This window comes from Eumetopias jubatus, unplaced genomic scaffold (genome assembly GCF_037043125.1).
Source record: "Eumetopias jubatus isolate StellerSeaLion01/CBP00866 unplaced genomic scaffold, mEumJub1_p1.0 scaffold_6, whole genome shotgun sequence".
NCBI lineage: Eukaryota > Metazoa > Chordata > Mammalia > Carnivora > Otariidae > Eumetopias > Eumetopias jubatus.
Window position 1 is genome coordinate 80,915,154 of NW_028274812.1, and position 72,089 is coordinate 80,987,242.

Genomic DNA, 72,089 nt, shown 5'->3' on the forward strand with positions numbered 1-72,089 from the left:
ACTTTCTCCTCTCTCTCTCTCTTCATGGCATCTGTGTGCAGATTGAGGTGCCATTTCACATCCTAAATCAGAGACCTATAATGGCAACGTCATTGTAAAGTAGACCTAGAAGTCAGGTTGCAAGGAGTATTTGAATGTCAACAGGTGGCTGTAAGGAAAACTGGTAAGAGAGACTTTTAAAGCCCTTAAAGACAAGAGCACGTACCAAGGCTAGGTGGTTTAAAAAGGTAATTTGTATTACCATAAATTTGACCATTAGCAGCCACAAACATAATTTAATGACAATAGCCCAAACAGGCCAAACACAACTTTTCTATTATAATATAGTAGCTAATAATATTGTGCCCGGGTGAAGTGAAACCTGTTAATTGGAGCAGGAGAGTAGTTGACTACAGAAAGACAGACCTGTACATACTATGCCTCCTCAGGCCCGATCTGAAGCTCACATGACCATTCTTTTTCCAACTTTACTTTTTATTTTCTTGATGTAAAACACACTGGGACAAATCTCAATCAAATCATTTATTATACTAATAGAATAATATAAAATAATATATGCTAGCATGTTTTACAGCTGAAACATGACTATAATACTAAAATCAATCTATGAGTTCCATATGTGTAAGAGATAAGGAACTAATTAGGGAAAAAAAAATGTTGAACCTGAGTGTTCTACAGTGAATCTTTCTAATTTCAATTTCTTTTTTTTTATAATTTTTTGTTATGTTAATCACCATACATTACATCATTAGTTTTTGATGTAGTGTTCCATGATTCATTGTTTGTGCATAACACCCAGTGCTCCACGCAGAATGTGCCCTCTTTAATACCCATCACCAGGCTAACCCATCCCCCCAGCCCCCCTCCCCTCTAGAACCATCAGTTTGTTTTTCAGAGTCCATCGTCTCTCATGGTTCGTCTCCCCCTCCGACTTCCCCCCTTCATTCTTCCCCTCCTGCTATCTTCTTCTTCTTTTTTTTTTTCTTAACATATATTGCACACATAGTTAACGGCCATGACAATAACTAACTCCCTTCCTCTAGGCTATTTTTAATGTCTTATGAAAGAAGAAGGAAAAAATTCATTAGTATTTTATCACTTAAATGGTGACTTATGATTTATTAAAATATTCATGAAGGAAAATCATGCTTTGAAAATTATTTTGCATGAGGTGTCCAAAGTATGAATGATTGAAATACACTGCCTTTCTGGGCATATACGTACTACAAATGATATTTACCTGGAGCAAGACCACCAAAGACATAATGAACTTTAAAATAATTTCTCCTGGGGTGCCTGGGTGGCTCAGTTGGTTAAGTGATTGCCTTCGGCTCAGGTCATGATCCTGGAGTCCCGGGATCGAGTCTCGCATCGGGCTCCCTGCTCAGCGGGGAGTCTGCTTCTCCCTCTGACCCTCTTCCCTCTCGTGCTCTCTGTCTCTCATTCTCCTCTCTCTCAAATAAATAAATAAAATCTTTAAAATAAAATAAAATAAAATAAAATAAAATAAAATAAAATAATTTCTCCTTCAGAATATAAACCAGCTAGAAATTTAAACAAATGCACATGATGCAGTGTGACAAGCGATAAACGTCCTCCCATCACTTTTCCTATGCCACACTCCCAAGTCTTGCCTGAGATCACCTTTAGCTTTCTTTACTCCCTCAGGAAAGCCTGCTCTGATTCCCATGTATGCATTAGGCACCCCCACATATGCTTCCATCATATAAAAACCTGCACCTCCCATATCACAGCTCCTTTCTCAGTGTATCCTATTTACTACACTGATAGTATTCTTAGTAAATATCCCAGGAGCCTAGTTCCTGTTTACTGTCTAGAACCCCCACTGGCCAGCACACTTTGGGAAGTCAGGGACCATATCAAGCTTGTCTTTTCTGTCCCCAGCATTTCCCAACGTGCCTACTACTGGCACTCAGTAGAAATTGCCCAAATATTTAAGGGAACTGAATGGATCCATAGTCACATTTTAATTAGTAACCTTTGATTATCCACCTAGTCATTTTTGTTGGTCCAAACTATCAAATGATCAGTCATGTATACCGGCATGTGTTTGGGTCATTTCCTTTTACCATTACTTAGTGTCATTAGGAAAGTCATGGCAATTTTAATTTAAGAAAAATTGCAAATGATGAGGAAGATAATCTAGTGCCAAAAGAAAACTTGCAGCTGGCCCTCAGGTGACTGGGACCCGTCTTCCCACTGCTCCAACTCAAGTCCTCTTCTGTTCTAATTATTCATGCTATTTTGATATGCAATTCAGCCTAACTAGCTTCTATAGAGTCCTATGGGATAACCCCAGCACTACCAGAAGCCAAAGTGATGTCAGCCCTCAGATTTCTCAGTCTGAAACAGAACATATAAATAGGTCATTGAAATGCAATATTAGATTGTGAATGATTTTTTTTATTTTATTATGTTATGTTAGTCACCATACAGTACATCATTAGTTTTTGATGTAGTGTTCCATGATTCATTGTTTGCCTATTAACACCCAGTGCTCCATGCAATATGTGCCCTCCTTAATACCCATCACTGGGCTAACCCATGGGTTGTGAATGATTTTTAAAAGCAGGGGTGCAGTATATGCAAAAACAACAACAACAACAGGCATAGAGGTCCAGGAATGATTACGTCTATCTGTGGAGCTCAGGAAGTCTTCTGAAAAGAAATAGCACCTGAGCAGTGTTTTTGTTTAAGTAAAAAAAAAAAAAAAAAAAAAAAAAAAAAAAAAAAATTTAAAGATTTTATTTATTTATTTGACAGAGAGAGAGAGAGAGAGACAGCGAGAGAGGGAACACAAGCAGGGGGAGTGGGAGAGGGAGAAGCAGGCTTCCCGCTGAGCAGGGAGCCCGATGCAGGGCTCTATCCCAGAACCTGGGATCATGACCTGAGCCCACGGCAGACGCTTAATGACTGAGCCACCCAGGCATCCCTGTTTAAGTAAAAATTTTATCGACATTTAACCTAGATATAAGCATTGTTTTGAAATAAATTTGACTGGAAAAGAAGGGGATAATGGCACAGCATCCAGAGAGACAAGAGTATTCAAAAACAGGGGCACCTGGGTGGCTCAGTCGTTGGGCATCTACCTTCAGCTCAGGTCATGATCCCAGGGTCCTGGGATCGAGCCCCGCATCGGGCTCCGTGCTCAGCAGGGAGCCTGCTTCTCCCTCGCCCACTCCCCCTGCTTGTGTTCCTTCTCTCACTTTGTCTCTCTCTGTCAAATAAATAAATAAAATCTTTAAAAAAAAAAAAGAGTATTCAAAAACAGTGTGGCATATAACAGGTTGCTGTGAGTAATTTAGAATTCCTGGAGCATAAAGTGTGGGAGAGCATAGCAAGAGATGAACCCAAGGAAACAGCCAGGGCTTCAGATGGTGTGCTAGGGTGCTGCTACTTACATGTTGTAAGCAAAATATAAAACCATTAAGCATTACTTATCCCCTTAAGAAGAGCACTTTAGCTGCATGTAGAGAACAGATTTGAGTGTTTTCAAAAAAGTGGCAGAGGGACCAACTAAGAGGCTGTGGTAAAAGACCAGGCAGTGCTGAGGGACCAAGATGCTACTTTGATCATTTGTCATTGCTCTCCTACAATCAGTTACAGTAGTTAGAAGGTACTGAAGTTCCATGCATCACTAAGCCAAATTACAACTGTGAGCCCCAGAGAAATGCAGAAATGATCTCTTGTTCCAAAGGGGGTGGGGGAGGATATGTTTCCTACAGAATTCATTTCCCCTTAGAGATAGTATTTGACATTACCTTCAAAATGTCACTCTATAGTACTGAGTTTTCATAGTTTAAGGTAAGCTTATGGTACTCCCTCCACCTCTAACACTTTAACACCTCCTTCTCTAGAACACCACTCCAGTACATGGAACCAAATGAGATGCTTTTTAGTTAAATTCTTTCAATCAAAACATCAAAAACTTGTTCGATCACTGGAGACAGTTCAATAAGGATTAATTAAAGAAAAGAAACCCAGAAAGGATTTACATAATCTGCCTTATACTCCCATGAGATCAAGAATCCTGTTATGGAACAATCTGAAGTCTCATTACAGTACCTTTCACATAACATTTGTGGTTAAGACAATGATAAATGAATGTAAACTGTAACAGCTAATTCAGAATTCTCGTATCTCATTCTTTAAGAAGTGCAACTGAGGAGCGCCTGGGTGGCTCAGTCGGTTAAGTGTCTGCCTTCGGCTCAGATCATGATCCTAGAGTCCCAGGATCAAGTCCTGCATCAGGCTCCCTGCACCGTGGGAGGTCTGCTTCTCCCTCTCCCACTCCCCCTGCTTGTGTTCCCTCTCTCACTGTCTGTCTCTGTCAAATAAATAAATAAAAATCTTAAAAAAAAAAGAAGTGCAACTGACCCACAAAAATATAATCAACTGATCTTTGACAAAGGAACAACACAATACAATCAGGAAAGAGTTTTTTTTTAAACAAATGATGTGAGAACAACTGGACAGCCACATGTAGAAAAACGAATCTAGACCTAGACCTTATGCCCTTCACAAAAATTAATTCAAAATGGAACACAGACCTAAATGTAAAATGCAAAAATATAAAACTCCTGAAGATAACATAGGAGAAAATCTAGATGACCTTGGGTATGGTGATGGCTCTTTAGATACAATACCAAAGACACCATCTATGAAAGAAAGAATCAATAAATTAGACTTCATTAATATTAAAAACATCTGCTCTCTGAAAGACAATGTCAAGAGAATTAGAAGACAAGCCACAGACTGGGAAAAATATTTGCAAAAGGCAAACCAGATAAAAGACTGTTACCCAAAATATACAAAGAACTCTTAAAACTCAACAGTTAAAAAACAAACAACCAGATTAAAAGACGAGCCAAAAACTTTAATAAACACCTCACCAAAGAAGATACACAGATGGCAAATAAGCATATGAAAAGATGCTCCTCACCAAAGAAGTTATACAGATGGCAAATAAGCATATGAAAAGATGCTCCATATCAAATGTCAGCAGAGAAATGCAAATTAAAACAATAATGAGACACCACTACGCACCTCATTAGAATGGCCAAAATCCAGAACATTGACAACACCAAATGCTGGTGAGGATATGGAGCAACAGGGATTCTCATTCATTGCTGATGGGAAGGCAAAATGGTATAGCCACTTTAGAAGGCAGATTTGCGATTTCTTATAAAACTAAACATATTCAACATATGAACCAGCAATCTCACTCCTTGGTATTTACCCAAAGGAGTTGAAAACTTATGTCCACACAAAACCTGCACATGGATGTTTATAGCAGCTTATTCGCAGTTGCCAACTTGGAAGTAATCAAAATGTCCTTCAGTAGGTGAATGGAGAAATATAAACTGTAGTATATGCAGATAAAGGAATTACTCAGCGCAAAAGGAAAATGAGCTATCAAGCCATGAAAAGACATGGAGGAAACTTAAATACATATTACTAAGTAAAGAAGCCAATCTGAAAAGGCTACATACTGTATGATTCCAACTATAGGATATTCTGGAAAAAGCAAAACTATGGAGAGAGTAAAAAGACGGGTGGTTGCCAGGGGTTGGGAGAAGGAAGGGATGAATAGGTGGAGCATAGCAGATTTTTAGGACAGTGAAACTACCCTGTATAATCCTATAATGATGGAAATTTGTCATTATAAATTTGTCCAAACCCATAGAATATTCAACACCAAGAATGAACTCTAGGGGCGCCTGGGTGGCTCAGTCGGTTAAGCGGCTGCCTTCGGCTCAGGTCATGATCCCAGGGTCCTGGGATCGAGGCCCACGTCGGGCTTCCTGCTCAGTGGAGAGTCTGTTTCTCCCTCTCCCTCTGCCTGCCTCTCTGCCTACTTGTGCTCTCTCTCTATCTCTCTGACAAATAAATAAATAAAATCTTAAAAAAAAAAAAGAACGAACTCTAATGTAACTCTAGACGATAATGATGTGTCAATGTAGGCTCGCCAATTGTAAAAACTGTGCTACCTTTGTGGGGGTTGTTGATAAGGGGATGCTATGTATGTGTGAGGACAGGGGATATAAAGGATATAATGTTCCTTCACATTAATTTTTCTGTGAACCTAAACTGCTCTAAAGAATAAAGGCTATTAAAGAAACAAAAACAAAAATAATAAAGCATTCCCTTTTTTTAAGATTTTATTTATTTATTTGAGAGAGAGAGAATGAGAGATAGAGAGCACGAGAGGGAAGAGAGTCAGAGGGAGAAGCAGACTCCCTGCTGAGCAGGGAGCCCGATGCAGGACTCGATCCCAGGACTCTAGGATCATGACCTGAGCCGAAGGCAGTCGCTTAACCAACTGAGCCACCCAGGCACCCAATAAAGCATTCCTAATAAGCCAGATGCACAGAAACAGTATACACTCAAATCTGGTTTCTGTTTTATTTTTTTATACACTGTGTTTATTCAGTGGAATTACTATTCAACCAAAATACCATTGTCTATTCAAAAAATGCTTCTGAGAATTTACATGCTATTTTATCAGGCTTTTAATTATTTAGAATTTGACTTGTTCGAAATTTTTTGCTTACTTGTATTTGAGTTGCAGCTTTAAGGACAACCACCCTAATTTTCAACTAACCAATAATTATTAAGCACTGCAGGGCACAGGGCTAGGAAATCTGGAGTATCAAAGAGCATTAAGACCTAGTTCATTTTTTTTTTAAGATTTTGTTCATTTATTTGACAGAGAGAGAGAGCGAGCACAAGCAAGGGGAGCTGCAGCCAGAGGGAGAGGGAGAAGCAGGCTCCCTGCTGAGCAGAGAGTCCATGCAGGACTTGATCCCAGGACCCTGGGATCATGACCTGAGCCAAAGGCAGACGCTTAACGGACTGAGCCACCCAGGTGCCCCACATTAAGACCTAGTTCTTGTCCTGGAGAGCTACAATAGATTTGGCAAAACAAGGAATGCAAGCATGACAATCAATCAATGCTTCTTGAATATTAATCTAAACCAAAAATGAGTTAAGAAACAACACATGATGCGCTACAGTGAAGTAAATGATCAATTTCCACATGGTTGAATTAGATAACAATTGTGTTCAGAGAATGAGAATAAAAGGGATAAAGTGATTCATCCATAAGAATTGGCATATAATGGAAAACTCTGATTTGTCATTTTGATAACCAAAAATCATATTTAATGCTTTCTTTAAAACCTACAAATACAGGTCTAATTTCCAGTTTCTTCCAAAGGGACCAGTAGCTGTTTGCAGTTTAATATTTGTGCCCACAAGTAATGAGCATTCTCCCTCAGACTGAATGATTACCCCTCAGAGGCAGTCTGGGTTGTGAGCCTTCAACTTGAGCCCAACCTCGTGGTCACATAGAAATTCGGCCATGTTCACAGTCTGTCCATGTGATGATTCATCTGCCCACTTCCTCTTTCTTTCTGGCTTCCTTTGGTTCCCCATAAAGTAATTACAGCATCGTCCTTGGGGAAAAAGCATTGATTGATCTAAATACACCAATTTTATCCTCCAGAGCCACAAACAATTTTAGTTAAAGCAGTATGACCAAATGTCCCTATAAGAAATACCAACCCAAAGGAAATGCATGCCTCGTAAAACCCTCTTCTAGCCCCAGCTCATGGATCACATCAATTAAGCAATACTCCTTGCAAAATTAAAGTATTGCATCAATATAGGAACTGCACATTAACTGCATAGACTATTAGAGCCATGTTCTTGTCTTGAGCTTTTTCCATCATTTCTACTACCATAGTGTTAACCCATATTTAAGTTCTCATAACTCTACAGCTTGCTATTCTCTTCCTCTTGGTTCTACCACTTTTATAATTGTAACTACTTTATATGGCATCTCTTTATTTTTTTCTTTCAGTCTTCAATAGATAACCTCTCTCATGGGATTTATTTCTATGCCTCAAAATGATAAATATCTTAATCCTTATAGACATACCACAATATAAAATAACTCAGGTGTCAATGATTTTTGCACCATTTTGTAATATAAGGTTGTGTATGTATAAGTATCATGGCTTCTGAAGTTTTCAACCCAATTATCACTGTTCTTAAATAGACTCAACTGTTATAGCACCAGTATATTCCCCAAATATACTTGAGGCACTTTTCCCAAGGTGTCCCATATTTCCAAGTCAAAATCCATAGATTAGAGGTAATAATAATTTATTCAAGCACTAAATTGGGGGGTTTTTAGACATTACCTCTTTTAATCTACGTAACAACCCTAAAAGGTAACTATTATTATGTCTATGTCACCAATCATAAAATGGAGGATCAAAAAGCTTAGGTTCTTCCCTCCCCTCAAGGTCTCATGCAAAAGTTGAGTTGGTTCTTGGGTCCACCGCAGGTCTCTCTGTCCCCAAGCACTAGGCTTCTCTTCCTCCTTCAAGCTGGCAGTGTGTCATCAAACTGGCTTTCAACTTGTCAATAAACTGGATTTTCCATGATACGCTCTAGTTTTCTTCAGAAAAACTGACTTAGTAGATGCATGTAATTGGTCAACTCTAACACAAAATGATGGAAAATGAGACAACTTCTCAAAATGAATATGTTTGAGAGTCTATGAAAAAAAATTTTTTGACCCGTTTAAATTTAATTTTTTTTTTTTTTTTTTTTTTTTGACCCGGAAGGCCGACTGCATAGTGTTTAGGGAGACTGAATTACAGTCAGCTATATCTGGAGCTACAGCCAAGCTTGACCACTTCCAATTCATATACCTCTAGACAAGTAGTTTAAACATTCAGAGCCTATTTTCTAGGTTGTAAAATGAGTAATGTTGCCTTAAAAGTTACATAAAATAACAATGTCTGGGGCATAGCAAGTACTCAGTAAAAGAGTCCCTGTTACAATGATGATCTTCATGATTGCAGTACAGAAATGTATCTCTAAAGTACAGAATTTAGTCATTTCATCCATCCACCTAAATCTTTCAAGGTAAAGTTCTAATTTCTTAGTGTGGCATGGAAGGCCTGTCATAATCTAGTCGCTGCTTCCTCTTCAGTGCCATCTCTCAGCCTTCCACGCTGTGCTCTTTGTGCCACTGACACAAGTCCCCTCCTACCTCCTACACCTTCTGCCTGGATTCCACACATCCCTCAACCCTCGGGTCAGGCATGAACTCCTCCAATATGGTTTTCTTAGCCCATGCTCCACTGACACAGCCATCAATCTAGATTTGTTTTCCTTCTTTCTGCTTCCATCATATCCCACGCAAGCCTGTAGGCCTAGCAATGATCATTTATTCTCTAGGGTTGCCATCACTGTTAACTTGATTACCTCCCCCATTAAAAGTAAGTTCAATATTGAATGACTAAAAAGTGTACTCTGCAGGACATAGGCAATTTCCTAATATCACCAATTTGGTACACTATAACTACTAAATAGACATTAGGCCAAAAAATACATTTAAAGTGCAGATATTGATTGCATTTATTCTTTAAAAAAAAATAAGTTCAGCACTAGATAGGAAGAAACCAAGGAAAAATAATTTTAGCATGAATGTTATCAAAGTTCTCACTGTTTTCAAAGTTAAATGTGAAAAAAGTCTAAAATTTTTTCATCAGAATAGAAAATAAGTATGGGACACCTGGGGTAATTTAAAGTCTGTATTCTCTATAGCAGTTTCATTTATTCATTTTTCTTTTTACCACAGTGGATATCTTGTTCTTTCTAAAAATAGTTGCTGGCAATTTCCAAAGATGTAATTTCTTGTAAAGTGATGAGCTAAGCATATAGATAGGATGAAATTGGGCTCTGAGTTTTTGTTCCTTCAAGAAAACTCATTTTTTTAATGTCCACTACCAGGTGAAATGTAATTTTTAGAATATTTTTATAGAATGGCTTAAATGCCAAGAAAGATATGTAATAAATTGTTCCACTCAATCACCTCCATTAATAAAAAACAAACAAAAAAAATCACTAAAGTTTGGGCAATGAAAGGTACAAAGATCCACCAGTTAAGCCAGTCTTAACTTGGGTGATTTTTTTTTACAGAAAGTCTTCCCTCCACTAAGGAAATTAAATCTCTTTCTTCCTAATTTGAAAGTGAGAATAAGCATCAGAACAGACAACTCTCAAAACCCACTTAACAGTAATCATTCCAGTAAATGTATGTATATATCATATACTTATTTTTATATGGTTTTTATGCTATTGATACTACAAACACCAATACCACAGAGCAGATAAATAAGTATTTGAATATCTTACCATCATTTAGGAAGAGTCACACATAACCAATCAAAGAGGATCAAGTGAATCCTTAAAAGTATATATTCTTGGACTTATCTTTTTATTAACATATTGCTGCTCCTGTCTCTAAATGACTTCACTCCTATTCAAATAAATTATTGCAGCACCTGGGTGGCTCAGCTGGTTAAGCATCTGCCTTTGGCTCAGGTCATGATCTCAGGGTCCTGGGACTGAGCCCTGCATCAAGCTCCCTGGTCAGTGGGGAGTCTGCTTCTCCCTCTCCCTCTTCCCCTCCCCCTGCTCATGCTTGCTCTCTCGCTCTCTCTCTCTCAAATAAATAAAAATCTTTTTAAATAAATAAATTCTTTTTTCTTCCTCTGTCTCACTCTAGTCTGTTAAATATAAATATAATAAGTTAATCATCTTTATGGCAAAATGAGGCTCAGCTTTTATATTATAGATTAAATATCTACTTCAGTTGTCTTAGTCACAGTTATTGGACTAAATCTAAACAATGTCTTATTTGTGGAGAATTTCCCAGCCTAAGCATTACAAGCCAAGAAAAGGAAGGAAGGAAGGAAGGAAGGAAGGAAGGAAGGAAGGAAGGAAGGAAGGAAGGAAGGAAGGAAGGAAGGAAGGAAGGAAAGAAAAAAAACCCAAAGCAAAAAACAGTTCAAATTTATGATAATGATGACAGTAATTTTTTTTAGATCTGCCAATATATCCATTTCTCTCTATTTCCACCACCACCTCCTTAATTCTAACTGCCATCACAACTTTCCTGGACTACTGAAATCACCTTCTAGATGATCTACTACCACATAATCTGGCCTCCTCCCATAGTTTGCCCACTACAGCCCAACTGACATTTCACCATGCTAAACTGGTGATATCACCTTCTCCATTCCAGCCTCATCCTCTTAAAACTCTCAAGGGCTTTCCATCACTGTGACTAAAGACAACAATTCTTAATAAAGCCTGTCATTGCACTGTTTACTCTTGCTTCTCTCCCCAACTTTGCCTGACACTTATTTTCCATACTTTACATGCCTGCTACACTGGCCTTTTTGTAGTCTTTCCAACTTCTCTTTGCTTACTCCCAGCACCAATTCTAAATGTTCATGCAACTCCCATGTTGGATCAGATACCCACTGTGTGACTGGTGGAGATGAGAGCAGCAGGAGAGGAGCTGTATCTTAATGTTCATAGTTGATATAAGGAGCCATTACTATGGATTGGAAGATATCTGAGTCATTGTGAGCTAAATAGGGAATTCTAAAGGTAAGCATTGGACTGTTAGTTTTTTTTTTATTTTTTTATTGTTATGTTAATCACCGTATATTACATCATTAGTTTTTGATGTAGTGTTCCATGATTCATTGTTTGTGCATAACACCCAGTGCTCCACGCAGAATGTGCCCTCTTCAACACCCATCACCAGGCTAACCCATCCCCCCACCCTCCTCCCCTCTAGAACCCTCAGTTTGTTTTTCAGAGTCCATCATCTCTCATGGTTCGTCTCCCCCTCTGACTTACTCCCCTTCATTCTTCCTCTCCTGCTATCTTCTTCTTTTTCTTTTTTGTTTCAGAAGTACAGATCTGTGATTCAACAGTCTTGCACAATTCACAGCGCTCACCGTAACACATACCCTCCCCCAATGTCTATCACCCAGCCACCCCATCCCTACCACCCCCAACCACTCCAGCAATACTCAGTTTGTTTCCTGATATTAAGAATTCCTCATATCAGTGAGGTCATATGATACATGTCTTTCTCTGATTGACTTATTTCACTCAGCATAACACCCTCCAGTTCCATTCACGTCGTTGCAAATGGCAAGATCTCATTCCTTTTGATGGCTGCATAATATTCCATTGTGTATATATACCACTTCTTTATCCACTCATCTGTTGATGGACATCTTGGCTCTTTCCACAGTTTGGCTATCGTGGACATTGCTGCTATAAACATTGGGGTGCACGTACCCCTTCAGGTCCCTACATTTGTATCTTTGTTGTAAATACCCAGTAGTGCAATTGCTGGATCGAATGGTAGCTCTAATTTAAACTGTTTGAGGAACCTCCCTACTGTTTTCCAGAGGGGTTGCACCAGCTTGCATTCCCACCAACAGTGTAGGAGGGTTCCCCTTTCTCCACATCCCCGCCAACATCTGTCGTTTCCTGACTTGTTAATTTTAGCCATTCTGACTGGTGTGAGGTGGTATCTCATTGAGGTTTTGTTTTGGATTTCCCTGATGTCGAGCGATGTTGAGCACTTTTTCATGTGTCTGTTGGCCATTTGGATGTCTTCTTTGGAAAAATGTCTGTTCATGTCTTCTGCCCATTTCTTGATTGGATTATTTGTTCTTTGGGTGTTGAGTTTGATAAGTTCTTTATAGATTTTGGATACTAGCCCTTTATCTGATATGTCATTTGCAAATATTTTCTCCCATTCTGTCGGTTGTCTTTTGGTTTTGTGGACTGTTTCTTTTGCTGTGCAAAAGCTTTTTATCTTGATGAAATCCCAATAGTTCATTTTTGCCCTGGCTTCCCATGCCTTTGGCGATGTTTCTAGGAAGAAGTTGCTGCGGCTGAGGTCAAAGAGATTGCTACCTGTGTTCTCCTTTAGGATTTTGATGGACTCCTGTCTCACGTTTAGGTCTTTCAACCATTTGGAGTCTATTTTTGTGTGTGGTGTAAGGAAATGGTCGAGTTTCATTCTTCTGCATGCGGCTGTCCAACTTTCCCAACACCATTTGTTGAAGAGACTGTCTTTTTTCCACTGGACAATTCTTTCCTGCTTTGTCAAAGATAAGTTGACCATAGAGTTGAGGGTCCATTTCTGGGCTCTCGATTCTGTTCCATTGATCTGTGTGTCTGTTTTTGTGCCAGTACCATACTGTCTTGATGATGACAGCTTTGTAATAGAGCTGGAAGTCCAGAATTGTGATGCCGCCAGCTTTGCTTTTCTTTTTCAAGATTCCTCTGGCTATTCGGGGTCTCTTCTGGTTCCATACAAATTTTAGGATTATTTGTTCCATTTCTTTGAAAAAAGTGGATGGTATTTTGATGGGGATTGCGTTGAATGTGTAGATTGCTCTAGGTAGCATTGACATCTTCACAATGTTGGTTCTTCCAATCCATGAGCATGGAACGTTTTTCCATTTCTTTGTGTCTTCTTCAATTTCTTTCATGAATATTTTATAGTTTTCTGAGTACAGATCCTTTGCCTCTTTGGTTAAATTTATTCCTAGGTATCTTATGGTTTGGGGTGCAATTGTAAATGGGATCGACTCCTTGATTTGTCTCTCTTCTGTCTTGTTGTTGGTGTATAGGAATGCCCGGACTGTTAGTTTTAAGAAATGTATGCCAGCTGGCACTAGTGACCCCATCTGGCTACTCTGGCCCCAGTTGGCTTCCAGAGCACCAGATTCCCAGCAGGATCTCAAAAACCCAAACTCCTAGCCCATCCCAGTACCTTTCAGATCCCATTTCCCAGGAAAGTTCCTGCAGAACCAGGTTCCCAGTCAGTCCCAATGTTGGCCAACTCCCATGGCCCTGGTCTCCCAACAGGCTTATCCAAACCCAAGCCCTTTGCCCACTTTGGTGCTGGCAGCTTCCATGGCACCAGACTCCTGGCAGGCTCCCCAGAACCCAAGCTACATGAATCCCATGAATCTCAATTCCAGCTAGTTCTTACAGAGTGGACCAGATCCTGTAGCTCCAGGTCCTCAAATAGCCTTCCAAAAAAAAAAAAAAAAACTCAGACTCCAGGTGAGCCAGGCTAACTACCACAGAAAACCAAAAGAGAGTAGAGGTAGCTATATTATATAAGACAAAATGGAGTTTAAGTCAAAAATTGTAACAAGAAAAAAAGAACATTATTGTATAATGATAAAGGGGTCAATTCATCAAAAGGATATAGCAATAGTAAATATAGATGCACCCAACTTCAGAGCACCTAAATATATTAAGCAAATACTAACAAATCTGAACAGAGAAATAAACAATATACAATAACAAAAGACTTTTGTACTCCACTTTCAACAATGGACAGATCATGCAGACAGTAAACTACTAAGGAAATACTTGACATGAACTATACCTTAAACCAAACTGACTTGATATATATGTTCAGAACATTCTACCCAACAGCAATAGAATAAATATTCTTCTCAAATATACAAGGAACATTCTCCAGAATCGATAACTTATTAGCTCACAAAATAGGCCTTAGCAAATGTAAAAAGACTGAAGTCATACCAAGTCTCTTTTCTAACAACAGTGGTATGAAATCAATTACAAGAATTACAATAAGAAAACTGGAAAACTCACAAATATGTAGAGGTTAAACAACATGTTCCTGAATGGCCAATGGGTTAAAGAAAAATTCAAAAAGAATTTTTAAAAATATATTTAAACAGACACATGAAAAGATGCTCAACATCACGCATCACCACGGAAATGCAAATCAAAACTACCATGAGGTATCACCTTACACCTGTCAGAATGGCTAAAATCAACAACACAAGAAACAACAAGTGTTGACAAGGATGTGGAGAAAAAGGAACCCTTGTGCAGTGTTGGTGGGAATGCAAACTGGTGCAGCCACTGAAGAAAACAGTATGGAGGTTTCTCAAAAAGTTAAAAATAGAACTACCATATGACCCAGCAATCACACTACTGGGTATTTACTCAAAAAAATACAAAAACACTAATTCAAAGGGATACATGCACGCCTGTTTATAGCAGCATTATTTACAATAGCCAAGATATGGAAGCAGCCCAAATGTCCATTGATTGATGAATGGATAAAGCAGAAGAAATATATATATATATATATATAGAATATCTTATATATATATAGAATATACATACATGGAATATTTTTCAGGCATAAAAAAACTGAATTCTTGCCATTTGTAACAGCATGGATAGAGCTAAAGAGTATAATACTACATTAAATAAGTCAGAGAAAGACAAATACCATGTGATTTACCCATATGTGGAATTTAAGAAACAAAACAAATGAGCAAAGGGTAAAAAAAATAAGAGAGAGGGAGAAACAAATCAAGAAACAGACTCAACTATAAAGTACAAACTGGTGGTTACCAGAGGAGAGGGGCATGGGGGGATGGGTTAAATAGGTGATGGGGATTAAGGAGTGCACCTGTCCTGATGAGCACAGGTGTTGTATGGAGTTGTTGAATCACTATATTGTACACCTAAAACTAATATAACATTGTATGTTAACTATACCATAATTAAAATAAAATTTTAAGAATCTTAGATATTTTTTTAAATATAGTGAAACAAATGAAAATAAAAAAACAACATGCCAAAATTTTATGGGATGTTGGCAAAAGCAGTTTTAAGAGGGAAGTTTAGGAGCACCTGGGTGGCTCAGTTGGTTAAGTGTCTGCCTTTGGCTCAGGTCATGATCCCAGGGTCCTGAGATTGAGCCCCACGTTGGGTGGGGGGGGGTCCCTGCTCAGCGGGGAGTCTGCTTCTCCCTCTGCCCCTCCCCCCCCGCTCCTGCTCTCTCCGTCTGTCTGAAATACATAAATACAATCTTTAAATAAAAAAGAGGGACGTTTATAGCAATAAACACCTAAATGAAGAAAAAGGACAGATGACAAGTAAGTAATTTAACTTCACACCCTAAGGAACCAGAAAGCAAAGAACAAACCAAGCCCAAAGTTAGCTGAGATAGAAAATAATTATCAGAGCAGAAATAAAACAGAGACCAGAAAAACAATAGGAAAGATAAGTAAAATAAAAAGTTGTTTTTTTTGAAAAGATAAACAAAATTAACGAACCTTTAGCAAGACTAAGAAAAAAGAGAGAAGATTCAAATTATTAAAATTAGAAATGAAAGAGGAGACATTAAAACTGATTCAATAGGACTGTCTTCTACTCTGTAGCTGGAGCAAGCACGGCTCTGGAGGGCTCCTCAGGGTGGTGGGCTCGGCGGGAAGAGCAGGGCTGGCTTTCCTCTGGCAGGAGCTTGGTTGCCTCCCTGTCATCGTGGTGCAGGTTTAGGAAAACCCGGAGACGGCATCATGGCCGGGGAGCCTGAGCTTCACTACTTCAATGGACGAGGCAGAATGGAGTCCATCGGGTGGCTCCTGGCTGCAGCTGGAGTAGAGAGACATAAGTCTGATGTTCCAGCAAGTACCAATGGTGGACATCGAAGGAATGACACTGGTGCCGACCAGACCAGAACCATTCTCAACTACATGGCCCCCAAATACAACCTCTACAGGAGAGACCTAAAAGAGAGAGCCCTGATAGATATGTACACAGAAGGTATGGCAGATTTGAATGAAATGATCATTGTTTTGCCTCTATGCCCACCTGATCAAAAAGATGCCAAGATTGCCCTGATCAAAGAGAGAACGACAGATTGTTATCTCCCCATGTTTGAGAAAGTGTTAAAGAGCCATGGACAAGACTACCTTGTTGGCAACATGCTGAGCAGGGCTGACATTCACCTGGTGGAACTTCTCTACTATGTGGAAGAGCTTGACCCCAGCCTTCTGGCCAACTTCCCTCTGCTGAAGAATCAGCAATCTCCCCACCATGAAGAAGTTTCTGTAGCCTGGCAGCCCGAGGAAGCCTCCCATTGATGAGAAAAGTTTAGAACAAGCCAAGATTTTCAGGATTAAATGAAGCAGGAATGGATGCCCAGCACATGTAGAACCAATCTGCTGAGGTTTTCCAGCAATGAAGTGCGTTACCTAAATGTAAATACTGGCTATCGTGAGACTAGGAAAAGTTGCAAAGGTTTAGTGGTAATTAAGTAATAATACTCCTATGAGCCAATTTAACTTTTTAAACTATTATTTATTCTTTTTCATTAGGATCAAATATAAAATCAGAATTCAGTCCTTCTATTCTGTCTCTTGGATTAAAAATTAACATAGGAAAACATAGATTATGTGGTCTCTTTGATCTTTCTATGAATTGTCATATAACATTTGTTACCTAGCCTCTCAAAGAGTTGAGTGTAGAAATTCATATCTGACCTTCTCATGTACCCACAGGAAAATAGCTACTGCCCTGGGTAATGGCATAAAGATATGTTCTTATTTCTTCTTTGGGAGCCATTTTTCTTTCTATAATAAAAATCTTTTGGGGCACCTGGGTGGCTCGATCAGTTGAAAAAAAAACTGATTCAATAATAATATAAAGAATCATAAAAACTATGAACAATTATATGCAAACTAATTGGATAACATAGAAGAAATAAATTCTTAAAACATAAAACTTACCAAGACTGAATTATGAAGACATAGAAAACTGAACAAAGCAACAAAGAAAAGCCCAGAACCAAGTGGTTTCACTGGTGAATTCTACTAAACATTTAAAGAATTAATGCCAATTCTTCTCAACCTCTCAAAAAAAATTAAAAAGGAGGGAACACTCCCAAACTCATCTTACAAGGCCAGCATTATCCTGATATCAAAGCCAGATAATGTCACTGTAAGAAAAGAAACTACAGGCCAATAACTCTGATGAATACAAATCTCAACAAATACTAGCAAACTGAATTCAATAATATATTAAAAGGATCATATGCTATGATCAAGTGGGATTTATCCCTGGCATGTAAGGATGGGTCACCATATGTAAATCAATAGATATGATACACTATATTAATAGAATGATAGATAAAAATCATATGGTCAATCAATAGATGCAGAAAAAACATTTGCCAAAATTTAACAACCTTTTTATGGTTAAAAGCTCTCAAAATTGGGTATAGAAGAAACATACCCTAGATAAACAGAAGTCATGTATGACAAAGCCACAACTAACACCATACTCAAAAGCAAAAGGTTGAAATCTTTCCCACTAAGAATTGGAACATGATAGGGTATCCACCACTCCTATTCACATAGTACTGGAAGTCCTAGCCAGAGCAATCAGGCAAGAAAGGGAAATAAAAGGCATCTGAAATGGAAAGGAAGAAGTATAACTGTATCTGTTTGCAGATGATATGATCTTACATAGAGAAAATCCTGAAGACTTCACCAAAAAATTGTTACAATAAACAAATTTAGTAAAGTTGCAGGATAAAAAATCAATATATAAAAATCAACTGAATTTCTATACACTAACAACTATTTAAAAAAGAAATAAAGAAAACAATCTTATTTACAATAGCATCAAAAATAATAAAATACCTAAGAATATAAATCAGGAGGTGACAGATCTGTATACTGAAAATTATAAGATATTAATAAAAGGCATTGAAAAGGACCCAAATAAATAGAAAAATATCCCATGTCCATGGTTCAGAAGAATTAATATTATTAACAAGACCATACTACCTGAAGTGATCTATACATGTAATGCAATCTCTATCAAGATTCTAATGGCATTTTCACAGAAAGAGAAAAAGCAATCCTAAAATTTGCATTGCACCACAAAAGGCCCTGAATAACCAAAGCAATCCTGAGAAAGAAGAAACAAGCTGGAGGCATCACAATTCCTGATTTCAAACTTTATTACAAAGCTATAGTGATCAAAACAGCAAAGTATTGGCATAAAAACAAACACACAGACCAACAGAAAGAATAAAGAATCTGGAAAAAAAGCGTATGCATACACAGTCAACTGATATTTCGTAGCCAAGAATAATACTAAGTGGGAAAATAAGAGTTGCTTCAAGTAATGGTATTGCGAAAACTAGATATCCATATGCAAAAGAATGAAACTGAACTCCTATCTCACATTACTCACAAAAATTAACTCAAAATGGATTACAGACTTAAATGGAAGACCCCAAAATGTGAAACTACTAGAAAAAAAAAACCAGAGACAAAGCTCGAAAACATAGAGAAAAAGCTCCTTGACATTGACAATGATTTTTTTTTTTTTTTGGATATAGCATGAAAAGCACAAGCAACAAAAGCAAAAATTACTAAGTGTGACTATATCAAACTAAAAAGTTTCTGCAGAGCAAATCAAATAATCAACAAAATGAAAAGACAACCTACAGAATAGGAGAAAATATTAGCAAACCATATATCTGAGAAGGGGTTAATAGCCAAAGTATATAAGAAATTCCTACAACTCAATAACAAAAAACAAACAAACCTCACATCTGTTAGGATGGCTATTATCAAAAGACAAGAGATAATAAGAAGAGTTGTCAAGGATGTAGAAAAAAGGAACCCTTGTGCACTTTGGTAGGAATGTAAACTTGCATAGCCACTAATGGAAGGTAGTATGGAGGCTCTTCAAAAAATTAAATATAAAAACTACCATATGATCTAGCAACCCCATCCTGGGTACATATCTGAAAGAAATGAAATCACTATCTCAAACAAATATCTGCACCCCTTTGTTCACTGCAGCATTACTCAGACAGAGAAAAATAAATACTGTATGATCTCACTTACATATAGAATCTAAAAAGACCAAACTCATAGAAATAGAGAGTTAGATAATAGTTGCCAGGGGCTGGAGGTGAGGGAAATGGGGAGACATTGGCCAAAGAGTACAAATTTCCAGCTATAAGATTAATAAGTTCTTAGGATCTAAAGTAGAGCATGATGACCATAATTAACAATACCGCATTATATACTTAAAAGTTGTTTAAAAAGTAAATCTTAAACGTTATCACCACAAAAAGAGGTAATTATGTGAGGTGATGGTGGTGTTAGCCAACCTTATTGTTGTAATCATTTCACAATATATGTATATATGTATAAGCATATATATATAAACATATAATTTACATATGTGTCAATAATATCTCAATAAACCTGAGAGGAAAAAAAAAGAAATGTATTCTCCCTGGCCTCATCTATCATGGCTTATAGACTAGAAAGTCAGAATGGAATTTAGAGCACATTAGCCCACTTTGCCCTATGCACATCCCTGACTCAACATGAGTATAGTGGGACCGCTGACAGAAAATGGGAAAATATGTCACAGAGTCCATGTAGAGCCCATACAACAATGAGTGGGATGAAATGGTTCAAAGTGAACTCTGAGCTGCTGAGAATATTGTAGCCATTACCCAGGAGGGATACTTGGAAAATGTTATAGCAGGTGTCATGGTGTCTGTGGTTCCGACCAAGAATGAAAAATGTTCAACACACATCCTGCTCTGGAAGTTACTCTCCTGCCAAAAGGAATGAACCCCAACCAGCACAGTGTTGGCATAAAAACAGATGGGAGAGCAGAGAGCAGTCAGAGAGAAGGCAAAGATGCATTTCTAAGCAATTACTTATCAGTTGAGGTTTCTGATCTATTAGCAGGTCAGAAAATCAATTGTGTGGTTCCAAACCACATTGCTTAATAATATAGATGAGACTAGAATAGAAAAATAAGTAAGTGCATTGTATATCATAATGATAAAAATACTACCTCATGAACTCACTTTCTTTTCATTAATATATGTACATATATTGGTATAACGGATCACAATGTAAAATGTGTTTCTAGTGTGAATCACAATTAAAAATGCTTGAAAAATACTTTTCTAACAAAGAACAAAGGCCATTAGTAATTAATAGAAAATTTTAGAAAATGCTTCCTTACAAACATCACATATAGAGACAAGGTATTTAAAGTAAACAGTGAGAAATCCGGATCCTGGTCAAACTCTAATTTACTATGTTAATGAAAAAGTACCTGAATTTTCAATGCAGTGTCTAAGAGCTAGCATTATTGCTGTTACTACAGTTGTGGTAATAGAAATCGTTGTGTTGGTTTTTTCCAGAAAAAGAGAATAGCAAATGGGAAAGTTGAAATAAAGGAAATAGATGAAATGCACAGGGAACTCAATGCTTAACTACTGTAATTTGAAGAGTAACTACAAGAAGGGAAGCTAGCAAACAGACTCATAAATGTGTGAGCATGGGACAAAGAGAGGATCTTTGAGGATTACTATTTTGTTAGTTAACCTATTTGTACTGGTAAATCTATATTCAAAATATAAGTATCCTGAAATCCGCTTTACCAATCTTAAAATTTAATCACAAGTGTCTTCTATATGCAGATCTAATTTAAAAAAAAAACTTGGCCTGCATAGTTTAAATTATTTATATATCACATTGTATAAATAACTTATAACAGAGTGTATATTAAATATGCTTCCACAGTAGAGTTTAAATTACTACTGTCTCATTCACTTGTGACTGAAAGCTGTCTTCCTATCTGAGTCTTTTTTTTAAAAAAATTTATTATTGAAGTATAGTTGACATGCAATGTTCTATTAGTTTCAGGCACACAACACAGTAATTCTATACAGTATGCATGCTCACCACAATAACTGTAGTTATCATCTGTTACCGTAAAATGTTATCATAATATTATTGACTATATTTACTTTAAGTCTTACAAATTTTTTGTGAAATATGAAATAAAACATTTTTAAACAGAAAGAAAGAGGGGCGAGGGAGGGAAGGAGGAAGGAAGGAAGGAAAGACAGAAAGAAGGGAGGAAGGGAGGGAAGAACCTGTGAGTGATTACATATCAGGAACTGATCATTTTTTACCACTTCAACAAAAGGCCTATAAGGAAGTGACAACTTGGTTCAGAGTAGCACGTGTCAGAAACTTCATGGAACACAGGAGAAATTCAGAATATCTGGGCAGTGCTAGAAAAAAAATAATCAGAAACAGACTTATATACATTGGCTAAAAGCTGGGGGCTTGAGGGTTCCTTAGGAAAGGGGTCTTGGATTCACACTGCCGTGGAAAAGCTCTATTCTCATCCTATGGTGAGGATTCAGGCATTCTTCACTAGGCTTTTCCACTGTCCCCACAAACTTACAGTTACAAACATTCCTTGGAATATAGCCACAGATGGAGAACTACAATGAAGAGATCCTTCCTGACTCTTGTAGTCAAAACCAGATAAGCCTTCAGAGTAGGCAAACCAGGAACTGAGCTCATTATAAGAACTCTGCCTAGAGAGACATATTTCTGTGTAGATATGCTACACCAGTTACAGATGCACTAAAACACAAGCAAATTTACTTACCTACCCTTCACAGCTCAGAAAATTCAAGACATCAACCCCAGAAAGTCAGAAAAATAAGTAACAGGCCGTCTGTTCTATCACCATCATTTCCGATGTCACACTGAATCATCCATGCATCCAAAAAGTGAAGTTTTCAAGTTTTATAGAACTTTATGCAGTTCCCAAAACATTTATTATCAGTCTGCCCTTATGATCCTTCTGATCATAATTTACATGAATAGGTTATCACTTTGCAGAAGCAATTTGAATTCTCACACATAAGGCCAATAAGACACCTTAGATTTTCATATAAATTAGAAAAAATGCTTCTGCTGCCCTCTTTTAGGCAAGAGTTTTTTTTTTAGCCCTGTTCTATACTTTCCACCTATTTAAAAATCACACTATTTTCTTATCTTTATATTTTACAATGGTTTTTCTGTGTCTGCATGAAGCCAGAACAACTGAAATTCTGAGCTTCCTAGTCAGGAGTGGGTCAGATTTCTATATGATTAGTAAATTCAACAAGAAAAATCAGAACAACTGGTGATTTAGCTTCAAACAATAAAAAATTAATTAAGCTGCCTTTTTCAACACCTTATTTTTGCGGTACCCTTTAGAAGGAAGTTTTATTTGGTATTGGTCAGGCCCTTTGTATCTCACTGATAAAAGAACTAATTTCTTTTTTGTTTTGTCACCACTTCCTCAGTAAAGTTTGTATTTCTAAAACTGCCCAGCTCCAAAACAATTATTACCTTTTCTTATTATCATATTTCTTTAACAAAACCTCTTCTTAGGGCATACTTTCTAAACCTGTAAAACTAATAATGAACTGCAAGTTTCCCGAATAAAAGATTATTTTCTTTTTGTATAGACTAAACGGCACCCAACCTCACATAGTAGACACTCAGAAAATAGTGGATGTATAAATACATTAGTTAATGAATTCAACTTAGCACTTTGGACTTGATAAAATAGGACTTAATTTTCCTATAATCTCTTAAACACTCTCTAGGGAAATTTCAGTTTTTTTCTCTGAAATCCATTGGATCATCCCACATGGACTTAGGCTTACTCAACTACATACAATTCTGTCTTCCTTGTTTTGGAATGATGCTTATGATTATAGTAAACTTTTGATTATCTGTTCCAATGAAGCAATGCAAAGGTGTGAATAACCAGAATACAAGTTCTGATTTTTAATAGATTCACTTTTCTGAACTGCCTCACGTGGACTAATATTAAAATGTGTTTGCATTAGCTTAAAAAAAAAAGTGTTAAGATAAGTTTCAGAGAAGTGTGTTGCATATTACGGGAGAGGTTAATCCAGGATAAGACTTTACTGTCTATAATAATCAAAGTGAAAGAAAAAATCCACATAGCTACATATTGCAAGTGTAATTACCAAGCATTTTTCTGCTCATTCACCTTCAAAAACTCACCTATTAATAGAGCCAGCAAGTTTGTACTTTTGCTGCAAATTAGCTGCAGTAAAGCGTTGAAACATTGCTGGACATGTATTTGCACTGAGGCTGTATGTCATAAACAGATTAGTGGCTCCTATCAGATGGTCCAGACTTCAAAAAGCTTTATTGCTTTACTTTTTGTTTCCCTGTGGCATTGCTGAGATAAATGGTCTACATGATTATTCATGGGTTGAAGAATACTCTTGTTCAGTAAAGTTTGTAGATGAAGCAGTGAAGCCAGTCCTTTACTAGACTTTCATGTGCCATCCATTTCTCTTCATCAAAAGTTTATTTTATACTGTTATATGGAAATGTATAACCTCCATTAAGCAGCTTCTATTTCAAAACCTTGGGTGAGAAATTTCAAAGCATGCATAGTGGATAACACTTTTGACTGCAGAGAAGTAGCAAAGAAAGTTATTGTTAATCCTATTACTGTGAAATTGTAAAATTTCAATGGATATTTAAAAAGAAATATAATTAAACTTCATTATACTGCTGGAAATAGAAAAGCATGTAGATGTCTGCATTTACAAGTGAACCAATGAAGTCCAGCAATTTTTAAGTGACCATGAGCAATTTAGTAGCTACATAGAAAAATAGCAAAATGCAGAGTAGGCATTCTACTTCCTAATTTCCTTATATATAAAACTACTACCAATACCAGTTTTTATTAAAAATGTAATTTTATCATTAAAAAATTTTTATCAAAGACCCAAATTATGCCAACTGCAACTGAAATTTATGAATTTGTTTTAAAATCCTTATGTCCTGGGGCGCCTGGGTGGCTCAGTCGTTAAGCGCCTGCCTTCGGCTCAGGTGATGATCCCAGGGTCCTGAGATCGAGCCCCGCATCGGGCTCCCTGCTCTGCAGGAAGCCTGCTTCTCCCTCTCCAACTCCCCCTGCTTGTGCTCCCTCTCTCGCTGTCTCTCTCTGTCAAATAAATAAATAAATTCTTTAAAAAATAAATAAATAAATAAATAAATAAATAAATAAAATCCTTATGTCCTTTCATAGACTGTATATAGACTATGGATGTCAACAAATAATCATCATCATCCAGAATGCAATACAAGTTAATTGATCACTTTTTTTTTTTTTTTTTAAGAATTAAGTTAGGTAGTGTGCTCTTCATTATTTGAGGACCCAGAGCTCTGGGTACATTTTCTATGATAAAAGAGAATTTGTCTTCAATACTCTTTTTCTTTCTTAACTAATTAATTAACTGACTCATTAATCCAGGTTTTAGAAGTCCTCTGTGTTACTGTTTTAGTTTTGTGCTATTTATTGGAGTTAACATTAAAGTTTGATGCCTGTAAGTATTAATAAACATCACCCTGAGTAGAGGTTTGTATCTGATACATAGCACCTAACAAAAGTAGTCACTTAGAAAATGCTACTGCTCTTTTTGAATTTCTACAAAATACTGTTATAATTATCTTGGCTTGGGAAAAAGGAAAATCAGAGTCTTATTAAATATTCTGACTTCAAATATTTTATTTTTGGATTCTAATTTATTAAATGTTGTCTCCCTTCACACAACAAAGCCATTGAGCCTATAATATTTAGACTCCACTTCTCTGAACTGGTGTAAAAAATAAGCTGATGATCAATAATCAACTACTTTTAATAGATCCCTCTTGGGGGGATAAAAGACTGAGGAAAAGATCTGTTTCTGACGAACAGATGGAAAACACTATCACAGGACTCAGTCAAAGCATCACTTCTCCTAAAAGAAACTATCTTTGATTGTTCCTTCCCTACCTCCTCCAGAGATAGGTTGCCTCCTCCTGTGCTCCCTCCTTCACAAATTTTATCAAATGACATTAAACTTGGTCTGCCCCCTACCTCTCCATTTAGATGCTGAGAGCAGACCAACGACTCTCATTTATCTCTATATTCCCAGCATTTTGCACAATATCTGACACGGGATAGGTGTTCCATATATGGTGGCAGAATGAAAGGAAAAATAAAAGGATGAATAAATGAAAGAACGCACACAAGCAATAAGCAGGGCACAGGAACTTAAACCCAAGATTTCTGCATCCAAGTTCTTCATTTAACAGACATTTGCAGTGTCTTTACTATTTTCTAAGTTTCCTACTAAACATTGGAGACAGAGAGTTGAAGAAGGCATGATTCACATGCTGAAAGACAAATATACACATGCTGTCATGCCTCTAGAAAGTCAATTATTATAAAGCTATTAGACACTTTATTTGAAATATTGTCTTCCTGGCTCTATGCAATTGCTCAGAGCTCTCTGCAAGCCAACCTTTATCTTTCTGTCTTAGGCCTTTCATTGTACACCTGGTAATACAGTGAACTCTTCTTCACCTTAGCAAAACCATTAAACAGGCAAAGATACACAAAGGAAACTCACAGTTTTTACAGAATACACAATTAGTAATCATTATTTCCAAGCTTCTTTGATTCTGTAGAACTTGAATGGGCATGCAAAGGCTCTGAGATGGTCCTGGATCTAAATTTTTTAAAGTGCTGTCTAGATGACTATCATATAACAAAATACTGCATGAAGTTATAGAAGTTGACTGTATTTCCTAGCAATGCTCTTTGTGTTATCAGTCCAATCCAGCAATTCTTTGGATTTTAAAAAAAATATTTTATTTATTTATTTAAGAGAGAGAGAGAGAGAGAAAGAGAAAGCAAGTGAGGGGAGGGACAGAGGGAGAAGCAGGCTCCCCGCTGAGCAGGGAGCCTGATGTGGGGCTCGATCCCAGGACCCTGAGATCATGACCTGAGCCAAAGGCAGATGCTTGACTGAGCCACCCAGGCACCCCAACTCTTTGGATTTTTTGCATAATGAAAAATAAATATATCTTATTTGAAGTCATTAATAAAATAAATACAAATATTAGAACTAAAAGCTATTGAAAGAAAGCAAACTAGAACATACAATTTCTCCTCTTGTTGAGGGTCAGTTTCAAAATTATGATTAATTCTGACAGAAGCTCCACTCAGAGATTTGAAGCATGATTGAGTTAGATGGGATCTTTTATGTCTGGGAGTGCAATATTTGCATATTCAGAAGGAAGATGCCTCCTCAGAGTGATGTGAGGGATGCCAGGAGGCCCATGAGCTGAAAAATATCTCCACATAGGCCAGGCATGACAGTGCCTTCCCCCAGGTCTGAAATATTTACCACTCTAGTTTACCTATCAAATGCAGCAACAGGCCCTGGGGAAGATGGCTGTCAAGTGCACTGGGGTTAATTGAAGAGAGCTTTCTGGTGCTCTCCTATTTAAAAGGGCATAAAAAGTTTGGAAAAATGCAAGAAAGAAAGGGATCGGTAAAGAAAGATAATGAAAAGAGAAGAGAAAGCAATTTCAATTTTATTTAAGACCTGCCTGCCAAACACACACAAAAAAATGCCACCTTTCCCAATCTTCTATTTTAAGTGCCTCTAGAAACAGAGAATAAATCTTCCACTTGAGCTTATTTTTTATATGAATCTTCTTCTATTTATAATAAAAGTTTTCTTGTACTTAGTCTATACTACATTATAAGAATACTGCATTTTTCCAAATGCTACCTTGAAACTGTTTCAAGCTCATTTTAAGGATTTATATTAGTACAGGAACCATGTCTAATTGTAATTAACATTAATTAAGGGCCTGCTATGTACACGATACCGTGTGCTAAGAGCTGTGGAAAATATAAAGATCAACATACAAGGGAGACATTGAGGAGAAAGAAGAGGATAAAGAAAGAACATTCAATGCAGGCTCAAGATATGTATTAAGATAATGCTAATCTCAGTGGCTTAATCTAGTGGAAATTTATTTCTCACTTACATAAGTCTAATGCAAGTGTTACTGGTCTGCCAAAAGTTTTCCCTTTTGTAATGATTCAAGGACCTACACACCTTCCATCTATGGCTCCATCATCCCCTAGTGTACAGACAGAAAAGGTAGGGAAAGCAAACTCACTTCTCAATTGCATTAGATCAAAAGCAACACATATCATTTCCACTTATCTTCTGTTGGTAAGAACCAGTCATATAGTCAACTGCACCTTAGATGAAAGAGGGATTGAAGAATGTAGTCCAAGCCTAAGCAGGTGCTGACCAGAAGCAGGAATCTTTGTTTAAACAGCTAACCATCATGATTCAGAAGGGATGTAGCACCCAGGATTCAAATTTTAACACTGATGTTAAATTTTTTTAATTCCAATTGAATAAAGTATTTAAAAATATGGGTTCCTGGGGCACCTGGGTGGTACAGTCGGTTAGGCACCTAACTCTTGGTTTTGGCTCAGGTCATGATCTCAGGGTCGTGAGATCAAGCCCCATGTCAGGCTCCGAGCTCAGCACAGAGTCCGCTTGAGATTCTCTCTCTCACTATGCCTCTGCCCCTCCCACTTGTGTTCTCTCTCTCTCCAAAATAAATAAATAAATCTTAAAAAAAAATGCAGCTACTGATTCCTGATCTGAAGGCAGGGTAGTAGGTTAGACACAGAGCCATGTCCTCAGTGGGCAATTAAACCATTTTTCTCAAGTTATCTATTTTAAAAGAAACAAACATTTCATACAGTATGCAAAACAAGAGTTGCTGAAAAGTATACAACTGTCTTATGTGTGTATCTATCACTAAGCGAGGTCTAAAGTAGAATGACCTATAATAAGATATTAACATAGTCATATCCAGGTACTAGAATTAGGATATTTTAATCTTTTCTTTTTATGCTTGTATATTTTTAAATTTATCTACAATGAATACTTATTACAATCTTGATGATGAATAAATTGTAAATATTTCCAAAGTAGGTACAAATCAATGTTTTGATATTCAGGAATTTGAAGAAGTGGCTTTCATTGTTCTTTTCTCAAAACCGTAAAAGTTTATTCATTCTGTTTCATCTATCAAATCACAGAAGTTGCTTTTTACATTAATCTATTCTTGATCATTTGTTCAGATTGACTGCTAGTTCTCTCTGGATTCCATCGTACAACTCTCTCCCATAATACACTACCCACAACCCTCACCAATCACACAGAATAATAATAACAATAATAATCGTAATGGTAATAACAATAATAATAATATAAAAATAATGTATGATGTGCCAGACACTAAGTTAATTACTTTACATGTGATATCTCACTTAATACCTCCTATCTGGTAAGAGAAGTGCTATTATCACCCCATTTATATATAGGAAAACATACTTAGAGAAGTATACTATTCACCCAGCTTCTCACAGTCAGTAGCTGAAGTGAATATGAACCCAGGCAGAGCCCATGCATTCAAACACTATATGACTCTCCCTCCAGAAAAACTATATGTTATCTAATAACAACCTACATGTGAAAAGTAGTTTATAGTACTGAGGGCACCTTTACAAACATTACTACACTAGACCTTTACAATGGCATGGGGATTCTCACCATCATTTTCAAGTTGAAGTAACTGAGAGTCAAATGCGCAAGGTTCCAAAGCTAGTAGAAGGTTGCATCATACATATCCATCTAGAGAAACAGCAACCACACTCATTATTTCGATTAAAAGTAATTTAATACAAGAAATTGGTTACCAACGTGTTGGAAAAGCTAGAGAAAAAAGGAGATGATCAGTAGTGTCAGGAAACCACTACCATCACTAGAGCTGGAGGAAAAGGAAGTGATAATATCCAAAGCCAATGGACACTGCACTACTGAGCAGAACCGTGTGAACCCATGTGCCTTTGGACAAGAAACCAGAAGCCAACAGTTCTACTGAAACTTCTGGACTGGTTGCTTTCACTGCTAGGTTCCATGGTCACTTACCACTGCTCCCGCAGCTGCTAAAGCAGAAGCAGAAAAAATACAGCTTCTCTCTCCTATTTCATGATGCAGTGTTCCATTGGCTAAGTCAAGAAACCAGGAAATATGGTTTATTGACTTCCCACCCTGTGTAATACAGAGGAGAATATAAAAGTATGAAGTATGAGAATATAAAAGGATAAGCTCTCAAGAGCCAAGAATCACAAAACTGATACAGTGGCAGAAACAGAACTGAACTCAAAGCTTTTGAAATAAAATCAGTTATTTTTATCCAATATATATTTACGTAACTCCTCTGAGCCAGGCACCATGACAGCTGCCAGAGTTCCCATTATGAACCAGGTATTACAAACTAGGTATATGAACTAGGTATAACCTGGCCATGGCCCTGTGGGGATTAGTGTCATGGAAATGAATATGGGAATTCTTTCCATTACACTCCATCCTCTGGACAAAGCTGAGGCATTTCTTAGGGGTGCAAAGATTTTTTTGGATTTTGCTGTATCAATTTAATTAAGCTGTGAACTATGTTTCCCATTGGTTCCTACGCTGTATGTTCCTGAGTTAGAGTTGGCCAAAAAGAAGAATTTGCACAAGATTGGAAAGCACAAGTAAAGCCTATTCTCAGAAATCTTTGTGGTAAGATACGGGTATGGACAGATGAAGACGTGCCTGGTGGGTCTTTTTTTTTTTTTTTAAGATATTATTTATTTATTTATTTATTTGACAGAGAGATAGAGAGCACAAGTAGGCAGAGCGGCAGGCAGAGGGAAAGGGAGAAGCAGGCTCTCTGCTGAGCAGGGAGCCAGATGCAGGGCTCGATCCCAGGACCCTGGGATCATGACCTGAGCCGAAGGCAGCCGCTTAACCGACTCAGCCACCCAGGCACCCCGACGTGCCTGGTGGGTCTTGACTCTCCTCCATTCTACATCCAGTCTGTCTTCTCAACTGTCACTTCCACCAGCCACCCCCATGTTTGCCCACAATTAAACACAGCAGCTACTTCCTATGCTTCACTCCCTGAGCTGTCCCTTCACAGTCCCACTTCAGCAGCTGAATGTGCAAGCTTTGCAGATTTCCCTACAAGCTCATTCGTTCAGTATGTTGGTCTATCAGGCTGACTGGTTAGGGCCTCCTCCTCAATCTTCCCTTGCAGACCTTTACTTCCCATTACCCCAACAAATGTGCAGACTAGTTCCTGTTAAAGAAATCTCTTATCTCATAAACTCCAAGTGGCCCTACTATCCTGACTGATAAAGGTATTATAGAGTCCCTTTGGCATTTTCAAGAACAAGCTGCCTTTCAGAATCCTGGGAAGAGCTGCTACATGCTATACTCAACCATTTTTTAGGTATTATTTGTGATGATCTCTTACATGTCTAAGACCCATTCACCTTTTGGCCTGTTCCCCTCCCAATCATCAGTATAGTACTCTAATCTGGCTACAAAATTCAAAGTCTAGTTAATCTCTGACATTAAATTAATAAATAATTCAGCAAAAGGCTCAGGCAGGTCTCCTAGGAACACCAAGTGGCTAACCAAAAGGATAACCAAAAGATGATTTGAAATGCCCCTTATCTCTTTCTATTAAAAAAGTTTATTTCCCTTATTGTTTATATTAGTTGAATTTTTCTCCCTTCCCTGGTATAATGCTGAGTTCCTTCTATTACAATACTAACATCACAAGTCTTCTCATCTTGCTTGCAGGTCATTAATTGTCCTATTGACTATGTATTAAAATCAGAGAGTATTAACTACCTTTCCTTGTGGTGTCATGATAATAACCAAAGAGGATAAAATAGGTTCAGCAAAATCCAACTCTTCAGTAAAAATTAGGGCTTGCCTTCCTAATCTGGAAAAAAAAGAAAGGAATAAGGCCTTTAGAAAGATCATCATGTGTTCTTTTCAGTGAGTCACTAAACCATTAAGTGCAATTTTCCTCTATGTAACTGTGATAGAAAATGTCATCATCTAAACTGTATCTAAACTATTTGAAGTGCTGACCAACAAGAATAAAGCTAATAGACAGACTTTTTGACAATAGCAGGGGAAAAGTTCTGAAATCCCGTATCAGCTTATACTCACTCAACACATTTAGTTGATTATAATGAACATGTCAACATTAAATACAAAGCTAGGACAGACTAGGAGCTCTGGGGGATTTGACAGCCAGAAGTAAGGACACAAGTCAGAGTCCCAGAGAGTGAGCTGCAAAGAAAATCTCCAAGATGTGGTTCTTTCATAGAAATCTCTATACAATAGGGGGCAAGCAAGGCAGCACTTCATGGTCTATCGTGGCAGAATGAGGTGAGGAGGTAGGGAAGAGAGGAAAAGGGATTCTACTGATGTTGACAGAGAATTTTTGTCCAAGGTGACCTTGGTACAGGATGGTTTGGAGAGGGGGAAGCCAGGTACAGGAAGCAACAGCAGCAGAGAGACGCCTCAAACAGGCTCAGAAGAGCAGTATGAAAAAGAGATCTGAGGAGGGAAAATGACAGAAGACAAAAGGCACATACCCAGAAGCAATTTGCAGACTTTGAGATCCAACTGGAGAGATTTCTTTGCAGGAGAGGAGAAAGCTGGTGTCATAATAGCAGGGAGAGAGGGGGGACATATTTACATTTAAATTGTTCCAAAATATTTTGAAGCAGTTCACAGTAAAAGTAAGGACTGAAAACTAAAGTGTTTAAGATGCAAGGAATGTCTTCTCTAACCCCACCCTATCCCCACAAGCCTAGCACTGTTCCTGGAACATAGCAGGACCTCAAAACACATTCGTTGAAAATAATGAGTAATAAATAACATAAAAACAAAAAATGGTGCCAAGTCTAACATTTAATTTAATAAATAACGTAACAGGGCACCTGGATGGTTCAGTTGGTTAAGCGTCTGACTCTTGATTTCAGCTCAGGTCATGATCTGAGGTTGTGAGATAGAGCCCTGCATCGGGCTCCATGCTGGGCATGAAGACTGCTTAAGATTCTTTCTCTCCCTCTCCCTCTGTCCCTCCCTGCTGCCTCTTTCTCTTCCCCTCTCTAAAAAAATAAATAAATAACAATAAACAAATAAATAACATAAAAGTAAAAAATAGTAAATAAAAAAATTGGAGAAATACAAAAAGAGCAAAACAATATTAAATGATGAAGAGCTGGTCTAAGGACAGCTGCAAGAATTGGCTAGAAACTGAACTTCCTAAAAATCAAAGTAAAGATTTTACAAAAATGAGCTTAATAGAGGCATAATTTCACAGAAATAATGAATAGCTGTTCATCAGTTCCCGAGCAGGCTTTATCACAAAGATATTTATATGAGACTGAGCAGTACAACAGACACATTCTCAAAAGCCATTTAATGAAAACTATTACAAAAAAACTTCCACATATGGTTATTCCTTATACTAGACCTTTGTGAAAGCTAAGGATGAAAGGTAAAGTTTTTGGTTTTTAGAAGAAATTCAAATGAAGGGCAGGGCACGGTGATCCACTCTAGGTATACAGCATTCTGATGATTTTTCCTAGTACACAGATAAATTTGAAAGACGCTTATAGGATGACTGCTTAACTTATCCCTTACTATTCCTATCAAAGATCAATTATGCCACCAAGTTTTTGAGAAGAATTGATATAAGAACTATAGAAATGAGGAATTCCTGAAGAGTAGGCATTCTATAGTATGGATTGAATGAACATCCCTATAACCAAGATGTTGCTCTCCTAGGGCCATTGCTAGGTCTCACTTACAGTCTTGAATAGTTGCACATCTAAAATGCCATAGGAGTGCCCACAAATGGGGTTCAAGCCTTTTCTCAGAGATAAGCTCCAATGCTGGTCAAATGTCCCAAAGTATATATAATTATACAGCACTCTATAAATACAAATGAAATGGCAATGGCCTCGGAGATTTTGAAAATGGCAGTTACCACCTTTACAACTATGGTCTTTGACCTGCCAAACAAAGCAATTTGGAACAGTATTGAATTCCAGTGTCTAACATGATATTAATCACAGATGGACCCCTAGTTAGCCAAATAATATTATATAATCCATCTTTATGTCAAAGCATTTGCCTAAAACGTTGATTTGGGGTTTTGAAATAATATTTAGATGTTCTTCCTGACAAGGTTGAGCTAATTCTTCACACTGCCACCACAGTGTGAAAGGTAGTCCCTGTCATCAGCACAGGAAAAACCTAGAATCCTATTTGCAGGAAGTCACAAGTCTTTCATCTAAAATTATTCAGGAACACACTTAAAAAGATGAAGCAAGATACAGCCCTGTTTTGCTACATTTAAAATAAGAATTTTCTCTAGTAGAAGATTATTCCTGCCTAATTTGACTCTAGAACTATTTTTACAATCAACATTCTCTGAAAAATCTGAAAACTCTTTGGTATATATAGAGACCATATAATTCAATCCATAAACAATGTTTGTGTATGTAATCAAAGCTCAATAAAAAGTTATTAAAAAAATATAATTATTCCTATTCAGGTAATGCAGAACACTAAAACTATGATCAATTATGGAACACTAAAGTCTAAACCCCACCTGTTTCTCTGGCAAAAAGATAAATTATAAAAACCGATGCCATCTTCGGGAAAAATTGCTTCAAAGAACTGAGAAGCTGTCCAGAATGCAGATGTACATGTAATGTTGGAGGTGGGTGATCAGTATTTTTGAAGCAAGACCACTATTTTATATTCTCCCTGTGGCAATTGTATTGGAGAAATGAATTAGAATAACTAATATTGCAAAAATTCAAACTCAGAGTAAGAAAACAGTTTCAAGAGCTCTTACATAAAATGTTCTTCTTTGACTATGTTGTTGGCTGTTTGTTAGCCAATTGGGGCTGAAAACCAGAATCATCTGTGGAGCTTCTCAAGCTACAATTACTCAGGCCCCATCTCTAGAAAGTATATGGGTCCCGAGTCACAGCTAAGGTGAGCAAAACTTACCAGTCAGGGTCAACCACTTGGGAGCAAGAAATAAATATCTAGATGTCTGAGCTTATATACTTGGAAATTTCTTGTTAAGCAGCTAGCATTACTTACCCATATACATGGCTAGAGGAATTTATGTAAGAAGAAAAATCAGGGTCCAGTCTTGGGAACTGACCTCCCGGCTTCCCTCCTGTCCCTCCTCATGAGTGCAACCTTGGGCTATTTACCTGTAACCCTGCCATCTAGAATGCATAAGCTACTGGGACACATTTTTCCCCTAGATGACAGGGATACAGAGCCAGTGGCTGATACAGACAACTCCATACTTTATTATATTCAGTTCATTTTATACTTTTTACTTTGGCTCATCCTTGATAGTCTCATCAGACTGACAGAGCCACTTTAACATTTGGCTCATCCTATTCTCAGCACAGGTCTGATTCTTCTTTAACAATGCAGAACAACCTTTCTAGTTACCTAGCATATACTGTTCCCCTGCCAGCAACTTCATTAGAAATCCCTATAATTTCTACTAGGAACCATGTTATAAAATTGCAAGAATCAAATTTGATGATCACACACACATACACACACAGACACACACATACACACACCTTTCTGATGTGAGGGTGTGCATAATTTGGAGGCAGATAAAAAATGAAGATATATCACATAAAAAGCACCCATAACAAATTGTAGTCTATTCCTTGGACTGTAAGATGATGGCTGACAAGAACAAAAGGTTTTCTTTCTCTCTCTCTGAGCTTCCTGAACCTATCACACCATTCTAATTCTGCATGCTGCAGATCCAAAGGGGGTCATCCTGAGGCGGGGGGGTGGGGGAATGGGGGGACATATATTGGTATTAAAGAAGAAGCAATCACTTTCAACCAGTGATCTAGAGTGTCACTATAACAAATAATTAATAATACTGATCCCCCTGAGTCACTGGCTTCATTGTCTAATGGGGAAAGAAAAAAATCATGGAGAAACCTAAGACCCTGGACAGAAGGTAACTTATCCTTTAAAATTTAGGTCACTTGTAGGCAAAGCATGTTAACTCCCCTGGGAAGAAGGGCAGGGAAGGATTTCAGGTGAGAGTTAGTCTGTTTATTTCTTTGCCCTGCCAAATTTCAAAATAAAATTCTTTTTTTTGTTCGTTTGTTTGTTTCTGGAAACATTCAGGGCTGACAGGATCAGAGAACATGCAGCTGTTTGCCTTTTGTAACTTAAAGTCAAATGTGTCTACAGTTTCTGATTTGCTAACTCTGACAGGGTTTGACAAGCCTGGAGATACCGCACATCTGACTGATTTCTTGGTGTGGGCAAATTTATAGATTTTTTTCAGTGAATGTGCCCATGAGAAAGGGCTGCCGGGAGAAGTCAGCCAGCTCTGCAGTGTGAGAGCACACCAGAGTTGATGAGAATGAAATTGGATGTGCATGGGGCTAAACGCTGGTCTCTGGGAATAGTAAATGAGACTTGTAAAAGGATCACATTCAGGTTAAAAAAAAAAAAAAATGGTTAGTGTGGCAGATAGGAAAGAAGTCAACTAAATGAGATTTATCAGTTGTAGGGGGAACAGAGTCTCAAGATGTTAGAACCCAAATGAACAGCACAAATGAATTCAAGCAGAAGAGAAGTTGAGACTGGGTAAAGATTATGAGTAGAAATGATTTCCTGCTAAAATGTGGAGTCCCGACATTATATATTTTGCTCTAAGGTATGTCTAGCCTAACCAAAAAGGCTGTGCAATTTTTCCCCAGGTAAACAAGGGAGGCTTGCAGCAGGACTTCTTTTACTAGTTGTGACAAGCCAAGGATTGTTTTTTTCAATAAAAGCTGCATTTTCCTAGAGTGAGGGAGTAAATTAGGTTCCCAGATCTCAAGGATCCCAGAACTGGGGTGCAAAACCCCAGGTGGGAATAACTCCAGCCATAACCAGTTAGTTTCTGTTTATTAGTTCATGTTTTCCAGGACACTCCAATCCAGAGGAAAATGGGAGGGTGAGAGAGCCAACAGGCAGGGAGGGAAATAACCATCTAAACTTGCAATTCCTCCCCTCTCCCCTAGGGCCAACCTGCAAGTACTCAGTCCCTCTCAAATTCTCCACCAACATTTCTGAGCAACCCTAGTGGTATCAAATGGGTTTCTCGTGGCAGAGAATGGGGCATCCTCTCAGCTGCCCATGACATTCTCCATTTCCTCTTCTCCTAATTCATGCTGGCTGTCCAAGAATCATGTTATTGGAGGCACTTCTGCGCTCTGCTCACCACGGCAGTGCCACAACTGTCAGTGCCCTCGACACCCAAACAGATGCTGTCCACCCCAGGTGCTGACAGTGTGAAGCTGCTCACCATGCTGTGTCACAGTAGCGCCATCTGCCATCCGCGCAGAGACTCCAGTGCTATCTGCCATCACGGTAAAAGCTACTGGTGTCAGTGTAGCCCATATTTGATTTATAGTTCCTTTAGTTTTCACTCTACTTTAATCGGAGCTGTCGTACCCCAGAGCTCAGCTCAGGAGGCTGCATCAGGTTACAACTTGAATGACAACATTTGCCATTATCCGAATCCCTCCTCCTTTAAGACACTACTCCACAGTCTTTTTAGCACAGTTGATGTCTTGATTATCTCTCTACTTGGATTGAATTCCCTCCAAAGAGGTTTCTCCTTCCCTATAGTGAATAAGGTAGACCCGTTCCTCTAGTCCTACAGACATGTCCCATCATGTGTGAATCCAAGGCACTGCTGGGTTACCATAATTCATTCAACAAATATTATTGAGCACCTGTTTACCAGAGACTCTAATTAATGCTAGGGATGCAATGGTGAAAAAGATCAATATAATCCATGCCTTCGCGAAGCTTTCATTGTGCTAGGAAAGATAAAACAATAGTAAGTAAACTGGTATAAATGTTATATAATTGCAAGACAGCTGATTATATAAAAACACGAGGAAATTTTTGAACCTATCCTTCGAAGAGAGGAAAATCAATTTGCTCAAGTTTATCCTGGAAGTAGGTCAACATAATAAAGGTTCCAATGATTATGACCTTCTTAAAAAGTTTTGGAGGAACGTTCAAAACTACCTGGATGTACTCCAGCACCAGTCCTAGGAAATTGAATTATAGATCCCTCCCTAGGTAAAGTTCCACAATGATTTCCTTCTCTGTCTGTGATACAGGGCACTCAGCATAATTGGCCACAGTCAGCAACCATGGATTTTGAAGCACAAATTGCCCACAGAGGCTCTGAATTGTCTTGGAAATAACATAACAGCATTGTTCCAATTCATTCAGAACCATCTCTGAGGTTAGTCTTGCAGCTCCCTTGCAGAGTTAATTTGGCCAATGGCTCTCCTAAATTTCCAGTGTAAAAAAGCCAAAATCAAGGGAATCTATATCTGCCTATGAAGCCACTGCAATTTCCCCTTTTACTGCCACCACCATTGCCATCCATATGGTCATCCTCAGTTTTATGTTGGGGCTCTGGGGCAGGTAGTCTCTGAGAGACGACAGGCTGAGCACAGAGGCTCGGGGAGAACTTCCAGCTGCAAGGCCAGAGATGGGGAGGCAGAGGAGGATCCTCCTCACTCCCCGGCCAATGAAGTGCCAGGAATCTTAAAAATAATAATATGGATTTTTTTAAAGGTTGGGAAAAACACATCTAGTGCTTCTCAGATTCTAACAATTCCAGCTGCCAGAGAGGGTGAAACAGAGCAAACAATAGTCCTGGCTATGTTAGGACAGAGCGAGCCATAATCACCGCTGCCCAGGCCCAGGTGAGAGCACAGAATAATCTGTAGCCTGCCAAGCACAGCTGCCACAGTAGAGAGGCAAGCTGGGGAAAGACCCAGAACCTAGGCATAAAGTTAGTGGTGATGACCACATGGACAGCAGTAGCGGTAGCCATAAGATTAGAATTGCAGTGGAAGCAGCATTTGTTGTATTAATGGCCACGGAGGAAACATCAACAGGGGGAGCAGCAGCACCCAGGTCCAAGCAGCAGAGGAGCAGCCAAACAAAGGAGACACATCACCTCTAGAGAGTGTGGGTGTATCCCTTCCCGATCATCTTGGGAGCAGAAAGTACTAATGGAGAACTTCCAGTAATCTGGCGAGGCTTGAGCTGATTCTGTGACTCTACTGAACCCTGGTACAGGAGAAATACTGTTATACCTGTATAGGTTAAAACAAGGATATCAGTTTCCAGTAATAGCAAGGCATTCTAGGATTCATAGAATGAAAACACTCTCCAATATATATTCCTTGAAGCAAGTGAGCTCATCCTATTTATGCCCTTTATACTTACACCTCTCATTCCCTACCCATAAATAAAACTAATGGCAGTATGATCTTGTTGTTACAGAACCAACCACCTTGTCCTTCCAAGATCATTTGATCCCTTGAGTTGATAGCTCATCTGAGTTCCTGGTATCCATTCCTGAATCCCACTGCTCTTCTCAGCAGTTACCCAGCTGTCTACCCAGCTTGTGCCTTGGGTGTTCCTCCTTTCCCCTCCCCTGCCCCCGATATAATGTCCAAATACTGCCACTGCTCTGCCCAGTACAGCAGCTGGAGTATGCATGCATCTGATTGTCCCTCTAGTCTCCCCAGACCTCATTCCTCAGTTGGGATGGTTTCTTTCAGTCAAAAGGCTTCAATAGCTACTTAGTATCTACAGCTCACCATCATACTCCCAGCACCTACTACCACGTGATGAGAAATCAATTCCCTCCCTATTAACAGAACCTCTTATCATATCTTCTAAAAGTAAAAATCTCAACCAACAAGGAGATTTCATGTCTTATTCCCCTTGACAAATACATTACTCTTTTTACAGATCCTAAATATCTTACTGGACAAATACTGTGAACTTTTTCCAATGTCATCAAATGCTTTCAAAGAGCCTTTTTGAAGCATGGTAGAACTACAAGATCCACTGTGCCCATCCCTGATGAGCATCTTGATGTGTCAACTTCCCTAGCCAAGGGTCATGAAGACAAGCTCTCCCCTGCTGACCATAAAGCAAATCTTGGAGGTAGTACTGGCTACCAAATGTACCAAAGAAAGTCTTTCATTCTTTTATGTTAAGGAACTGGATGTGATGGGCCCCAGCCACTGGCTAGTGTACCCTCTTCTTTCTTACAATGCAGGTGTATAATCAGGGAAGCCTTATTTATGAACTTTGGGGCTTTTATTCTCTACAACAAATGCTCAGGATATAAAAAGTTCTCTAAAAAAATTTGATGAATGAATGACAGTGATTCATGCTCTAAATTATGGCCCCTGGATAGTCATCCATCCATGAATATTAGTACCATTGACTTTGCCTTGTTTAAAGCATGAAAAAAATGGGTTTGTCTATAAGTCACTATGCTACAAATATTCTGAAATCAGAATAATGAAAGGGCAGAGCAAGAGGATAAAACAAAAGCTAATATATGAGATTTTTATCTTTAAAAATAAAACAAAAACATCCCATAAAAACACACTTTATATGTGAGTTAAAAATTATGGGAAAGATTAGAAGAATGAAGGACATGGGAACAATTGAAATCACTAGAAGGAAATAAAGTGTATTTTCCAAAAAGACTATAGGCAAGGGGAAATCTTCATAGGAAATAACCAAAGAAAACCAACATAAAAGTGGTCACCCAGAAAACTGCCACATTTTTCTAGTGTTTCATTTCCAAGATGTCACTACCAAAAATGTTAATAGCTGAAAAGGCAATTAAACAATACACCTGGGCCATTGTGAGCATTGGCTAGAACCAACACAATAGTACATAAGTCACTGAAGTGCATGTAACGCATGAGTAAAGAAGAATACCACAGGCAGAAAAATATACAGGTGCAAAATACAAAGCACCCAAGGACATCTCTCTAAGGTACTGTGAGGAGAAAAAAAACTCATAAGCTTTGCTGCAGATATAGGGGTGAAAGCAATGAACTGTGCATAGATGAGGATGTGATTTAAATTATGCCGGTGTCATGCTGGATAAACCAATAAAGGAGCTTAATCACTGCTACAAAAGCCCAAGGTTAATAGTGACAAACTCCCCCAACAGTTGCACAGCAATAGTATGAAAAAAGACGACTTTGGACGGAAGCTGTATAATGGCTACTCTCTGCACCTGGAGAACTTCAATAGAACTGTGTGAAAGAAATCAAATACAAATCTGTCCAAAAGAGAGGAGGAAAGACTCTTGGACAGACAGATGGTATTTTTAAAATTATAATGAAATGAAACCAGCTTCAGGGAAAATCTTTGACAGGGAAGTGAGGTGAGAAAATAAGGATCCATTAGCATAATGGGTCCCAGAATCCAGGTACTACTTGATACGTGCAGAACGTACAGTAGATTTAAAAGGAGCCACTAATGTAGCCCCAATCTACCAAAAAGTCTGGTCTCTCAGAGTTACCAAGAAAAAAAATAAGAGAGGTTTTCATTAATTTCCTGCTTCCAAATGACATCTTCAAGAGTGGAAATTTCCCTGGAAAACTTAGGAAAGCAATCTCAATGGGCTAAGAGAACTCACCTTCTGCCTGGTCCTCAACTTAGTGGGAGGCATTGCCCCAGACAGACCCAGGTTGGAAAAAGAAAAAAGGTAGCACCAAATCTACCACTGACTCTCAAACCACAGTCCCCTTAAAAGCAAAATAATGTCTGGTATTTATGTTACAACCACCAAGAAATGCAAAGATACGGCAGAGACTAAGAAATATGCAATGTCCCTGTCTGAGTCTTAAATACTTTTTCATAATGTTGTATAAACTGTAGAACTATGAGGATGTCATACTCCCATTAAGCACATCCCTCTCTTAAAGCAACTTTCCACTCTCTGCATCGTGTGTGTGTGTGTGTGTGTGTGTGTGTGTGTGTGTGTGTGTGTGTGTGAGAAAGGGAGACAAAGAGACAGAAAGAGAAAAGCAGCAGAGTGAATGAAGGAATGGTATAAGGAGAGAAAGATCCCAAAGGTGTGACCTTTACCCAAGGTTGTATCATTTCCTTTTCATTCCAAATCAGCCAGTACCAATCACCTGGCCTACAGGAAGCCTGGTTAATAGACGTCTGTGCTGGGGCCATAGGTGGGGGGAGGGGATATGGTCAATCCAGTTAGCTGGGAAGGACAGAGCAAAGGGAGCCTTTATGTAGATACCAGTCTTCCAATACCATTCTGATGCTTCCTACTGTAGTAACTGTAGAGACCCAAGTTTGAAAGATATTTCTTCCTTCTGAGTTCACTGCAACTTCTATTTCTACTTAACTTCAATATGACTAATAAATATTAAAAGCCAATCATTTTCAACAAACCCTTTCTTCCAGATCTACCCTTGCTTCCTCTCCCTGCTTCTTCACACTTTACAGTTCTTTCTTCTTCATATCTCTTTATTCCACTCTTTCTGCTCATTATTTTTTTTTCTAATCTTCCTTTCCCCACCTCTCCACCTTTCTATCTTCCCCACTTTGAGCTCCCTTTGCCATGTTCTTCATCCCCTCCTACCTTAGCCTCCTCTCTTCTCCCTTCCTTCCAACAACCACCGTAATGATTCTCTGAAACTGCTGATATTTGGATTCAAAATTGTTTTTTTTAAAGATTTTATTTATTTATTTGAGATAGAGAGAACAAGAGCAGTGGGGAGCAGGGAGCCCAATGAGGTGGGAGAGTGGAGGGAGTGGATCCCAGGACCCCAGGATCATGACCTGTGCTGAACACACTTAACCAACTGAGCCACCCAAGTGCCCCACAAAGTTTTTTAATATAGTAAAACCTCTGTGATTCATTACAACTGGAAAAAAAAAAAAAGGTCATTTAACTTAATGGAAATTTTGAGGAAGAAAACTCTTCTTAAAGAAACTGGGTTTCAAAACATTCCAGGACAAAGCAATTAAATCACTGCCATGGGAAGGCAAGCTGTGAAAGCACTTTAACTGATAACATATTTATAATTAGTGTATCCATTGTCTGAATGCAAATGTTTCAGCTGAAGGCCTTCACTCTCAACCAGCGTAACATTTCCCTTGTTTAATCTATTAATTTACTTAGCAACCCCTTTTTCACAGATGCAGGTTAAACAAGGATTCTGACTAACAAAACTTTCCGTCCCAGCAGATGGCCCATAGAAACAGCCTTGCTAGTCTAATCAAAACAAATTTTGCACAACAAACACTTGCTCCATTGAATGGCCTTGTCACAATCACACTCTATGTCAGAGTCATTCTCAGTAAAGGAAAAAAATTTTAATTGGTAATATTTGCTATTCACATTGTAAGCAGGCAGAGCTGGCCTTACATCTAAATATGAAAATAGTCTGTCAGCTAGGTCCCGCTCACTCTTTTTCTTATCTTTCTCCCTTCTATCCTACTTGGGCCCCTTATCCCATGAGCAAGTGGTCTATTTCCCTGCCTTCCATGGAAGTGCCTCCTCCTTTCAAGGATCAGTCCCCATTCCCTGGAAAATTCATCCATTAATAAAGCTATTAAAAGGAAAACTACTGCATATCCAGCATCCTTTTATTATTTTACCTAACAACCAGGCTGTCTGTAAAATTTAGCTTACTTTAAAAAAATGTCTGCTGAATTTTTAAAGAATTTTATATCCTGAGGCGCACTCAAGGCTCCACCGTGCCGGCAGGTCACATATGGTCCAGGCAGCTTTACCTAAACACCTTCCCAACAGCTTCCATTTGGGCATTGAAGACTGTTCTCAGCAATAGCCCTTTGCCGTCTCTGGGAACCAGAGACAACCATCATTTCGTGCCTGACCGTGCACTACAGATACAATGCTGTATTTCTTCTCCCAGTAATTTGATGGGTCAACAGTAGAGATCCTACAGTTTCTTCACTAAATTGACAGCAGATGAGCTTTGTAAAGGCACTTTAACAGAGACTGGAGCAGAAGCAAGAAGAAGAAGAGGCAAAAGAACTAAGAAAAGGAGAAAAAAGGATTTGAACAGGGGTCAGATCATTGGTAAAGGGCGTCATGGTTTCCTATGGCCTTGATCTGAATGTCCCTCTTACGAGACAGGGAGCTGTGCAGACCATTGCCCAAAGAAGCAAGGAAGAGCAGGAGAAGGCAGAGGCTGATCTGGTCCAGCCAAGGAAAGAGTGGGACCGGAAGAGGAAGAGGAAGGTTAAACGGGAGTTGAGGATGGAGCAGAAACATACGGGGAGGCATCAGTCTTGGCCCCCCTGACCCTGGTCCCAATGGAGAAACACATGATGATTTTGATACCAGGATATTTGAGGTAAGAAATGTTGTAAATATGACAGCAAAAGAGGGAAGAAAGAAATCAGTCCATGTCCTCGTCGCTGTGGGGAATGGCAAGAGGAGGTGCCCCTGATCAGATGGATGCTTTCAGAAGAATGAAGAACAGAGCAGTTCACTATTTGCATTATGTAGAACGATACGAAGACCACTCGATACTCCACGATATTTCTTTAAGATTTAAAAGGACCCATATCAAAATGAAGAAACAACCCAGAGGCTATGGCCTCTGCTGCCACCGGGCCAACATCACCATCCACCAGCTCACTGGCATCAAAGACATGTATGCCAAGGTCTCTGGGTCAATCAACATGCTCAACCTCACACGGGGCCTCTTCCATGGGCTCTCCCACCAGGAAACCCATCAACAACTGGCTGCTAAGAAGAGTCTCCATTGTTGTAGAATTCTGGGAGGAATGTGACCATCATAGTGGCCTCCCCGCAGGGAGCCTTGAGAAAGGATCCAGAGCCAGAAGATGAGGTTCCAGACATCAAACTGGACAGGGAAGAAGTGAGGGCTGCACAGGGAATGAAGCATTCAGTGTGGTCAAGTTTAAAGAGAACTGCCACCTGCGCTTTCCCTCTGGCCTTGTACAGCTGCAGTACTGTCCAGCACCTAGAGGAGACTCAACCCCTCATATTTTGGAATGTCACTTTCTTTTTAAAGGTAAGGACAACCTTTTTTATTGACAAATAATAAACAACTATAGCTTTAAAAAAAAATTCTATATCCTCTTCTGAATCAAAGAAATATAGCTTTGAATTTGATTAACATGAGGTCTCAAAGAACTTGCATTGTCAATACCCCTTTCTATGAAATCTACTCTTTACCCACAACCCAGCCTGGACCCCCTTTTCAGAGAGCGCAATACCCACAGCTTCTGGTGAGAGGCTTTCTTTAGTGCTGTTGATTCGTACATAACCCATAGACTCCCTTGGTCACTGTAGATTGGGCCAGGACCTTACCCAAAATGAGCCAGTCAATTCTCTTTCCAGAGAAACTGAAAAGAAAATTGAGAGATTCCAGTTATCTGGAATCTAAGGGCCTATCGATACACCTAAAGGCTGAGAGAGGATCTGTTTTGGCATGATGATGACATGCCCTCATTGCAAACTGGCCTAAAATAAGCTGACCATTTATAACTATTAGGTTCTTTCACTGAATGCAGAGGCAACAATATTTTAGTCTCAGGACTAAGCTAAACTTCTCACCACAGTTGGACAACAGAACCCAGGTACAGAGCCAAACTGAGTCCTAAGACAAGAAATGACCCTCCAGAAATATAATCTTATACTTGCTCATATAAAGAAGAGTTGCATACACAATATTTCTAGTCAATCCCTATATCTTGCACATCACACAGTTCACTAATTCAAAGTCATTTCTAATGCCCTTTTTGCTAATTTTAAAACTGCCTAGAGCTAAGCTGAGGTAAATATGTTTGCAACTTGTAGGAGCTGTCTTTTGAGTATGGATTTCTGGTTAAGTTCTTTCAAATGCTGACTAGTGTATGTTGCCAATTTCCTGGGAGGAGTGTCTAGTTGAGTACTTCAAACTTCAATTACTGGCCCCTCGAGTAAATATCAACTATGCATATATAGATGTATATATACACATATATGCATACATACATGCATGTGTGCATCTATATAGATATGTGTATGTGTAGATACAGATATAGCTAGACATACACATGTCCTATCTTCACTGAAGTGTTTTGAAATAGATATAGACACTGTAACAGTCGTGTGTTAGCAGAGCCTAAGTACCCAGTCTGCAGAGAGGAAGATGAAACTGATGTCAACAGGGAACAGAGGGAATACCTGAAGACTCCGGGGGAGAATTCTTAAGACTGCTATCTTCAGGGGCACCTGGGTGGCTCAGTCGTTAAGTGTCTGCCGTCGGCTCAGGTCGTGATCCCAGGGTCCTGGGATCAAGCCCCACATCGGGCTTCCTGCCCAGCGGGAGGCCTGCTTCCCCCTCTCCCACTCCCCCTGCTTGTGTTCCCTCTCTCGCTGTGTCTCTCTCTGTCAAATAAATAAAATCTTAATTTAAAAAAAAACTGCTATCTTCATTTTCAGCAATTTCTCTCTCTCTGGTTTCAATCCTTTGTGAGACCTACCTGTACTTCCTATCTTGGGCTTATACAAGATATCCCTATATCATCATATTAAGTTTCCCCTCTTCCACACACTAATTTGAGTATATTCTGTTACTACCAAACAATCCTAGACTAAGAAATTAATACTATTCTTACAGAGTTAATATAATTACAAACAAAAATTTGATATGTTAGTTAGCTTCCCAGCCTCATTATAAGTAAAGGTGTAATTTCCATTAGGCCTATTAAAATACTAAAGTAGCTCAAGGACTGTATTTGCCATCTTCACAGACTCCTTCCCCCAGTTGAGAACCACTAAGCAGCGGTGTGAATGTTCAAGTAATTTTCTCCAAACATATCTAAGCATATGTGTATTTTAAAAGAGGATACTTTTTAAACTCAACCAACCCTGGCTGAGTACTTGATATAGTCAAAAAACTATCTTAAGTGCTAGAGGACATTTAAAGGTAGAAGACATCTTCTTAACCACAGGGTTAGGGTTCTATTAGCATTCTAATGAAGAGAATGAAGGGATAGGAAAGCACACAAATGACTACAATAAAAGGTCAATAAAGGTAGTAAATGCCATGGAAAGTATAAATTCTGAAGGGGTCTGGAAGGCAAAGGATAGTTTACTAAGCTCAGTAAGAGTCCAGGGTAGATACTGAAAGTCTGGTATGGTCTGCATAGGCAGAGATGTAAGAAAGAGGAGGGAAGGCCGTCCAGGCAAGAGAAATTGCAGGGAAGTACAGAGCCTGCAAGTTAGAGGACTCGTTCTAGAAACAGGAGTGTGCTTCTGCTGTGGTAGAAAATGCTTGAAGACATGATGTGCAAGAAAGACTAGAAAGGTAGGTTTGGACAGATTGAAGGCCCTGAGTCACACACCAAAGTTTTAAAAACTTTGTTCTATTGTCAGTGGAGGGAAAGAGAGAGGGAGTCAGAGTAAAGTGGCATGATAAATTTTGTATTTGAAATAGTACCTCTAGTGAGAGAATGTAAAAAGCATAGAAGACAGGTAAGAGAGCTGGGAAGCCAGTTAGGGCGCTGTTTAAGTCCTCCAGGTAAGACTTAATGAGATGCTATTCTAGGGCAGTTGCAGTGAGACTAGAAATGAAGGATAAAACTGATAATTATTGTAAAGGTAGAGTTGACAGGATAAGATGACAAATAACGTAGGAAAGCTTGAAGGTCTATAAAAAATGACTTAAAAGCTTCTTAACCATGAAGATTTGGTCTGCTCTTCTTTTAAAAGGAGTTGTGGGGCACATGGCTGGCTCAGTCAGTTGAGCATCCAACTCTTGGTTTAGACTCAGGTCATGATCTCAGGGTCCTGGGACTGAGCATCCCATCGGGTTCGGTGCTCAGGGGGATGTCTGCTTCTCTCCTGCTCCCTCTGCCCCACCCCTCTCCCCGCTTGCTTTCCCTCTCTCAAAATAAATAAATAAATCTTTAAAATAAATAAATAAATCTTTAAATAAATAAATAAAATAAAATAAAAAGATGTTATTTTCTCCACAATACTTTGTGAGAACGAAGGGTACAATGCATGTAAAGGGAACACCTAACAAAATGAGATTTATAAAGACCAGAAAGAAAAAAATTTTCTAAAAGCAAGCTAGGGAGTTATTTTTTATAGGAAGTAACATAGAGCCACAGCCTTTGATTGCATGGAGAAGATTCGTCTAAGTAAGACCAACCCTAAGTCAGAGCCACACCTGGCGTGAGTTCCCCACAAATTTCAGTACATAGTTATAGTGGGTTCAGAGACATGTCAAAGACTAAGATTACTACTCATTATTAACATCAAATAACAAAAGGTTTACTGGCAATAAAAAAAGGGAAGCCAACAGTGAGAAGCAGGAAGTTAACTAAAAATGACATCAAAGTAGCTGACTTGGCAGATCAAGTACTAAGAAACAAGTCCATGTCAGCCATAAGAAGACTGAGCGATGGAGTGATGTTCAAACCCACCAATGGTGCAGTTCTAAAATTAATTCCATAATAACTAGGGAGTAACATCTAATACGGCTGGTTAGTGAGCAGCTCAGTGAAAATCTTGGCCAAGGGTGAACTTTTTTAGAGCCACTCTTAACAAATTCCATGAGAAAATTAAACCCTAATGACCTCCTAAGTCATTTAATGTATGTAATACATTGATGTCTCTCTTTTGTATCTAAAAGGTTATTTGTTAATATACCATCTTTAGAAGAATTGAGAATAACCCCCCGTATCATTCCTTTCTTACTCTGTGGCTTAGAAGTGGAAACCCAATGACATGGCCAAATGTCAAAACCTTCTATTTGCACTGTATCATACTGCAACCAGAGCTGACCAAAGGTATTAAGCAGATTTGCTGACCTAGGAATGCATTGCATAGAAAACACAAGGAAAATGAAGGGAATAAACCTCCTGAAGTTCCTCCTTTATACCAATCTACGCAATAGCCAGAGCTATGGCAATCCTATTGATACAATTGTGTAATTAAAGTCTGAACTTTGAAACACTGGCCAGGTGTAGACAGAAGCAGGCAAAGGGAAATGGTCATTCAGACAGGGCTGGCATGTGACCCAAACTTGTGAAGGACACTGCAGGGGATCCAGGGGCAGAGTAACTCCCAATAAGAGAAGACTCCCAGTAAGACAAGGACAAAGATGATTCCTGGAGCTGCTCCTACATCACAGTTCTGCCAACTCCCTGTTCAGGAGAGATTAAATGTTTCCATGTTTAAGTTAACTCTTTAATATGATGTATTTATAATGTAAGTTCTGTCAATTTATTTAAAAATCTCTGTTAAGAAACACCCCCTTCTATTCTAGCCCTAGTCAGATATTCTCAAGATGGATATTTGAACCAGATGTATCCTAATTAACATTTGTAGTTAAAATTCTGTGGTCCTGGGTAAGCAAATTAAGCAACTCCCACATGGAATTCCTCTTATGGGTTCTAGCTAGTTTTGCAGTCAGCTTCTTTGCCAAAAGCATTTTCACTGCAAGATTTTCATGCAAACATTTTCTCTGCATAACTAATTGGCTGTAAGACAACTTTACCATTAAAAAATAAATAGCTGGTTGACAGATTGGTTTGACAGTCTGTTAGTTTCAACAACTGGTTGACAGTTTGGTTTCATTTCTCCACTGAAGCAATACTCTCATTTTTATATTACATAAATATAATTATATATTAGCCCTCATAATAGTCTATACAGTGATGCAGAGTTTTGAACCCACATTTCACAGAGAACTTTGGAACACTATCAAAGGACATATGACAATATACCAAGAACACACACCAGCATAGAAGGTTTTCACAACACAATACAAAGTTCAGTTACAAATATGCATCGTAGTATTTGGAAACTGATACCACTCTTAATGAAGGAAGAAGTTTTAGTAAAAAGAAAAAAAAAACAACAGAAAAGTGTGATGCCAAACAAGGAAACCAACCAACAAGCAAAAAAAAGGGTGGGGGCGCCCAGGTGGCTCTGTCCGTCTGCCTTTGGCTCAAGTCATGATCCCAGACTCCAGGGATCCAGCCCAGGACAGGCTCCCCGCTCAATGGGGAGCCTGCTTCTCCCTCTCCCTCTCCCTCTGCCCCTCCCCTGCCACTCATGCATGCACTCATGCACACACTCTCTCTTTCATAAATAAATAAAACCTTTTTTAAAAAAAAGTATAATATTATGAACAAAAAACCTTGAAGACAAGTGCTTTGGTACAGTCCACAAATTAAAATCAGTTATTTACACAGTATTGCCATGAATCTACATACATTTTGAATGCATTCAATTTTTTATTCCTCAATAAAGCCTTTTTCATTTTGTTGCTCATTTTTCATGTTATTTAATATAGTATGTTTTAATGAATGTCCCTCTTTTATTTTTCATGATTTTATCTTTTACAGTAAAATTGCCTTATGGCAATTAGTTATGCCATGAAAACACCTGCAACAAAGATGCTTATGGTGGAAACACCAGACACGCTTCTGGTGTGCTACACTTCACAAAAGGCACCTGCTACAATCCTTTGTGTAGTTTAGATGCCCAAGTTCTGTCTTACTCTCTTTATTAACTTTAAGACTCTTGCATAATTTTATTCTCCACTGCAGCCAATCCTATAAAGTACTTCATTCACTCAACAAATATTTTTTGAGCCCCTCCAGGGAACTAGTATGCATTTTAAAGGTTTACTTCCCACCCTACCATCAACTCAGCACAACTAGTCTCTAAAAGGCAAAATTGCATATCCATTTTCCCTTTAAATCTAGCACCTGTATATTTTCTGCCAATATGTTTGATTTTCCTTCCTTTGTGCTCAGTGAATTGTGCTTCAAAAGAAAAGCAATCAAATGCAGTGGTTAAGAGAACAGACTTCGTAGCCTCATTGCCAGGGTTTGTATCCCAGCTCTGGCACTTAGTTACGTGACCTTGGGTAAATTACTTCATATCTCGGTCCCTTGTTTTTTCATTTATGAGAAGGGGAGAGTGATAGCTCCCACTGACCTCTTGGAGCTGTAATGAGCATTGAAGAAGTTGATTTAGGTAAAGCATTTGGAAAGGGTTCCCAGCATATTAAGCAAAAACTACCTAAACTGTCAGCTATTATTATGCAAACTCCACTGTTAAAATGTTTACACATATTCAGTGATCCCTAACTGGTCAATGCTGTTTCAACCTAAACACCAACCTAAACCTGTGGGGCTCAATCTCATCAGATCCAATCCCTGCTTTATTTTTTAAAGATTTTATTTATTTATTTGACAGCGAGAGAGGGAACACAAGCAGAGGGAGTCGGAGAGGGAGAAGCAGGCTTCCCACAGAGCAGGGAGCCTGATGTGGGGCTTGGGGCTCCATCCCAGGACCTGGGATGACCTGAGCTGAAGGCAGATGCTTAATGACTGAGCCACCTAGGCGCCCCCAATCCCTGCTTTAATAACAAGTATCTGCAGTCCCATCATACCATGTTTAAATAAAATCCATAGATAATATAAACCTACCTACGTACATTATTTCAAAATAATTTATATAAAGCCCCAACTATAATAAATAGGAGATGTAAAAATTATAATAGAATAATACTGCTTCAGGGCACCCGGGTGGCTCAGTTGGTTCAGCATCCAACTCTTGATTTCAGCTCAGGTCAGATCTCACAGTTGTGGGATCAGTCTCCGCGGTCAGCATGAAGTCTGCTTGAGATTCTCTCTCTCCCTCTGACTCTGCCCCTAGCTACCCCCCACCCCGGCCCTGGTGGCACGTTCTCTCTCTCTCTAAAATAAATAAAATCCTTAAGAAATAAATAAATAAAACAATACTGCTTCACAACATAACTGCTTGGGCAGACTACAATAGCAACCTCACATTACGGTTTGGGAGGCAATGCCCTGAATGAGAAGACATAATGAAGAAATCATCACACATTTGTATTTAGAAGTAGCCTGGTGGAGGCAACAGCCAAAAAGCACACAAGACAGCTATGTTGTGTTGGCAGTGCAAAAACCATGAGTGGTAATGCTACTAGTAGTTTTCACAAATGGAAAGATCCAAACAAAACAGTTCCGTGTTGCCTCAATTCACCCAGTAACTACAAAGGCTGCTTTTAGGCAAACAGGCATGAGCAATGGAAAAGGCCCACTCAGCGACCACCTGGCTGAACACAGACAGGCCTAGAAGGCCTCCCACATCAAAATATCCATAGGCCTAACTGATCAATGGGCTACTTACAAGTAGGCACAGTTACCGAAAAAGGGACAATTCCATACTTTACCATACCTCCTCATCTTCCCCCTTTAAAAATACTTTCCCCCACCCACTGCCTCCTTACAGAGAGCCTCTCCTTTGTTGTCCTGCCCACTGCTCCCTTGCAGTGTATTCAATAAATTTCTATCTCCTTTGTTCCACCTCAGGTGAATTTTCACCTCCCACACCATTGGCTTCCACCTGATCATGGCCCCACATTGGGGGGGCCCCCCACCTGATCAGACACCCCATTTAGACACCAGAGTAACTGCATTTGTAGTAAATACAATGTATAATAAAAGCTGTGGAAAAATTACTTTGTAGCTATAGGGAACTGAAATCCAGTCTCAGAGTCTTATAAATGAATTTGAGGGTAACATTCAAAAGCAGAGCAGTATACGGGACAATTCTTCACCGTGAAGGATGGTGCCACATATTGTAGGATGTCTAACCTCCCAGCTTCTGCTGCTGAGTCTATTAGTTTCCTCCACCCCCTCAGCCATTTGACAACTAAAACAACCCAAAGGTTTCCAGAGCAGTCCTTGGGGACAGTACTATCCTGCTAAGAACCACTAGTTTAATGAATGATAGAGAGGGAGAAAGAGGGAAGATATTTGTTGGGCTAGTTTCATTCCTAAGAAGAGACCTCGAGGGCACTATCCCAATAATTGAAAGAGGTCTAGTGGCAGGACTATCCTCAGAGTGGAAGAGGAACTAAAATATTTCTTTCTATACTGCTCCATATTTAAAAGTTAAATAAATAAATATTTTAAAAAACGTTCAACATGAAATACAATGAATATGGAATGAAATATAACAAAAATATTAAGAAAAAAGAAATAAAGAAAATTCTCAAAATCAAATACGAATCAGTAAAAAGCCAGATTATGGAAAAACTCCTAGAAATAAAAAAGTTTCTTCTTTTAAATTGCAAGGAAGGGAGAGAAAAGAAAAGACAGAGGTTGTAGATTAGAAGAAACTCAAATGCATACCAACCAGTTGCAATTTTTGGATCTTATCACATAATTAAAAATATAAACACTGCATGTTTGATGATATTATGGAATTACTGTTAATTTTTTTTGGTGTGACACTGGAATTACAGTTATTTTTTAAATGAGTCCTTATCTTCTAGAAATACAAACTTAAATATGTATAGATGAAAGAACATGAGATTTTCCTCAAAATAATACAGGTGTGGGGCAAGGAGGTGAGGACATAGCTAAAAAATTAGCCATGAAATCCATTCTACCTTTGGGTATGTTTCACATATTGCATAAATTAAAAAATAAAATTGTAAAGATGTGGTTATGGAGAAAGAAAAATTAAGAAGGATCAGAGTCTGGTAACATTCTAATTAATGCCATACTGCAGGGGGGGAAAAAAACTTTAAAATATAGAAAGAAAAAAATCACCCACAACTCCATCAGAGTCCGTTTTGTGACAGGATTCAGCAATAAAACTTTTATTCTTTTCTCCACTGTCTCTTCCACTTTACAAAGCTTTAATTTTTTTTAAATTTATTTTTTGTACAAACCTCACTAGCATTTCAAGGTCAGGAAAGGGAAAAAGTTGTGTTCTATTCCACAGAGAGAGAAAAAGCAACCTCCCCCCCACCCCCACCCCCACCTCCACCTCCAAAGTGGGAACGTTAGTCTGCAGGATGTTTTCTCCATTTGTTACAGTCCTGTGGAACCGAGCAGTAAGCCCGGCTGGCCCCCAGAGTCAGGCGATCCGGAGGTGTCCCCTGGCAGCAGCCGCAAAAACCTGAGGCATCAGACGTAAAACCAAAGCACTAGACGTAAAACCAAAGCACTAGACGTAAAACCGGCGCACCAGACGTGTGTAAAGGCCAGCCCCCGCCCCGCCCCCCGCGCGGCCCTGGGAGATTCTGACCCTCTGGAGCACAGCAGAGGGAGGGCAGGAAAGAAGATGGAACCCGAGGGGAAAGAGAAAAAGATGGCATAGGCCTGGCTAGAGCAAAGCATGGAGGCCGGCGTGAAGACAGCACCTACCCGTCTCCATCCTGGAGGGCACCCCAGCAGGCCCTCAGATATGTGTCAAATCAGATGCCTGGTGCTCTGGACACCCCAAGACAAGCCTCTGGGGCACAAAGCCGGCACCCCTCCACCCGCACGCCTCCATCGGCTTCTGCTTCGGGCCCATGGGCAAGTGAGTCTGAGCACACAGACGCTTTTAAGAAACGTTTCTCAGTTCATTATAGCTCGTGGGTCTGCTGGACACAGCCAGCCCCGCTGGTTTTTAAAGCTAGCTCTTTGTGAGGGTTGTCTTTCAGGTGCAGGTCTTAAAAGTTGGAGATGTCTAATGTAGGGTTCAAACTCTCTGCTCCTCAGAGCGAAGCTCCAGGTTTTGCATTCCCAACTCAAGTAGCGGGGCGCGGTCGGGTGGGGTTTAGGGCGAGATTACATCCTGGCTTCTCCTACCTGCTTTGTCGTAGCCGTCTCTCGCCAATGCAGAGCAGTTGCTCAGCCAGGTTTTGGGTTGGTTTCTGAGGAAGTTGTTCTGTACGTAGTTGTAGCTTGGGGTGTTCACGGAAGGAGATCGGTTCACGATCCTCTCACATCGCCATCTTGAACCGGAACTCCCGTAGGTTTCTACTTACAGAAGCCCGTGTCCTCAAAGATTTCACAGCTCCCGTTCCTTAAAACTGCTGTGTTTGCTCCTACCCAAAATTTTCCTGGCCGCTTCCAATGACCAACCACACCAGCCATGTGTGGAAAGGGTCCCTATTAGTTTTCGAAGGATAGACTGCTAAGGGAAAAAGGAATCACTGATTTTGCTGTGGTAGTTTTCCTCTAGAAGAATATTATATTGTCCATGATTTATTTTTCAATACTTAAACATAGAAATTATGGTGTGTATGTATGTTAGTTTTAATCTATAACTGAATGTTAACTTATATTTAATGGTCCTTGTTCACACTCACTCCATGGGTGGATGGCTAGTATTTGAGTGGTGCTAATAAGAAGCCCATATTCTAGGGGCGCCTGGGTGGCTCAGACATTAAGCGGCTGCCTTCGGCTCAGGTCATGGTCTCAGGATTCGTGGATTGAATCCCCACATCAGGCTCCTTGCTGATGCCCTCTCCTTCCTCTTCCTCTGCCTCTCTCTCTGGCTCATGCTCTCTGCCTCCCTCTCTCTATCAAATTAATACATAAAATCTTAAAAAAAAAAAAGCACGTATTCCAGAGGCAGCTACCACAAGTGTTTTTAACTATTCCTGTCAGCACTAGAGGGTTTAATTAGCATATAACATATTAGAAATGTCTTTCCAGGGGCACCTGGGTGGCTCAGTGGGTTAAGCATCCCCACTCTTGATTTCAGCTCAAATCAGGGTCTTTAAATAGAGCCCCAGGTGGGGCTTCATGCTGGGTGTGGCGCCTGCTTAAGATGTTCTCTCTCCTAGTCTCTCTGTCCTTCCACCCCTCCTACTCGCCCCCCCCGCACACTCTCTCTCTAAAAAGAGAGAGAGAAATGTCTTTTCATTGGTGAAATGAGATATTCAAGACATACAGATTCCCTAGGAATACCAGGAACACCTTGGAAATTACATGTGTATCAATATGATCACCCCATAGCTTATACCCTTGAAGTGACATTCTTGGCCTAGGGTTCTCTTATGTCCTGGTTTTTGCCATTAACAGAATTCTGTCACTGGATTCCTAGGTTATCTGAATCTTCCTTGTAGAAGTTGTCTTTTTGTAGTGTACTCAGGCAGGGTATTAGGGGCGTAAGAATGGCACTGCCTTAAGATCACATGGACAAAGTGATAACTATTTCTGTGCCACTTGCTAAGTGATCTTTTCATATATGCAGAATCTGATGTGAGACATGCTTTCCCTATAACCTGCCTTTGGATATGGAAGTGGGAGATCTATAGCCCTCGCCTCAACAAAATAATAGTGGCTGTCATATCTACCAATAAAAACATATCCATTGATTATGCACAGCCAACTTGGCTTAGATCATTTTGTCACAGATGTGTCCCTGACATTTCCAGTTAGACATAAACTGCATTTTCCTATACAAATGTCAAGTATCTCAAGTATTTTAACATACACATGGTTACATTCTTTAGCATTGTGAGTAGAACCCACTTCTGTGCATATCCGGGGTTTGCAAACTGCTGCTCAGGGGTCAAACATGGCCTGCCACCTGTTGTACAACCAGTGAACTAAAAATAGTTTTTACAATTTTAAATAGATGGAAAAATTAAAAGAAAAATAATATTTTGTAACACAGGAAAATTATATGAAATTTCAGTTGCAGTGTACCTAAAGAATATTTTTTGGAACACAGCCATGCCTATATGTTTAGGTACTGTCTATGACTGCTTTTGCTTTAGCACATGAGTAATTACAATAGGGATACTATGACACGCCAAGTCTAAATTATTTACTGTCCGGCCCTTCACAGAAAAATTCCTTGACCTCTGGTGTTTTTAGGCTATAAGAAAAAATCACACAATATTATAAGGAACTGATTTCCAGGTTCTACATAGCTAATTGAAGAATCAGCAAAGGAAGTACAAGCCATCTCTAAGTTGGGAACAGGGTTTAAGAGGGTTTCAGTTCTTCCAATTTTGAAGTAAGATAAATGTTTATCACTCGTGCATAGAAGTTAATAATGTTCACCAACACTTGTGCTGATGCTAAGGCACAACTTCGGACCAAACATAAACAAGTAATCAAAATGTCTTGCCAGTATTCTTTATATAGGCAAAAATGCCTCAAATAAACATCACTGCCACACTGCCTCAATCTGAAATCCACTCCTATCAATTTCTCCCTCCGTTTTAATCCTACAGATACATAAAAATGTTTTTTCCTTCAGCATATGTATGTATTTCATGGTTTTTAATAGGCCTGGAAAGTTCATATGCATTAAGAGAATTATAGCGGTGTTAGGCTCACAGTAATGGTCAAGGAAAAGTTTCTGATCAAGTTTTGGGGGCAAGAACAGCTAATTAAAGTGTACATACAGCTGCCTCTTATCTAATTATTCCAGAGTGATTTGTCAACAAATAGGCCAAGAACTGCCATGAGCAGTTATTTCAAAATAGGAGAGGCCGATACATTTTAATCTACTAATCTACAGAGTTCTCTGGATGCTGTATGTCTTCTATTTAACCTCAATAAGAGTCTCTTCAAGCTAGAGACAAACAACCTGTCAAAACTGTAGCTGAGGAAGAAGGTTCCAGCTCATTAGAACTCTACTCATCACCATCTTAAGAAGCTCCCAGAAAAATGAAAACTAAGTAGGGCAATTGAGGCCTACACAAAATAAATCTAGACAGGCAGATTTTTCTAATCCACTGGCAAAGGCCACACTGAGCATTTTTGACCCACTTAAAAAAAATAATTGTGTTCACATGAAAACTTTCCTTGATTTTCAAGATTCAATAATCAATTTTAAATCAAAGAGAAATTCTCAACCAGCCAAGAAGAAATTCAGCCTGTTGATATTAGCATATGGAAAAAAGTCTGGATAAACTCAGACTGAGAAAAAAATCAAGGTGGTTTGCTGATCTGATTTTAAATACATGCTTAAAAAAGTGTGAGGGAACTTGGTCAAAGCTTTTCTTTAACTTTTCTGGAGTCTAGCAGGGCCATCCTACATGCTTACTAAAAGTTGAATATTGAACATGCCAGTGAATAATATAGATTCCAGTAGGTGTGTAGTGGAACAGTTCTGTGAGTTCAAAACTATCAGTGGATTGTCCATCCATTCTTTCCTGGTGGGATGGGGAGACCATGGAATCCTGGTCATCCATAGCAGGAACCATGGAAATCTACAACAGTCCATCCAGCTCTACTCCTATACTCAGAATGGGCATCGGCAGACCATCTTGTCTTCGCTTGAAACCCATGAGAACAGCCAGCAGGTCTCTCAGTACCCTTCACCAGTTCTGCTATAGGCCACTCTGCATGGAGACTGTGCACTGGTCTGCATTTTTAGAACCACATACTCCCTGCCTCTCAAGTCCTGTGCAGAACTCTGCCCTCTTTTTGCCTCGTATTTCTATTGGCTTCCTGTGATAAGAAACAGAATAACTGTGGTTAAGAGTGTATAGCTCTGGGGGGTGCCTGGGTGGCTCAGTCATTAAGTGTCTGCCTTCGGCTGAGGTCACGATCCCGGGGTCCTGGGATCGAGCCCCGCATCGGGCTCGCTGGGAGCTTTTCCCTCTCCCACTCCCCCCTGCTTGTGTTTCCTCTCTCTCTGTCAAATAAATAAATAAAATCTTAAAAAGAAAAAAAGTGTGTAGCTCTGGGATCCAGAATGTTGGGTTCAAACTCTGGCCCCTGGCTTACCAGCTATGTAATAGCTAATAGGTAATGTTATTAATGGAATGCCTTAATTGTAATATAAAGAAATAAAAGAAATGTAATTTGAGATAAAGTAATATATGTGTCAGTAAGTAAATGCTCAGATATGATTAATCTAGAAGATACAATAATAAATTACCCCATTCTTGCACGTATACACAGAATCGCCATTAATACGGCAGCTATAACAACCATTAGCCACGTCCTGCAGGCAGGCTCATAATGCCCAAAAGAGTAAATACTCTTGATAAGGTTCCAAATAAAACAAAGAACAATCTTCTGATCTTCTCTTAATTTACATGATAGATACACTCTTGGAAATGTCAGTATCTTAGAAATATTTAAATTCAAATTACTTTCTATTTAAATGCAAAAACAAGAGTAAGGTCTAGGCTTAAAAGTTTATAAAATTATAAAAACAGGAATGGCCATGGGACATAAGAGACACTTCTGTGAAACTTGAGTGAAGTCAGTTTTTTACTATGTGATACAGTCCCTTACCTTGCAGGAAGTCTACTATTCCTGGCCCTGTTACAAATCACTATAACTGCAAAAACAACTCTGCAAATTTCCACAACGTGCCCAGAGGGGCAATAACACCCTCATTGAGGAACACTGTATTAAATGATGCGAGAAACACAGAACAGTGGCTACCACATGGTTAATGCTCAAGTTATAACTATTTTTGCTAACTCTTTCTACTTCCATGCAGTGTCTTTTGCCACGCTCAACAACTTGCCTCTATAGCATATTCTCACACCCTATTGGGTACAAGCAAAACAGACACTGTTATACAGGGAAGTGTGCCTAGATTAGAGGCGAATGTGAATGTCAGTGTACACCTTGGACTACATGCCTTAAAATGCTGATACTTCTCCCACTATCAGTAAGTAGGAAAACAATTAGCAAGCTCTCTACCACCATTTATCAAATTATAGGAAGAGAATTAAAAAGTTATAAAACTCAGGATAATCACAGCCCAGAAGGACTCCTGGTGAGTCTTGTTATTAGCTTTAAAAATCCTAATAGGGAACTGATCATGGAGAATCATGTTGCAGGGAGGTCAAGGAGTGCGTATATAGATTTGAATTGGGGTTTTAAGAGCTTTGGAGTACTAGTTTTGTCCTCTGTCTTCCCATGAATTAAGCAAGTATCAAATAAAGCAAATAAATGAGGTAACCTAAGATAGAGGGCTAGTGTGACTTATCTCTAGGGATTTGGGAATCCTGTTTTAGGCAGGAAAATGGCTGCTAGGGCAGAGAAGTACTTGACAGAAGCAGAAGCCAACCAAGGCCTCTGAGCTGCTGAGGCCAAGCACTTAATGTTGCTCAAATTTAAATGGGACTTTGGTAATATTCTATCTACCTATCTATTCTCATTCCTAAGTAACCTCATGGTGCTGCAGGATTTCTCTGACTTTAGTGCCTGTGGTTCTTGGTCACACAGCTTCAAAGAATGAAAAGGTAGACCAGATGAAGAGTGGTGGGCAGCAAAGCAGTTTATTGAGCAATAGTATAAAGCTCCCAGAGAGGGAGGGGGGCTCCGAGAGGGTTACCCCCGGAGTTTCTAAGTTTAGGGGTTTTTATGAGCTCTTTCGCAGACTAAAACAATCAGGGTCTGCTGAGTCATGCCAGTCAGGGCTTTGGTCACATATCTGTCTACCTCTTAAAGTTAATGTCCACATGCTGAATGGTCTTTTTTGCTGACATCTGGGAGCTTATGTCTTAACTGCCCCTTACCAGTGATAGGGACAAATGCCTTGTCTTTAATTGTTGTATTTAACGACATTTTGCACCAGTCATTTCTGCAAAGGCTGCAAAACAGAATGCTAGTGTGGTCCTGTCTAAGCTGCAAAACAGGACGTTAGCGCTGTTTTATTTTAGCCGTTCTGACTTTGTATTTTCTTGCTGGGGACCCTGGCTCTGACCTAACTGTCCAACTAACTCCTAAAATAGCTTAAAGATAAACATCTTAATCTCTGGCCTGACCTGTCCTTACAACCTCATACTTGTCTATCCAACTGCGCGTACAACAATACAACTTGGTTTTCTAATGGGAATCTCAAAATTAACATATTCACCATGTGCCTCAAGATGTGATACCCTGAGAAATAGAATAAAATTTGTTGAATGAATGAACAACTTAGACAGCGATAGTTAGAGAACCCAGTGGTGTAGCCCAGGTGTGGTCAAGGAATCTTTGAAGAAAAGAGACAGAGATGTTTAAGCCTGCAGAAACCAGGAGCAGCTGATACTGCTGAGGAAGGCCTGTCTTCAGGATGGGACACCTGGGCAGGGTCCAGGGACCTGTGGGGCTACCTAAAGCTGAGATCTCTGAAACTGGTTCAGTCTGAGTATGTGAAAAAACATCTGATCTGTAGCTTAGCTTCAGGTTCCCTATAAAGAATGCATCCAGAAAAATAGGATTACGAGTATATTAATATGCCCTGTGGTATAGAACCCTGAGGCCAGGTTATCCATTTATTCTGTGTTAGAGCCGAACCGGAACTGCTTTGTGAGAGGAACCTTGACTCTTCCATCTCTAGAGGCAGCTTTCTATTCACACGTGTATCCCCGTTAGGGGCTTTGACTTCATAACCTTATTCCCAGCTCAGCCAATAGTTGTTGCACATGGGTTATGCTTGTCCAATACCAGAAAATACCTGCTCTCCAGGTATATATATGTCAAGAAGTATAACTTCAGGTTTTCCTCTGGCCAGTACCTATTACATGGACAATTGCTAAAATGACATTTACAGAGGGTTGCCTAAAGGATTTACCATTCAGCCTTTTTGCTAGACCCTCTGCTAGGCTGAGGAACCAGACTATGTGGTTGTTTCATTTCATAACAATATTTTACTTGACTGCCCTTGGCCTTTATGTCTTTGGCATGTATTAAAAAACATTATACAGGAGAGCTCAATGGCACACCTCATTTTATTAGCTGTACAAATACTATTGATGAAGATTGTTTTATAACAACTCATGAGAGAAGTCTCTCCAGGCTTACTACAAGAATATTCAGGCCTCTCCTGATGTACTAACCTGTTTATCTCATGGACAATGTGAATCATGTATCTGATTAAAATTTTTCTTTGACGTGGCTGTCAGAATGTTTAGAAATAAGTTTTTCAACCATTTTACACAAAATTTGGATAATAATTTTGTCCAGGTTAATCTTCTTTTACCTTAATTTTCTCTCTAATTGCTGATTATTTTTATAAATAGTAGATATAAGGGGTGCCTGGGTGGCTCAGTTGTTAAGTGTCCAGCTATTGATTTCGGCTCAGGTCATGATCTCAGGGTCATGGTATCGAACCCTGCATCAGGCTCACACTCAGTGTGGAGTCTGCTTAAGATTCTCTCTCTCGCTCTGCCCCCGCCCCAGACTCGCACTCTCTTTCTCTCTCAAATAAAATCTTTTAAAAAATAAAATTAAATTAAAAAACAGTAAATATAAGACTTGTGTATATATGTATTCACATAGTATGTTTTGTTTAGAAATTATTTAATATCTATATATAATAATTTATATTTAATTAATCCAGATTATATTTTTTAAAATTATTTGTTAACTTACCAAGGCCATATGTCAACTATAATTATTTATTTTGTTAGACCTAAGACCTACATCCTTTTTTAATGTCAATTCATAGATATGATGTTTAATTTCATAAACAACTGTTAATATTATATGTCTTAGGCTATAGAGTGGCTTATTTTATTCACCAGATTGGTGCCAGATGGTGTTCTGGTATTAATATATGTAAAATAAACATTACTGCTCTTATGTAGCATATATGAGGGGAGGGGGTTATGGGGATATTAACTGTAAACAAGCAAATACATTAATAAACAATATAATTTTCAATCAGAGCCAGACATTTAAGATAATACAGTGCGTTGGTATGATGATGATTGGAAGTAACTTCAGACTGGGTCATCAGGGAATTCCTCTTAGGAGGTGACAGTTGAGTAGAGACTTAAAGGATGAGAAAAAGAAAGTCGAGCAAGTATCTTTACGAGAAGAGTGCTCTAGAAAGAGGGAAAAAGAAGTATGAGACCTCCTTGTGAAAAATAGCTTGATGTGTTTAAGGAATAAAAGAAAGCATAATTAGCAAGGGGAAATGATGTAAATGAGGAGGTTGGTAAAGGCCATATTAAATAGAGATAAGGACTATGTGGAGAATTGAAACAAAGTGATATGAAATAAGTCACATGTGGCTTTTTAAGTAGAATAGTGAGGAAGGAACTTTCTGAGGAGATGACTTCTAAACTGAGGCTACAGAGAGGCTGGGCTGCTGCAAAGGCCCTTAGGCCCCCAAAGAGTCAAGAAAAGGACAGAGAAGTGGCCATTAGATTTGGCAAGTTGCAGGTTGTTCATGTTCTTGAAAACCAAACCAGAATCAGTGAAGTGGTGGAGAAATAAGCCGGATAAGGGGTGCCTGGGTGGCTCAGTTGGTTGGGCGGCTGCCTTCAGCTCAGGTCATGATCCTGCAGTCCCGGGATCGAGTCCCGCATCGGGCTCCCTGCTCAGCGGGGAGTCTGTTTCTCCCTCTGACCCTCTTCCCTCTCGTGCTCTCTATCTCTCATTCTTTCTCTCTCTCTCAAATAAATAGGTAAAATCTTTAAAAAAAAAAAAAAGAAAGAAGCCGGATAAGAGTGCTCTTGAGAGAAGTGAGATGTATACCATGTTTGGTGATAAGACTCAATATAAATATTTCAGTTCTCCCCTAATTTAATTTTGTCGATAAATCTAAATAAATTCCAATGAAAATCTCCCCAGGGTTTCATGATCTTGACATAAAATCCCAAAGTCCACATGAAGGCCAGAGAGGTAAAAATGTCTACAAATATTTTGAAGAACATACTGGGGGAGATGCTCTACCAGAGAGTGAGTTCTTATGAAGCTACGGTAGGATCTCGTGATTTTGGGTGTAGAAATATACAAACAAACCAATGAAACAATGTAGGGATCCAGGAAATTGTGTAAGATAGAGGTAGCATTACAAAGCAGTGGGGAAATGATGGTCTGTTCATTCAAGATGTTAAGACAAATGGGCAAAGATGAACAGGCAATTCTAAAAATGGAAACACCAATGGCCAATAAAAAATATGAAAAGCTGCTCTATTTTACTAGATGTCAGGGAAATGCAAATTAAAATCATAATGAAATAACGGTTCAAACTAGCCAGTTTGACAAAATTAAAAAGGCTAACAATTCAAATGTTATCATGAATATGGAGAAATTGGAACCTCTCGTTTACTGTTGGTGGGGATGAAAATTGGAACAACATCCATCAGTACAGAATAAAGTATAACTCTCAGTTGTGGATATATATTTGTGTAGTAGTATATAAAAACTTGTACAGGCATGCCAAACAGCAAATTCTGGTTAATGGTTACCACTGGGGATGGAAGAGAATGCATTTGATAAGGGCTTTAATTATATCAATAACAGTTCTCTTAAAAAGGTAAAGCAAATATAGAGAAACATTAAAAGTTTATTGAAGCTGGACAGTAGCTGTGTGTGTTCACAGGTGTGTATTATATTATTCCCTAACTTTTCTCTGTGTTTGAATTATTTCATAACTTAAAAAGTATGAAAAGTGAAGAAGTGAAAGTAAAGACAATTTGAGTAGTTTTACTGTGTAGGGACAGAGAAATAGAATGATTACTTAAAAGGATCAAGATAAGTTTTGTTTGTTTTTGTCTAAGGTTGAAGGTGCTAGAGCATTTTGTATGCTAGTGTGAGTAATCTAACATAAAGGGAGAAATTGGTTCAAAAGAGAGTGGGTAAACACAGAAATGAAGTCCTTAAGCAGCAAAGCAAGACAGGATACTAAGCTTAAGTGGAAAGACTCACCTTTCACAAGTGAAGCTATACTCTCTTCCTTGTCATAAGAAGAAAGGCAAAAAGTAAGGGCAGATACAGGCAGGTTGGAGGATTTAATGATGGAAGATAAGGGGAACAGGACTGTCTATCTGACTATATCTATATTCTCAGTAAAACTGGAGAGCAGACAGGTAGAGGCTGCGGATGAGGTCATCAGGGTAGACATATTAAGAAGGTGAAGAATAGTTTTTCTAAAAGTTGGAAAGGGAATTTATAGAGGAAATTCACAGAAATGTCTAACTAACCTAAGCCAGTTTGGTTAAACACAAATAGGTTAATTTTAGTAGGTAACAGTGAAGACCAGGAATTGAGAGTGGATTTTACTATCTTATTACCATACAATCTTATTACCAGGTTTTAGTAAAAGAATCAGACAAAAATTGTTCATACATATAGACCATAATTAAATTAGCAATTATTAATAAGCAGACCTTCAGGGGTGCCTAGGTGGCTCAGTCGGTTGGGCGTCTGCCTTCTGCTCAGGTCATGATCCCATGGTCCTGGGATTGGGCCTGGCGTCGAGCCCCCTGCTCAGCAAGAGTCTGCTTCTGCCTCCCCCTGGCTCATGCTTTCTCCCTGTCTCTCTCTCCCTGTCAAAGAAATAAATAACCTTCAAATAGGTCATATAGCCTGTTCTATAAGCCCAGGGAAATCTCTTGGGGACAGATGTGAGAACATTCTAAAGGCAGAATTCAGTTAGCCATGTGGTGATTAGCAGTCAACCAGAACCCTCCAAACAGATGACTGGACACTGGACTGTCGAGGATCAAGCTTCCAACTTCTTTCTAACAATGAAGGATGACTTACTAGACTCATGGCAAGGCAGGGAGTGTTTCTAGAATATTTTAGTCAATTCACAGACTTCAGCTATCACTGATATCACTAATGAATGCCTATTTCCAACATCCATTATCTAATTAACAAGCCACTAATTTCACCAATGAATACCCATCTCTATCCTTCATTATGCTAATATTTTAAAATCTGGTGTTAGTTGGAATTAGATTATTGAAGATTATAATAGCTGTCCCTGGATTCTACCCTCTTTTATTAGATGTTGGTTATCCCCTCCCTTCTCCTAGAGTATGCATTACAACCAGGCAATTGGTCAGACCTAAAGAATAACTCAGACTCACACAGGCACACATGCACACACACACACATACACATGTGCACACATGTGTGCCTATGTCAAAATATTTTAAAGTAAGTAAGATGCAGACATTATCTTACCTAAAGTAAGATAGAGACATTGTTGAATTCTCATTTGAGTATTGAAATCACAAGCTTCACTCAATATTTTAATGGCAGTTACTAGGTATGGACTAAATCATTGATTAGCCATGAGACATTAAGAACTTCCTTAGCCTGGGGGCGCCTGGGTGGCTCAGTCAGTTAAGCGTCTGGCTTCAGCTCGGGTCCATGATCCCAGGGTCCTGGGATGGATGGAGCTCCACATCAGGCTCCCTGCTCAAGAGGGAGTCTGCTTCTCCCTCTCCCTCTGCCCTTCCCCATCCCTTTCCCCCTCCCCCACTCATGCTCTCTCTCTCTCTCTCTCTCTCTCTCTCTCTCTCTCAAATAAATAAAATCTTTAAAAAAGCAAAAACCAAAAACTTCCTTAGCCTGTAGCCTGTGTAAGCTTCAGTTTCCTCATGTACAAAAATAATAATACTTACCTAATGTGGATAATATGTGAATAAATCAAACAAAGTCATCAATATTTTTATTATGGTTAGAGTATATTGGCTAAAATCTTTTGAAAGGTGCTCAACTGATATCCTCATTTCATTGTCTCTGTGTACACTGTATCACTTTTAAATGGCAAGCCCCTCCAGGGCAAATGTCTGTGTTTCATGCTCTAAAACGCTTGTGAGTCCTACAAAAATGAGGCAATTTTGGAAACTTCCTTTAAGGATAAGTGCTTATTAGACAGACAGAGCATCTGCTCATGGGAATCTTGTGCTAGTCTCTCTCTGTCTCCCTCTCTCTTTCTCTCTCTCTCTCTTTGTATTTCTCCACCCCCAGAACTCTGCTACAGATGCACATCTCACCCATGCCTCCTGCTCTGCCTAATAAACAATTCTTTAGGAAAAAAGGTACTTTGGCCCAGCTAGCTTGTCAAACTCATTCCCTCTCATCTTTCACTGCTACACTATATAAAGAGAAGTCTCACTCACTGTCTCTTTTCTACTACCCAATTACTCCGTAATGCACTGCAAGCCAACTCCCTTCTCCACTACACTACTGAAAATGCTCTCCCAAAGGTCATGGATTCCTCCCTATTATAGATCCAACAGTGTTTCCTCAGCGCTCATCTTCTTCATTCTCTTTGCAGCCCTTGACCCTGCTGACTATTCACTCTTTCTTGCTGTATGTCTCAGTACTCAGGCAGTGAGCACTGGAGAAATTCAGACCTCAAAGATCTTTCAATACTGTCATTTAAACTGAGTTTAGTATCTATAAAATTCAAGTCCCTGATGAAAGTCCCTGTGCTCTTACATTGTGCAACATTTATCATGACCTTATATAGAAGGGAATATACATAACTTGATGATACCAAACTTACTTCATTGATTCTCTTAGTAGATGTGGCTAGTAATTATTTTGAAAATGCTGTATATTAAAATGCACGCAGGTCCCTTTCTAGAGAGGCAGCCAAGGGGGCCTGATGAAGCTGGAGGGTGGTGTTGCTACTTCCCGGTAGCCACAGGCAGGGGACATTACATAAATGTCCAGGATACTTCTCATGAGCATGAGGTCGGGCAAAGGCACCTGCTACAACTGCTTGGGGGAGCCTATGAAGCCGTCCACCCCAGATCTCACCACAGGGACCAGGATGGAAAAGACTTTGGGGCCTGCCTTTTCAGCTGTCACTACCATTGCAAAAGCAAATAGGACCAGCATGCACAAACAGCACCACAGGGTGCCCCCCTCCTCCAGCACCCTCATCTACTTCCCTCGGGATAAGGAAGTAGGCATGTCCCCATTATCACCCTGCACTCCGAATCTAAGCTCTACTGTGCCGTCTGTGGCAGCTGCCTGCCCTCTGAGTCCAGCCTGTCTCTGCACTCCACATTCTTGCTGCCAGAGTACAGGGAGGGGCTGGAGCCTCTAGGGTTTGCTGAGCAGCCCTCAGTGAAGCTCTGTTGCCACCTCTGCTACAGTGTGTTCAAGGAACCTGTGATCAGCACGTGGAGGCCCATGTTTTATTGAAGATGCATCTTAAAGTCAGAGAAGTGTCCTATGAACAACACCAAGCTGACGGCGGTAGTCAACAAAACTGCAGTGGAGTGTAAATCCGGGAGCTCTTCATTCACTGCAGGCACGGCTGTCCAGTGGTGGCTGGCAGGAAGCCCATCATCTTTGAGGTAGATTCCCTGTGGGGGCCCCTTCACCATCGAGCTCAGTGCCTCAGACCCCAAGGACTGCTGTGACTGCAGGCTCCAACCACCCTAGCAGCCAGTCCCTCCTCAAGTGAACCTGGAGGACCCCTCAAGGAGTACAAGCACATCAAGTATCCCCACTCTAAGGTGCCTGTTCATGGGAAGCCAAGATATGTTTGAGATGGACCTGAAGAGTTCCTGCAGCAAAAGTCTAACAGCTTCCACAAAATATATGTGGTGCTGACCCAGAAAGACCAGGAGATTGTTTCTGCACCTCATGCTCGGCAAGCTCTCAGAAGATTGACCAGCTGGAGAAGAGCCTAAGCTCAAGTTTGATGTTCTAGACTAAAACCAGGGAGCCCAGAGAGGACCTTATGGAGTTCTGGAGGGACATGTCCATGTTGAAAGACAAGAAGTCCTACATCAATACATGCTGAACACAGGCATCCTAGGATCCTATGACTCTCAGCAGATCTTCAAGTGCAAAGGAACCTGCATGGGCCAAAGGGCCCTGTCTGGTGTCTCTGCATCTACTCCGTGGGTGATATGTGGGACACTTGTACCACCTGTAAGTGTCAGAAGATGCTGCAGAGGATCATGACAGCATTGTGCTGATGCTCTGCCTTCAGGAGCACAAGCTTGACAGTAGCTCAGAGGACTGCACATCATGTGGGATATCCAGAACCTGCAGGGGGTGAACATGCCCCAGGCCCAGACAATTGGCATACACACTGGTCTCCTCATACAGGATGCTCTTCAACAGCTCCCTGAAGGACATCCAGGTCTGGGACATCATGGGCACTGAGCTGAAGTTAAAGAAGGAGCTCATGGGCCTCAACCACTGGGTACAGGCCCTGGTCAGAGCCACATGCACAGTGGCTCCTAACCAAATAATCAAGATCTGGGACATCTGAACCCTCAACTGCACCCACGTCTGTAGACATCACCAGCAGCATTTACTATATTGGCACAGTGAATGGCCACATTGTCAGTGGCACCTAGGAGAACCTCATTCACACATGAGACATCAAGTCTAAGTAGCAGGTGTGGGTCCTAACAGGCCACGTTGGCACTATGTATGCCGTGACAGTCATTCAATGCCAGACCAGACCAAAGTCTCCAGCATGTCCTATGACAGGTCCCTCAGGATCTGGAGTGTGAACAACATGATCTGCATGTAGACTGTGCTGCATCTCCAGTGCAGTGTGACTGAGCTGGCCATGTGCCAGGGGCCAACTCTTCTCAGGGGCTCTGGACAACACTATGAAAGTGTGGACTTGCTAAAAGAAAATCCAGCCTGGGTCTTGGCTTCTTCTTGGCCTGCATTAGGCCTCTCCAAGCCAGCCTGGCCACATGAGTAGTCTCAGGGTCTCTTCCTGCCTTGTGTGTGGAACAGGTGAGCAGGCTCAGCCAGCCAGGCAGTTTCCTTTCTACCCTATGCCCAGCAAGCCTTTCTCTGCTTGCTCCTGTCATTGGTCCTTCTCCCAAGATGCCAGCTACAATGCTGGACCAGCCCGCCCTCTGTCCCCACCCCAGATAGACTGTGGGCCTTTTTATTTACCTTTTATTCTCTTTTTAGACTGTATATATATTTGATTACTTTCTGATTGAAATAAAAGCACAGACTGTGAAAAAAATTAAATAAAATGCATACAAATTGACACCTTTAAAATTTTTAAAAATTACTTGGCTTTTATAGTGTCCAGCTTATAATTGTTTCTCCCAAGGAGGGACTAGTTCAGTTTATTCTGCGTTACTATATTTATTACCAAGGGCTTGGAGGGAGGCAAGGAGAGAGAGAAAAGAGCTCTGTGCTAAGAGTCTTTGCAGAAAGATTGGCCCACTTTGTCTGCAGAAGAGGAAGGGATCATTCAAGTCCTCCCACATCAGGATTCATCAAAAAGTTCTCTGAGAAAATAATGAAGGTGGATGAGGTTGAGGGCCTCTGTCCCTGGGTCGCTATCATTCATATCCTCATTTTAAAACTCTCATTCCATGGCCCTATAATCAGGTCCCTCCATTCCTGCCCTTATGCAATCAGCTTTTGTCAGATTCCATCTGCTGCTCCTCCCCTCATTATGCCCGAGGTGAGGCAGCCCTTTTTATTTAATCCTCTGGTCTTTAGCTGACTGCCAAACTGAGATGATCTGGAGGGTAAATGCAGGAGATGGGAGCCCACCTTAGATAACATTCCAATTGGTGTTACCCTTGTACTTCTTTCTGTGTGTTATATCCCTCCCTCCTAAGAGATGGGTAATAATGTAGGGGAAATTCTCTGAGCTACGCAGTGTGAATCTTCTTTTAACAAGAAAGACACTTATGAAAACACTCAGAAGTACGGCAGTGGACACTGGGTTTTTATCAGAGATAATGGAACTTGTTCTCCCAACACCAAGGATTTTCACTTAAGGCACTGCCTACCTGCCCTTCCTAGGATTTGTTTCTTCTAGGAGTGGTTCAGCCACTCCTGATTAGTCACACATTTTGATGGTGGTGGAAATACCTCAGGAATACCCTTTGCCTGTCTGAACTTCAGAGATAAACCAACAATGTGAGGAAAAAGAAACCTAGAATGCTAAGCAGACAGTTGTCCATCTACCAAAGAAAAGATTTCAGAGATGGAAACTTTCCAGATTCCTATGTAGCCACTTGACCCGTGATGTCCAAATTAGTAGATGCAATGTGAAAGAAAAGACCAATGCAAACAGTAAGCTTTGGATGTGACCCTGCATTTTCATTGGCTTCTCTTTTTATTCAATGTTGTGATACTGTGATTTATAATAGGAAATAAATATTTGGTCTTTGTCCCAGTTTCCAACACAGAACTCCTAAAACCCTTTGGAATCTCTTAAGTGGTGAGAGCTACAATGGTGTTTTTGTTATGTTAATGAGGTCGCTTAAGACCCCCCCACCTAAGGATGCGGGCTGGTTGCCAGGGGAACCGAACTCTCAGTCTTAACCCCCTTGACCTCCAGAGAGGGGAAATGGGCTAGAGATTAAGTTTAATCACTAATGACCAATGATTTAATCAGTTGTGCCTAGGTAATGAAGCCTCCATTTGGTTGTCCAAACTCCAAAAAACAAGGTTTGGAGAGCTTCCAGGTTGGTGAACACATGGAGATCTGGGGAGAATGGCATACTCGGTGTGGGCATGGAATTCTGTGCCCTTTCTCCATACTTTGCCCCAGGCATCTCTTGCATCTGTCTGTTCCTGAGCTATACTCTTTCATAATAAACAGGTAAACTAGTAAATAAAATGTTTCTGTGAGTTCTGTGAGTTCTGTGAGGCACTCTAAGTAATTAGTTGAACCCAAGGAGGGTTGTTGGAACTTTGAATCTGTAGCCAATCAGTCAGAAGCCCAGAGGACAACCTGGACTTGCAGTTGGCTTGTGAACTGAGGAGGGTGTGGGTGGTCTTGTAGGCCTGAGCCCTTAACCTCTGGGACCTGAGACTATATCCAGGTAAATAGTGTTAGAATTGAATTGAATTGCAGGGCACTGAGCAGGTGGTGTCCCAGAATTGCTTGTTGGTATGAAGGAGACAGCCCCCCCAACACATACACACACTCACACTGGAACTGGTGACCAGGACCCACTAGTTGTTGATTTGTCTGAAGAGTATTAATTACTTTCTTAGCATCTGTTTTCCTATAAAAGAAAGCAATAAAGAGCAATAAAGAGAACATAGGCTTTGGAATTAAAAAGATCTAGATTGAAAACCCTGCTTCACCTTTACTAGTTGCATAGCTGGGAAACATATTTACCAACTCTGAGCTTCAATTTCCTGATCTGTAAAACACATAAAAATAGTACTTCCTGGAGGTGATGGGAAATTGCCATCTATGCATATAAAGTACCTAACTGAGAGTCTGAGATTTAGTAGGAATGCAAATAGATGATAGATGATAGATAGATAGCTAGATAGATAGATAGATAAGATAGATAGATTGATCGATTGATTAACAAGTAAATCATTTATGATATTAACTGATTCATTTTGGTAACCATTTATCATTTCTACTGATTTCAGATGAAGGAATATGTCTGCAAAGACATACAGCCCTTTCTACCCTACCTTATACATTTTAAATGCACCACTGAAATTCTGCCATAAAATAAAGGAGAATGCTTACCTCTTTAAGAATATATAATTGTTGCTGACAGTCAGCCATCTTGAAGAAGCACTTCTGGATTGATTAACAATGACCCATAATTAAATACAACAGTACTTAGAAAAAGACCTGATGGTCCCAGAAAGAATTGTTTCAGGAATGATGAGTGTTTATCATTTTTATTTGCTTCCTAAGTGGCAGTTATCAACATTAGTTATCCAGGTTTTTAATTAAAAATGGGAAAAATTAATAAGGTAGTGCTGTCAAGAGAAACTTTTAAATATTTGTCATCATAATATAAATTCAGTATCTCTATAATCATATGTATGACATAGAATGTTTTTAAGAACATGAAGTGGTCTATATACCACATTTTCCTTTAAGTAACATGTTTTATTAAGGAGGCTATTAAGTGGAAATTATCTTCATAACTTAAAATTGTTGCTTTCTCTCTTAGAGAAAGAACACTGATGTTTCACAACAGGGTTAGAAACATACCTATAACACAGGGATATACAGCAAACAAAAGAAAGTATCTTGTTAGCACCTACCAGGTTTCCGGCCCATATGAATATAATTAAAAATACTTATATGTGTATTTATATGTAAGTATGTATCTATTCTAAGTCCCCATATAATTTTTCCCTAGATGTGGTTTAAAAGTCATCTTTTGCCTACTTCATTTCTCATTTTCAGATACACTGTTCTAAGTAAGACTCTATACCAATCTGATGATTCTAATTTTCTTTAGCTATCACCAAAATAATCTGTATTTAAAGAAGAAAGCTGAAAACCCATTACCCTATGCTACCTCCAGATACCCCCAGAAAATAATATTAAAGAATTTTTAAAGTATGAAGCCAC

The 72,089-nt window shown here is 39.4% G+C and overlaps 3 pseudogenes; all 3 read left to right on the forward strand.

Moving 5' to 3' along the window:
• The first annotated feature begins 16,268 nt into the window (after positions 1 to 16,268).
• Positions 16,269 to 16,890, forward strand: LOC114203087 (glutathione S-transferase A2 pseudogene; annotated as a pseudogene).
• Positions 16,891 to 43,198: 26,308 nt separating this feature from the next.
• LOC114203086 (small ribosomal subunit protein uS5m pseudogene) lies at positions 43,199 to 53,273 on the forward strand (annotated as a pseudogene).
• A 13,206-nt stretch (positions 53,274 to 66,479) lies between these two features.
• LOC114203675 (E3 ubiquitin-protein ligase TRAF7 pseudogene) lies at positions 66,480 to 68,397 on the forward strand (annotated as a pseudogene).
• Positions 68,398 to 72,089: the final 3,692 nt, after the last annotated feature.